Source organism: Vicia villosa, linkage group LG1 (assembly GCF_029867415.1).
Source record: "Vicia villosa cultivar HV-30 ecotype Madison, WI linkage group LG1, Vvil1.0, whole genome shotgun sequence".
Lineage (NCBI taxonomy): Eukaryota > Viridiplantae > Streptophyta > Magnoliopsida > Fabales > Fabaceae > Vicia > Vicia villosa.
Genome location: NC_081180.1, coordinates 240,000,533 through 240,072,621, shown reverse-complemented (window position 1 = coordinate 240,072,621; position 72,089 = coordinate 240,000,533). Strand labels below are relative to the sequence as shown.

General features: G+C 33.9%; 3 protein-coding genes across 3 annotated transcripts; 1 reads left to right on the top strand and 2 right to left on the bottom strand.

Annotated features, from left to right (window-relative positions):
- The first annotated feature begins 34,354 nt into the window (after window positions 1-34,354).
- LOC131597435 (putative FBD-associated F-box protein At1g61330) lies at window positions 34,355-35,540 on the top strand. Its single transcript, XM_058870137.1, has 3 exons — window positions 34,355-34,717; window positions 34,857-35,021; window positions 35,175-35,540. Exons 1-3 carry the CDS (start codon window positions 34,355-34,357, stop codon window positions 35,538-35,540), a joined length of 894 nt encoding a protein of 297 aa, XP_058726120.1.
- Window positions 35,541-42,090: 6,550 nt separating this feature from the next.
- On the bottom strand, window positions 42,091-47,489 carry LOC131597423 (G-type lectin S-receptor-like serine/threonine-protein kinase SD1-13). The gene is made up of 6 exons (XM_058870127.1): window positions 47,155-47,489; window positions 43,849-43,960; window positions 43,552-43,762; window positions 42,932-43,169; window positions 42,683-42,833; window positions 42,091-42,598 (listed from the first exon to the last, which is right to left on the bottom strand). The coding sequence occupies exons 1-6, from the start codon at window positions 47,487-47,489 to the stop codon at window positions 42,290-42,292; spliced, it is 1,356 nt and encodes a 451-aa protein (XP_058726110.1). The 3' UTR covers window positions 42,091-42,289.
- A 14,312-nt stretch (window positions 47,490-61,801) lies between these two features.
- On the bottom strand, window positions 61,802-68,911 carry LOC131597414 (G-type lectin S-receptor-like serine/threonine-protein kinase At1g11330). Its single transcript, XM_058870115.1, has 7 exons — window positions 68,905-68,911; window positions 68,621-68,752; window positions 63,560-63,693; window positions 63,263-63,473; window positions 62,643-62,880; window positions 62,394-62,544; window positions 61,802-62,309 (listed from the first exon to the last, which is right to left on the bottom strand). Exons 1-7 carry the CDS (start codon window positions 68,909-68,911, stop codon window positions 62,001-62,003), a joined length of 1,182 nt encoding a protein of 393 aa, XP_058726098.1. The 3' UTR covers window positions 61,802-62,000.
- Window positions 68,912-72,089: the final 3,178 nt, after the last annotated feature.

Here is a 72,089-nt window from a genome sequence, read left to right as displayed (position 1 = left end):
ATAGCACAATTGGTAAGAATGAAAGGCTTGCAAATAAAAGGTCACAACCCGCTTGGTGCATTTTTATGTTTTTTTAACAGTTTTAAAATTTTTTTTTTGCACCTGGACGCAAGTACGTCCAGGTTCTTAATCTTGGGGATCAAGAAGGTCCATGGGCCTTTGGGTTGGATCATTTCCTTATTTAGGATTGGTTTTGATCTAATTACACTCTATAAATAAAGCACTCCATCCTAATATTTTTCATCAACAATAATCCACAATTTTACATTACACTCACTTTTTTCAAACCTTTTTCTAATCTCTACGTTTTTTATAACAAACTTTGGCCGATGATTTTAATATGAGGCCCCTTCCCCGATTTTAATTTGTTCGTTTTTTTAAACCAGATGATGATTATCTGATGGTAACATATTTTTTAGCTTACGCTTTACAGACACTGTACACATAATTCATACGCAAAGTTTTACGTTAACTCCTTTACACACAAATTCCTTTTGAATTCATCTTGTTTTTATTTATTTATTTAAAATCATATGATGACATTTATCTTATGATTATTTTTCTTAAATCATATTTTTTATAATTTTTTGAATTCATGGAGAGGATCCATTTTGGTGTATAGAGGACTGTCTTGGATGTAATAGGTACGTGAAGCGTACAATACAGTGTGAAAATTAGTGAAAGATATGTACGTGAGACCAAAATGGATCCTCTCCACATGACCCAAACTTGCAGAGTCTGTAACCAAAAATCATTCATAAATCAACAATTCTGTGAACAAAGCCATCCTTTTATCACATACGACAAAACCAATTTCCATTTTTATATTAACACAGAATCTAACAAATGTATTGTATATTGTTTTGAATGTGATCTTTAGCAGGAAAAATAGAAGAAGCAACAAGAATAATTGAAAAATAAAAAGGCAGAGATGATTTGAAGTTTCGAACAACGTCACGCAACTCCGATCTCAGCTTAGCAACAACAGTAGATCCGCACGATGAAATTTCATCCATATGCCAACACTCAAAAGCTGCTACCTCACGCTCCAGATACATCATTTTCACGTTGTGATACGCGGAAACGACCTCAGCCGTCCACCCTCTCTTCCGATTTGAATCCAACGCCGCACGGACCTCCGACGTCACCGAACCCAGTCACCACCATCTGAACAACATCAACGCACGTGAACCTTCAACATCGCAACATCAATAACAACTGAAGCAACACCACAAATCTTCAACGATTCTTCTTTGACGGTAACCGATTTGTTTAACTTCCCTTCTGATTAATTGCGGGTCATTCCCCTGGCTGTTGACTCCATGTTGTTGTCTGTTTTGCTGTTTAATCTTGAATTATTGGTATGGTTTGCATGTAACTGTGATAAATTGGAAAGAAATTTTGGAAGAAGTTAAAACAGAGATCAGATAAAGTGAGAGAGATGAAGAACGTTAAAGAGGGGGAGACTAGAGCTGTCAAAAATGCCGGGCTCAAAAAATCATAGGGCTTGAGCCTTAAAATTAGAGCCCATATTTTTCAGGGCCTTTTTAGCCCAGCCCTAAAAAGTCCGCTACCCATTAGGACTAACCCATATGGGCCGTGGGTAGCCCATCAGGCCCGCATAATTATAAATTTAAAAAAAATATATTAATATTTATATTAGCTTACTCCAAAATAGCATATTGATTTTTCTCACTTCATTAAATTTTATCTCTATTTTGTTCAATCTTTCTCTTTTAAATATTATACATTAATATAATCAACATTTTTTCATCGTATTATATTAGTTTTTCTCTTATAATAAATATTGAAATATTATTTTATACAATTTAGACATATATTGTATTTAGAAACACATTATAGGATTTATAAGAGATAATATAGTACTTAAAAATATATTATGTTTAAAATAACATAATTTTTAATTTTATTTATAATAAATATTATGGAGTTTTTATTTTAAATTTTTTTAAATAAAAAAGCCCATTTAGGACCGAGTAGCCCGAAGTCCATCTAGGGCCGGGCTCGGGTAGTAAATCTCGAGCCCATATTATACAAGGCTTTTTTCGCCCAGCCTTAAAAAGCCTAGGGCCCGCTAGGGCCGGCCCGTTTAGGCCGGGTAGCCCATATTGACAGCTCTAGGGGAGACCATGAAATGAAATTGGAAATAATAGAGGCAGATCTTTTAGGGTTTTGGTTTTGGTTGGTTGATTCCATTTGGGTTTGGTTGGTTCAAAAGCCCAATATATTTTTAGTTTCAACACCCCACGGATCTAATTATAACAGCCCCTACTGTTAGTTTATTTTTCATGACCTTTGGGCCTATGAGTGTTTCCAGCCCAGCAACGTTTTTCTTTTCATACACCACCCGCCCTGCTATCAGACACCCTTTAAATTTTAGTTATTTAAACTTTATTATTAACTTAATTAATTTATTTTCATTGTTATAACAAAATACAAAAATATTTTAATTTGATTATTTAGTTTTTATTTTATTTTATAATATCTAAAAAATACAAAAATATACTATATTTTAATTCACTTGTTTTCTATATATTGTTTTATTAGTTAGACTTTTTCCTTAAAATACTAAAAATACTAAAAACATGCTTGTTTCTATGTTTTTTTCTTTGGCAATTGTGATTAAATTTTCCTTATCATTGTTTATGCATCATTTCCTATATCATTATTAAAATTTTGTTTTGATTGTGAGGTACCACACTTGAGATTCTTGGCTATGGTGGACATTCGCGAATTTCATCTTTGCACATTTACTGTTTTATTTTTGCTTCAAGTTTGTAATAGCTAACTAGGTTTATCCTCCGCAATTTTATAATTATGTAATTGCTTCTGGTTTGTAATAGTTGTAATTAGGGTTTTACTTTCCGCACCTCCTATTAGGTAACTGCCCCAAAGCCCTGTAATAGCGTAAGACATTTTACATTCCGCACTTTACTTTCTGTACATATTTAACTGTTAGTAATTAGGGTGTGTATGGCAAGATTATTTAATCAAATCGTTAGTTAACCTAATTCAAGATTTAATAAACGAATATAACACACTTGCACTCACTCACCTTTAGGGTAACCCTCTCTTCGTTGTCTTTCGATTAATAATGGTCAAGTCCCTCGAGCGTAGGGATACCTTAGCAAATGCTGCCTACGATTCAAAATCATCATAGTCCCTTCGATAAAAGATCATAGACCCTTCGAGTTGCCTACGATTAAATGATCTTGTCCCTCAATGACGCTTCGATAAAATGATGATAGTCCTTTCGAATGCTAAGGTATCCCTACGAGTTGCTTTCAATGACCACACGATGACCCTTCGGTGACCCGTTTACATCCAATGAAAGGACTTTCCACTAACTAATGGTGTGGATAGTCTCTTTCCCTTAACGAAAGGAAAAGAACAAGATAGACCTTACAAACTTAGGGTAGGTAGTTCCTAATTGCTTGCTCACAACAATTCAAATCAAAGAATGCTTTTCACACCTCGCTTTTCAAAAAACTCTTTTCAAGACAAGTACTTTGTATATATTCGAATGATGAATCATTACAAAGTTAAGTTCTTCTACAAACTGTTTTTCTAAACACATACGACAATTTTCCAAACGCTTCAAACAAACAAAGTGAGCTAAGCAATTAAGAGCCCATGGATAACCATGGATACAAAGGGTGTTAATACCTCCCCTTTGTATAACCTACCCCCAAACTCAAAATATTTAAAAGGTCTTTCCTATTCTTTTTGCCTTTCCTAAAATTGGATAAAATAAAAGTCGGTGGAGACTCTTACTATCCTCAACATTTTAAAAGTCAGTTCTCCCACCGTGTTACACTAATCTACAACCACCGGTAAAAATTATCCCTTATCACCTAAGTTTATAGTGAAACTATTTATAATTTTATACAGATTTGTTTTCAAATATTACAATCAATTAAAATGAAAGAGTATTAAGAAAAAACAATGCGAAAAATAGATGTAAAAATATTTAAACCAAAACTCATTAGTTCGGGAAAACAATAAAACACATGACCATTTGGTGAAGGAAATGATAAAAACACTTAAACAAAAACTCATTAATAGGAGAAAACATAGTTTATTTTCTTCTCAAATCTCAAGTTTTCACATATTTTCTTTCTGTGATTTATGAAAAAGAAGAAAGCTGAAATTAATATTAAGAAAAAGATCAAATTAATCGAGTAAATATTTGTTGTTACTTATTTAAAAAAACTTGAATCCTCCTCTCAAAATATCATTAACATCTTCTTCCATATTCTAAAATATTTTAGATTTTGGGTGTTATTATAGATCCATCACCCCCTTTGCATCATTATTCAGAGTCACTTCCCATACTTCTCATAGCCTTCATTCATATTGGCCTCTGCATCCAAAACCTAAAAATCAAATTAAAAATAAATTCTCAGATAATTAGAAACCAGGAAACACAAAACCCAAAACGATGTCGTTACGGTGTAACTAACCCATGTAGCTTCTCAACAACTCACTGATGAAACGATTTAGATCAACCAAATCTAATTTCTCGAAACCTGCAATAATAAATTTGAACCGATCAACCAAATCTACTTTATAAAAAGCTATCAAAATACATTAGAACCAGATGAATAATCGGTTAGAGAGAAAGTTTGAAGCTTTGACTACAATTAATAAAATATTTAGGTGGAAAAAGATAAAGTAGAAAAAAGATATTTGGAAGGAAGAAATCGAAAAATAATTTGAAACCCATTTTTACCTTTTTTGTATTGAATAGTAGATCTGATGTTAAATTGAAATTATGAAATGTTGAAAGAAGAGGTTTGAAAGAAGAAATTTGGAAGAAGAACGAAGTATAATGGTGAGAGAAGGAAGCTGGGATTTGTAAGAAGAGAGAATAAGAAAGAAGGCAAAATATCCTTTTTGGTCCCTTATGTTAACCTCAGAGTTCATTTTGGTCCCTTAACTTCAAAAAGTGTCATATTGGTACCTTAACTCTTCAAAAGGTGTCGCTTTTATCCTTTTTGTCATATTAGCGACTGATTTAGCGACCGATTTTTGAGTTTTTCCATCGCTAATGTGAACAAAAAGGACTAAAATGACACCTTTTGAAGAGTTAAGGGACCAATATGACACTTTTTGAAGTTAAAGGACCAAAATGAACCCTGAGGTTAACATAAGGGACCAAAAAGAATATTTTGCCAAGAAAGAATAAGAAATAAGAAAGTAGGAAGAAATAAGAAAACTGAGTTGTAGAAGCTGAGACATGAGACAAGCCACGTGGATAGGCTAAATGGAAAGAAGGACAGAAATGGCATTTCAAGAACATTGTATTTTCTTATATGATAGATATAAGTATTGATGTCTTACAAAACACTCAATATTTCTCCAACCCTAATAGTGGGTAACTGGAAATCTAAAAAGATTGGACCTGACAAGTTTGTCATAAGAAATGCAAATATATCCACCTTTTCTCTTTTGATCCGCAGAGGCATATTAATTTGTCCGATTACGGAAGTAAATCATTATTGTATCATTGTAAAAAAATTAAAATTTTACACTATTTTTATAGACACAAATGATATTGATGTGAATGGAGATACTTATAAGCATGATCAATCAGATGGGTTTGATTAATAATAATCAAAGAAATTTTTCAAAAATTTGAGTAACTCCTTTATATTAATAAACAATAGCCAATACACCTATCTCTTATTATTCATGTTTATTATGCTAATATAAAATCTAACACTTTCCATTTTACTTATATGATGATGCAGAACAAAGACAACATGGAAGGAATGGTGCCGAACAAGAAACACAATTAAATATTCCATTCTTGCAAAAAAAATCTAAATGGTATTTATCTATATACAATAGTCATTAATGAAATTGTGTATTTGGTAAAACACATAATTACTGTTTTTTTTATATCTTTAGTAGGAAATGCATATTTTTTTTATAATCAAAGGGTTGTATTAAAAAGTACTAGGGGTGCTTAACCCGAGAGTTACAAGAAGATAAAAAAGAAGGCAAAAAACAACCTCCCGGATGAAACCGGCCAATAACACCCAAAATCACTCACCTAAAAAAGGGTATCAGATTGACACACCAATCCGGCCACGGTAAACTACCATCCACTACTCTTGGGTCTGAAGAAAATGCTTAATATACCAAGGTTTTTCATCCATTTCCTCTCCAACTGCAAACACTTGGGCAGGTCTATCAAGACGCCTGATTGTAATTTGACGTACCTCATTATGGAAATTCACTTTATATATGGAAGACAACGTGGCCAAAGCATCAGCCATCTGATTTTCATCTCGAGGGATGTGGTGGAATTCAACTTTGTTAAAGAACGTCAACAGCCTTCTGGCATAATCTTTGTAAGGGATCAAGCCAAGATGACGCATTTCTCATTCTCCTTTTATTTGATTAATCAAAAGCGCAAAATCTCCATAAACATCAAGAATCTTAATTCTAAGATCAATGGCTTCTTCAAGTCCCATGATGCAAGCTTCATATTCAACAATATTATCCGTACAATCACAACATATCCTTGCAATGAAAGGAATATGTGAACCTTGCGGAGTGATAATAACATCACCAATACCATGACCATGAACATTAGAACCTCCATCAAAAACTAAACCTCATCGGAATCCAGGTTCTGGTCCTTCTTCTGGAAACGACTCATCACAATCTCGAGCTCTCAAATACATCAAATCCTCATCACGAAAATCCATTCTGATAATTTGATAATCTTCAATTGGTTGGTGAGCAAGGTACTCTGCCAACACACTACTTTTCACAGCCTTTTAAGTGCGGTTTTCAATATCAAATTCAGATAACAACATTTTCCAGCGAGCAATTCTTCCAGTTGATACAGGCTTTTCAAATATGTACTTGATTGGATCCATTTTGGAAACCAACAACATGGTGTGAACCAACATATACTGTCTCAGCCGGCGAGCAGCCCATACCAAAGCACAACAAGTTTTCTCAAGCAGCGAGTATCTTATTTCACACTCGGTAAAATTTTTGCTAAGGTAGTATATTACATACTCTTTTCGACCAGACTTGTCATGTTGACCCAACAAACATCCCATTGAATTCTCAAGCACTGTGAGGTACATAATCAGAGGTCTTCCTTCTACTGGAGGGAACAAAATAAGAGGTTTAAGCACATATTCTTTGATAATATCAAAAGCTTTCTGACAATCCTTATTCCACACACATCCCTGATTTTTATTTAACAGCTTAAAAATTGGCTCACAGGTAGCAGTCATATTGGAAATGAACCTGGAGACATAATTTAAACGCCCGAGGAAACCTCTCACTTGTTTCTCAGTTCTTGGTGCTGGCATCTCTTGAATAGCTTTGACTTTATCAGGATCTACTTCGATTCCTTTCTGGCTGACAATGAAACCCAGTAACTTTCCGGAACAGACACCGAAAGTACATTTGTTTGGATTCAAGCGGAGACGATACTTTCTCAAACGCTGAAACAATTTCAATAGATCCTCCATGTGCCCTTCCTTTAACTGATACTTGGAAATCATGTCATCCACATAAATCTCAATTTTTGTGTGCATCATATCATGGAAAAGGGTAGTCATGACCCTCTGATACGTCGCGCCAGCATTCTTCAACCCAAAAGGCATTATTCTGTAACAGAATGTTCCCCATAGTGTAATAAATGTCGTCTTTTTCATGTCCTCAGGTACGATCTTGATCTGGTTGTATCTTGAGAAACCATCTATGAAGGAGAAAACTTCAAACTTTTCCGTACTATCTACCAACATATCAATGTGAGGTAGAGGAAAATCATCTTTCAGACTGGCTTTATTTAAATCTCTATAATCAACACACATGCGAACTTTCTCGTCTTTCTTTGGAACAGGTACAATGTTGGCAATCCATTGAGGATATACAGAAGTAACAAGGAAACTTGCATCTATCTGTGTCCAACCCAGGCATATATAAGTAGGACCAAGCAAAAATGTCAACATACTCTTTAAGAAGCTCAACCATCCTCTTCTTAACATCTTGTCAAGCAGTTCCTCGATCTTGACTTCCTTCTTATTTTTTCCGTACCCAAGTTGATCACTTCCAACGACTCTTTATACGGCTGAATGGTGTCTTCTACGTGCTCAAGCAATCGGGAAATCTCATCAAGAATACATTATTCACTTTCTTCTTCTGTATTATACACAAGACATTCAAAATTGGGAGAGGGTGCAGGGTCATTACTTTCAACGGTTTTATTGATTAATCTGCACATGTGATTATTATTTCAGGAAAAGGAAAGATATATGCAAACATGTAATCGTGCAGATTATGACAAATATGAACATATTTTAAGGTTTTTTGTGTTACCACTTTCCAGAAAAAAGCAAAAAGATAAAAAGCATATATATGCAGGAACAAAATTACTTTTATTGATGATTTTAATGTTTGAAACGAACAAGAAAAACCCCAACAACATCACTTTCACCTTGGTCAGAGTGAAAGGATTTTGAAAAGCATAAAAAACAAATTACTTTGAAACATGAGTACATTCAGGAACATCCACAGTGATCCAATTCTTGATCATCTTTCCACAAGTCACAAAGTTTAGCATCCCTGGCTCTGGTTCGTCTTCAATAATCGCATATACCTCTGGCGGAGTTGGATGTAGGAACCAAGCACTACGGAATATCTCCTGATAAGGCCGAAAAGCAGATCCTGACTTCATCATTGACTTGCCTGAAGAAGAAAATCCCAAGCCAAATCTATTTTTATTCTCTTACAGACTCACCACTTGTCTCCATACACCTAAGGGTCCTTTCTGCCCACCTGCTGAGCATCTTTGAAAGATGCAATGGAAGCTTTATCTTTCTTGAATTCATTATTAACAGACAAGGCTTGGAACACAGTCCCAATGACAACTTCATCAACTTCAATAGTACGGAACGACGATAGATGACTAATCAACAAAGCTTGTTCTCCATTCACAACAACCATCTTTCCTTCCTTCACAAATTTCAACTTTTGGTGAAAAGTGGAAGTAACTGCCCCAGATTCGTGGATCCATGGGCATCCCAACAACACAACTATATGCAAGAAAGATGTCCATCACTTGAAAAGTGATCTGGAAGACAAACGGACCAACACAAATGGGAAAATCAACTTCCCCAACTACTAACTTCTTTGATCCATCAAAAGGTTTTACTATCACATTGCTATATCTAATTGGTGCGCCTCCATAAGACAACTTGGCAAGAGTAGATTTTGGTATAACATTCAGTGATGAACCAGTATCAATCAACACATTCGACAACGAATCCTCTTTACAGCTGACAGAGATGTATAGAGCCAAGTTATGGTTTCTTTCTTCATCAGGAAAATATTCATCACTAAAGCTCAAATTGTTACATGCAGTAATATTACTCACAACTCCATTAAACTGATCCAAGGTTACGTCATGATCCATGAAGGCATGATCGAGTATCTTCATCAATGACTCTCTATGAGTGGAGAACTTGTCAACAATTCCATGATAGAGATCTTATAGGGAGTACGATGCAACTGATCCACAATCTTGTAATCACTCATCTTAATAAGCTTCAGAATCTCATCCACCTCTCTTCCTAATGGAGACCCACCATTCACTTTTGTCGCATCACTAGTAGTCTCAGGAACCTAAGTGGGATTCTTCTAGACATCCACAACTGCTTGGGGTTGAGTGAAGACTCTCTCACTTCTAGTCAGTCTACTGACATCTTCTATATTCACAACAGAAGACATATGCTTAATCTCTAATTCTTTTCCACCTTCCAGCATAGTAGCATTATATCTATATGGCACAGCTCTGTCAGAATTATAAGGTACATCTCTAGGAAAACATATCACAAGTAGCTCTACAACAGCTTTTCCTCAATAACCAATCTCTACAATTTATGGAATTGAAAAATATGGCTCAATCACATTAACATCATATTCATCTCTGTCTCTAAGAATCTCGATGAGCCCTTGTTCCAACATCTCTTGCAGATCTCTTCTCATAATATAACATCCTCGAGAATTGACTGAACAAATTCTACAAGCAGCATGATTATGCTCATAGTGACTATTTCACACAATAAATCTGATACTTCCCAGGACATCCATACACCATGTTTACAGCAGACACTTCATGAGGAGGCAAGGGATTATTTTGCACATTAGGACCAACATCACAGAACGAAAGCATACCAGAACGGACTAATCTTTGAAATTCATTCTTTAGAGGCCAGAAATTCTCTAAGTCATGCCCAGGGGCATTCTGATGAAAAGCACAAGTAACGTCAGCTTTGTACCACCAAGGGAGCTTCTCAGGAACAGGGGGCGGTGACCTTTTCTGAACCAAATTCTTACGAATCAGAGCAGGATACAATTCTGTGTAGGTCATAGGGATATGATCAAAATTAACTCGAGGATACGGATTCCGCCTTGCTGGTTGTTGATTAGCAGGAGCCACAGGAGCTGAATTTATAATGGGAGTTACTGACGTCAATTGTTGAGGTTGATAGCTAGTTTCTCTTCTATACCGACTACTCCTTCCATGAGAAACAACATTAGCGTTTGATTCCTTCTTCTTCTTCTGAAAATACGAACCATACTTCTTTGCACTACTAGGTGGATTTTCATTCTGAACCAGACGACCTTCTCTCACAGCTTCTTCAAGCCTAACACCCATACACACCATTTTAGTGAAGTCTACAGGAGCACTTGCAATCATCTTTTCATAGTAAAATGGGCCAAGAGTATTCAAGAAAATCTTAGTCATCTCTTTCTCTTCCATCGGAGGAATCACTTGAGCGGCTACTTCACGCCATCTCTGAGCATATTCCTTAAAGGATTCCTTTTCTTTCTGCATCATAGCTCTCAGCTGATCTCGATCAGGAGCCATGTCCACATTGTACTTGTATTTCTTAACAGACGCCTCATCTAGGTCGTTAAAAGTGAGAATTGAAGGAGTGAAAAACACTTAGAAAGGGGGGGATTGAATAAGAGTTGTTTCTAAAATGACAAATAAAAAATAATCACACAGATATTTTTATCCTGGTTCATTGTTAACCAAACTACTCCAGTTCACCCCTTATAGAGTGATTTACCTCAACTGAGGATTTAATCCACTAATCAACCTTGATTAAAATGGTTCTCCACTTAGACAACTTCTAAGTCTTCTAGAGTATACAGATCACAACTTGATCACTCTAGGAATTTCCTTTTACAAAAGTAAACAATAATACAAGAGTATAATGTGCTTCTTAATAAGCTATAATCACCAAGTGATTTTTCTCTCAAGATTAAGTTCTAACACTCACTAAGATATTACAATTTGTAAGGTTGAAGATGAAGTTCTTTTCTGTTTTTGTGTGATAGCATTTTTGCAGCGTAATGGTACAAAGAGCGAGAGGTGTTAACTGCTTCAGCATCAGAACTTCTCTTATATAGGCAATAAGAAATGTGACCGTTGGGTAGCATTAAATGCTTTGCGTGAATAGTACACTGCTGCATTTAATGTTTCACTCTTTTGTCAACTACCTTGAGCCATGCTTCAACTGCTTTTGCTGACTTTGCCTTTAGTAGCTTCTACGTTCCTTTTGTCAGTCTGACAGATTTGACGTTGTAGACTTTTCATCTTGTACTTGCTTCTGGACTCAGACTATTAAAATGACGTTGAATATCAGAGTCTTCAACGTTGGTGCAGATGTAACTTCCGTCATCAGACTATGGAAGTTCTTTGTAGCGTGATACCATCGGATCTTCAGAGCCTTGCTTCTGATTGCCATCTTCTGATGCCTTCCAGATCATGTTCTGCTTTTCTCAAGACCATTTTCTGATGTCTTCCAGATCATGTTCTGATGAAGTCATCCAGATCTTCTGGATCAGAGCTTCTGAATACTTATTTAGTGCATACTCTTTTAGACTTTTTCCTGAAATGGAAAACGTGAATAATTAGAGTACCACATTGTCTTATACAAAATTCATATATAATGTTATCATCAAAACTAGAAATATTGATCAGAACATTTCATGTTCTAACACGAATATGGGTGCTATCAAGGCCCATATACCACTTGGAAGCAGCTCCATTCAAGCAGTCTTGGAAATAATGGATCAACAGACGCTGATCATCAGTGTGAGTGGACATATTTCTTACATACATCACCAGATGTGCTTAAGGACAAGAGTTTCCCTTATATTTCTCAAATTCCGGCAACTTGAACTTAGCAGATATTTTCACATTAGGAACATGACAAAGGTCATGCACATTCTTTCCAAACAATTCTTTTCCACGAAGGGCTTTCACCTCTTTCTGTAATTCTTCAAACTGATCTTGGAAACCATCCATTATGTCGTGAATACCCAAACCTTCACTTGGTGCAACATCATAAATGGGCTTTGGGGCAAAAGGACCAGTATGAAAAATTGGAGGTGTAGTGACCATGACAGGAGTCAGAGGACGAGTCATTTCAGGAGCAGACAAATAACCTTCAAGCATGCCCCAGGGATATCCATTAGGCATACATTGCTGATTAGCAGCAGTAGGAATATCAGGAATTGTTGTAGAAACCATCTCAGAAATCACAGTGGTTTGACCTTGCGGTTGACCTTGAGTTTGAGCATTGGAAGAAGGAGGAACCTGATTCTGATTTTGAGCAACCATCAATGTTTCAACTAGAGCAGTGAGATGCTCCACTCCTGATCTCAAAGTAACAACCTCTTCACGTAACTCTCTATTTTCTTATTCAAGATCTTCCATCTTCTTTTTGCAGTTGGCTCGAGTGTTATACTAGTGAGACAACTTGATTCTATATGAAGAGCACTAAATAAGACCTTGGGAATACTCTTGAAAACAAGACCAAAACGTAGAATGATGCATGAAATACAATGCAAATGATTTTTATTTTTATTAGTTTTCAAGGAACTTTTAAGACATTAATTGTAAACATCACAAAAATACAACATATATATATATAAATATAACTGAAAAACAAACTTATTTTCATTAATAACGGAAAGATTACAAAAGGTTCAAAGTACAAAACTACAAACAAAAGAAAACTATAATCCGGAAGGAACCACTCCTGATGAAGATCCAACTCCCCTCTGCAGCTTCATACGGAGCTTCTCCAATTCATCTTCATAAAAGGATTTCAAATGAGTCTTCTCAACCACTAAACGGTATCGCATTTGTAACTGGCAACCCAACCTAATACGGATACTCCTCCAAATTAGGCATAAGCTGATAATCCAAAAAGGTGAAACAATGATAAATCGGGTCATAAAACTGCACAAGAGTCTCAAGAATCCCCTTCTCCACTTTGGTCTTCAAGATAGATATCAATTTTCCATAACGGTTTCTAAAGTTGTTAGGATTAGGAACCAAAGTCGCTAGCTCTTTCAACTCTTATACACTTGGATTCTTGAAGGTGTACTTCTTGATACTTCTCTTTTGATCCATGGTACTTGAGATGTTTACAAAAAAAGTCTCTAAGTTCCTTGAAAATCATTTGTGAAGAACTTTTTTTATGAATGCATGGTTTATGCATCAACCATAATCAAGAGCACACAAGATCACACAAAGTCTCACTATCAACGTTCAAAGGTTCGACGTCACGAGCATGGAGCCATGGGTCCACCCATCCCAAAAGGTGTGTTCTAAGGAATTTTGTACCTGCCGAACGGGTTCTACAAAGGTTCCCAGAGTTTTCAGTCTTCTATTGGATACTACCGGCTCGGACAATTGCTAATGGGCGCCAATAATATTCCTAAAAAGGCATCGTCTGAGCGTAGCATCGCATGACAACAAGCTCAAATTCGTACTCGAACTTGTTTCTGCGCTACATCCTAAAAAGGCTAAGATGGGTTAAAAGGGTTCTAGGTCATTCAACTTCTAAGGACACTCACTATTGAAAGTAATGACGTTCTTACGATGGTTCATAACAACATCTACTACCTTCCATGAGGCCTCCACTAATTGGGGTTCCACCATATGATGCTCATGTTAAGGATCACTCCTGACATGCAACTCGTTACACCCCAATTTTTGACCACTGAGATCCCACCATATCCTAAGTATTAGGATCATCATTTTCATCATAATCATCATACATTTATCATTTGCTAACAAAAATACAAAGAAAAACTGTTGTTTGTTGCTTGTGTCCTAAGACAGGAGACTGACTAAGGAGAAGTTGAGCAAATTAGGGTTTTGAGGCCCACAAAGAAATTCAACATTCCTATATGATTAAAAAGGTTCTACAATCAATATCAAGGCCCAAAGATGGTTCAATGCAAGATCAATCACCTTCAAGTTCATCAGAAGCTCCAATTAGGGTTTTGACCTAATTCCTCTAGAGGGTTAACTTTTAATCAAGAGATGGTTCCAAGACTAAAAATATGATTCAAGGGCATCCAAATCAACATTATAGTCCATTCACATCATTCATTTGAAGAAGAGAGCTTGATTCATTTGAAAATCACAAGACAATCATTCATCTGGAAAAAGTCAACTGTGCAAGTCAACCTTTGACTTTTGAAGAAAATAGTCAACCATGGACTTTTAAAATTCCAAATCATCATCATATGGATATTTAAGACATTTGATCAAATAAAATTCAAAGAATTCATCAAGAATCAAAAAGTCAACAAAAAGTCAAACTAGGGTTTTTTAAGTGTATTTTGGCCTAGTTCATGGATCTCAAAATTTCACCTACACAACTCAAAAAACTCCCAACATGAAAGTTGTAGATCTTGGAAAAACAAACAACTTATCACATTGGAACTTTTTTCAAAAAGTGATTATTTTGAGAGATATGGAATTGAGAAGATAACTTTAAAAAGACTTGGAGAAATTTCAAGTGTTTTACTTGGATTTTTTCTTAACTTTATGGCCATTTTTCTCAATGATCCAAAAGGAGTTTGAGGAAAATTTCAACTACTAATTTGAATTATGTAGCAAGGGCTTTCCAAAGAGCTAAGTATCATGAAAATCCATGGCTCCATTCATGAGATATGATTTTGTCAATATGGCACCATGAACACTTGAAATGAATAAGATTTATGAAGAAAGTGAAGAACAAAGACCAAAATCCTTGCAAATATGAAAGAATATCCCAAGTACAATCATTTTAACTTGTTCAAATGGCCAAACTCAGAAGATTACACTTGCTTTTGAGCTATGGACCAAATGTTCTAAGCATTGTCCAAGTTTCATGCCATTTTTGGAACTAAAGTTCACACTTCCATTCTTGTAAAGAGGCTTTATGCACAAAGTCCACTCTCCTTGAGCCTCTCCCATGTCTCCTCTGCAGAAAAAGCAATACAAATCCAACAAGCAAGCCTCTAAGATCATATCAAGCATGCTTAAAGTTTGTACTCACCATGGGAACCATAACTTTCTCATTTCTTCACAAACAAGCAAGATGGTACACAAGTCACATGTGAACTTAAAACTATGAACTTTTTCCATCCACAAACCCTAATTCTTGCCTATAAATAAAGGACCTTGCCACTTGGATCACACACACCAGAATTCTCCAAGTCCATAGTCACTTGAAATTCTCCATTTTCTCTTCTTTTCACTTTTATAGTGAATTCTTGTTCTAAGAGTTCTGGGTGTCAAACAAGAGTTTGAACAACTTCTAAACATCAATTAGAAGTTGTCTATACCTCTCTTAGCCTTTCAAACACTTCCAAACCAAAAATCACTTTTCAACCTCCATTAAAGACCTTTTTAAGCTCATAACTTGTCATTTTTCAAACCAAACACTTTCAAACCAAAACAAACATTCAAATAGCTTCTATTTATCATTTGGAAGCTATCCAAAACATCCAAACACTAGCCAAACACCCACAAATCAGAATCACTCTTCAAATTTTCCATTAAAAGAGCCTCTGAACCAAACTTGCCAAAACTTAATTTACTCGTGCGTTTTGAGGCCATTTAGGTTTGTTAGCTTCTAAACATCATATAGAAACTAACCAAACCTCTATTTTGCACCTGGAACATCGTTTCCATAGCTAACTCACCATAACTTTTTCTCTTTCAAGTGGAAATCATTTTTGTATTTGCAGGTGTGATCAAGAACTTTTGAGCATCCTAAAAGCTTCCCTGAGGATAGTAGAAGGTGTCCAGATCTTTAATACACTCCCAGGTCCCTTAATTTGAGCTACACAAGTCCATTTTCAGAGGTAATTTCCTTGAATTCGTGCATACTGATTTGAACATTATTTTGAGTAAAATTTGTTCCTATTCTGTTTAGAATTATGTAGGGATTGAAAGCCATAAGGTTTTAGTGCTTGATCATGTGTTTACAGCATTTAATTTAAAATTTAGGTTTTAGGGTTCTTCACTTTAATCAAGAAATTCACGTGTTAGAGCATTAATAAATAATTTTTAATGGCATGGTTGAATTCGTGATGTTTTCCTGATTAGTTTAAAGTCTTATTTTGTCAAAAATGATGAAGAATTGAAGAAGTTAGAAATTCATCCATGGTGGTTGTTGTTGTTTGCGTTCTGAGGAAGAAGATGAAGGCCTTGGCGCCATTCATCATCTTTTAAAATTTGGTTTAAAATAAAAACAATTGGAGTTGGTTTAGTAACGACTACATCGTTACAGCTCCATTGGTTACAAGCGCGCTCTTAGTCCTCTCATGCCCAAGGTCTGGGGTTCGAATGCCCCTCGCCCAAGACTTTTGTTTTGTTTTGGTATTTTTCTATGTTGAACTGTTTGCATCGTTATGTAACCACACGCGCCTAGCAGAGTTGGTCCAGGTTTTGTGCACTAAGTCCAAGGGCGTGGGTTCAAACCCTTGTGACCACATTCCCTGATTTTTTATTTCTTGTTTATTTTGGTTTTAACTAAACTTTGAAAAATCACTAAAAATAGGAAAATTAGTCTTTCTAATCCCTTCTTTTTTGGTGTGTGTTATTTATTTAGTGTATTTTAATACCATGTTAAAAAATCACATAAAAGATATTTATTTTATCATCATTTAAAAATTAATCAAAAACAAGTCTTTTAATATATGAAAAATCAACAAAAAAATATGTTTCTTTTTGAATATTTCTCTAAAGTGACTTAGTATATTTTTGTCAATACTTGTTTAGGGTTAGGTTAGAGTGTCTTTCACTTATCTATGTACCCTTAGACTATTTCCCAATGAAATTGGTATTTAACAATTAAAATCAATTAGGTTTATGTGTGTGTTTAAAACCCTAATTTAAAACCCTAATTTGAAAACCTTAGGTTTAAAACCCTAACCAAAAATTTGCAACATGTTGATCATTGTCCATCCATGTTTATCTTTGTACATAAATTATTGATTTTAATCCATGTCATGTGCTTAATTATTAATCTTTGTCTTGTACATACTTGTTGATTTTATATCCATGTGATTTGTACTTGTTATTATTGGTTATCTAACCCAATGTTTAATTATCACATTAATCATTCATCATTCATATATGATTTGAATCCAAGGGTTTAGATACATCCATCTCTTGTCTATTAACACTCATTTGTTTGTTCTTGTACATACATGAGGTATTTATTGTTAATTGTTTAAGCTTGATGTTTTATCCAAAGGATGGGAATGATATTGTCTAAATTGTCAAGATACTTAAATTCTTTTCCAATCTCTTTTATTTTTGTGTTAAGTATTTTAAAGCTTTTCACTTGTTTATGGTTTAGTATTGTTAAAGCTTAGCCAAAACCCTTTTTTTTAAACCTTGGTGTTAAGAGATGAATTATTCCCGGTGAAAATTCTTTAACCCATTGACCTTGTATTTTAAAGCTTGGTCCTTCTTTGATTTGTTTTAAACTTGTTAAGTATTTTAAAGCTTAACCTTTTAACCTTGTTAGCTATTTTAAAGCCTAATCCCCTTTTAAAATGGTTAAGTATTTTAAAGCTTAACCTTTTAAACTTATTAGGTATTTTAAAGCCTAATCTTGTTAAGTATTTTAAAGCTTAACCATCTTTTAAAATTGTGAGTATTTTAAAGCTCACACCCAAAAAGATTTTTGGCCGCTTTGGCCCCCTTTTTTCTTTTTTTTAAAAAAAAAAAGAGGAACTACAGAAGCTCTGACTTCCCTATTGCACCTAAGGGGTATGTAGGCCTAAGATGCGATATCTTATCGAGCTCACTTTCAAAACTTCTCTTCTCATCCCCACCCTCTATTTCAAACAAGTTTTTCACATAGGATTTTCACAAAAAAGGTATTTATAAACAAAAGATAATAACACCAAAAACAAAGAGGTTTCCATGGAGTACCATGGATATGAGGGGTGCTTAAAACCTTCCCCTTGTATAACAAACCCTCCGTAGCCAGATCTCTGATAAGTTTATTAGTTTTGATTTTAAAAACTTCTGTGGGTTTTATTCGCTCTTTCACCCATTCCTTTTTGGAAATAATAAAGCGTTGTGGCGACTCTGATTAAAATGAGCTAAGTCTTCCCATGACTCTAGTCTCACCAAATTCATTGCTACAGAAAAGTGGCGACTCTGCTGGGGATACTGATCAAACTATTGGTGTATCTTTGGAAGGGTTGACCTAATCTTTGTTTTTCTTATTATCTTCTTTTTTTATTATCTTTATTTTAACTTCTTATGTTTGTCTTTTATCTTTCCTATGTGTATACTTGTTATTTTATTGGGTTGTATTGGGAAAGGGAGCCATGCCCCTTGTGGTGAGACAAATCCTAACCCGGATTTAGAGTGTACACTTATTATAGGAGACTGGTATAGTCATTTTGATCTCAAGGGAGTAGTCCCAAAGAAGTAAATTTGAGACCCATCGCTCAGTGGAGGCCTCTTTGGAAGTAACTTTGTTGACCATGTAGTTGGGAATACATCGTTGCATTCAACTAGGCTGTAGAAGCTGGGGACCTAGAAACCCTTAACCAATCTTGGCCATTAAGATGTAGTGTGGAAACTATGTCTGGATTCATTTTCAGAATAGTTGTTACACGAGGCTACGCTCAGATGAGGTTCTCTTGGATTTTGTTCAAATGAGTATGTTGATACAAAGTTTACAATCTCCAAGTTGAGCTGCTTGAGTCTGGGAAACAATAGAACCTTGATCTACAGGTACAAAATAACCATAGTACACACCTTTGGGATGGGTAGACCTTTGGCTCCATGCTCGTGACTTTGAAACCTCAAGCCCATGTTTTTGCTATGTTTGCATTCATTCATCCATGCATAAAAAACATAATATCTTTCAAGGAATTAAAAGAAACCTTTTGTTTTGTAAACATTATAGGGATGGAACTATTGGTCTTACCACCTCCTATCTCAAGTTACTCACAAGTCCGATTTAGGAATTATCTCATCACAGAGGAACCATCGAGCACCAAAAAGAAAAAGAAAAAGAAAAACAAACAAAGCATCCAACGATATATACAAATAAAACACACAGATAAAAAAAATAGGCTTAACACACTTAAAACTGGATCCCCAGTGAAGTTGCCATTTTTCTGTAGCGGAGAAAAGCTGAGATCGAAGCCCTTAGATTGACTTGACTCATTATTTCAGTGAAAGTCGCCACCGCACTTTATTGTTTCCAAAGGAAAAGGGAAAAGAATGAAATAAAACCCAACGTTTAAAACAAAAGGATGTATAATCAAAGGGATGTATTAAAAAGCACTAGGGGTGCTTAACCCGGGAGTTACAAGAAGATAAAAAAAGAAGGAAAAAAACAACCCCCCGGATGCAACGGGCCAACAACACCCACAATCACGTGTTGATTTGTAGAAAAAAAGAGGGTTTTAGGGTTTATGTGTGTGGAATATGTTGGTGTGTTGATACAGAAGAAAAGAAAGAGAGAGGGTAACTATGTTTCTGAAATGTTACGTTCCAGATCTATTTTCCCCCAATTCTATTAGAAAACTTACGAGGTTCAAATCACCTCGCAATAAAAAGAGACATTACACCTTGCGACGTGCATTCCACCCCGCATCTAATCTGTCTGACAAACTTACCTGGTACTCTATGCTATCATTAATTGCCAGATTTACTTTTTTTTCAAAATTTTCAAAAAAAACTTGCGGAGTGGCTTTCATCTCGCAACGTACAAAGACGTTTCAACTTGTGGGGTGTTTTTTACTTCGCAACATTTGTGTCAGTAAAAGCATCATATGGTCACCTGCCACCCTGACTTTTCAGTAAAAGCAATATTTTATCTTCCAACAACTTTTTTAAAACAATGTTGTGGGTTGTTTAACACCCTGCAACTTTTTTTTTCTTCTAAATTTTCAAACTTCCTTCCCTCCTTTGCGAGATGGAAAAACAGTAATATTTATTTTTCCAAAAAAACTGAGTTGCGAGGTGTTATGCATCCTGCAAGTGCAATAATTTGCGAGGTATTTTTCACCTGGCAAATCACCCAGCTAATCAGCAGTTTTCTTGTATTCCACTCACCTAAAAAAGGGTCTCGGATTGACACACCAATCCGACCACGGTAAACTACCATCCACTTTAAAAAGAGTCATAAATCATTCCCAAGAGATGAATTTAATTAACCCTATCCCATCAAAATCTTACAAAATAGTGTCTTTAAAAATGATTTCCTTCCTACACTTCCAAATAACCCAACAAAAAATCAACCCAAAGAACCAACCCATATCCAATCGATAAAAAGACTTTCAAGAGGTGTCTGATAAAGAGAGTCGCTCCAATATATTTCCAGCCGAAGAAGTGTCATCTAGATCAAGCCAAAGATACAACTTACTCCATCAAGCTCTAGCAATATCACAATGAAGTAAAAGGTGATCCAAATCCTCCTTAACACTGTAGCGGGGAAAATCTGAGATCGAAGCCATTAGATTGACTCAACTCATTATTTCAGTGAAATTCTCCACCGCGCTTTATTGTTTCCAAAGGAAAATAGAAAAGGACGAAATAAAACCCAAAGTTTAAAACAAAAAGAGATCTTAGGTACGAGTGTTGATTATACAAGGTGAAGGTTTTAAGAGCCCCTCATATCTGTGGTACTCCATAGGAACCTTTTTGAAAATCTGTGTTGTGTGTGTGCAAAAAGAAAGGTTTTAAAAAGAGATTGCAAACATAAGAAGATTTTGGAAAAATGGAGAAGATTTTGAAAATCTAAGAAGGGAGCAAGAGATGAAGAGGCTATCCTAGAGTATAAAATAAAAGCTAAGGAAAAGAACGGTCTAACCAAAATAAGAAGCCGACACTTGACATTAAGAGTCAAGGTAGATTTCCCATCCTTTGGACTACCAACACTAAACCAACGCATTACCACTTGGGGATCAAGATGAACTTAGTTATCTTTAGCACCACTTGCATTAAGCCTTTGGAAAATCACATAAAATTTCGACGAAAATTGGGCAGAGTAACGGCTGTGTATAGGCGAAATGCTTATCTCAATGCCTTGGAATTTACCATCAAGGACTTTCGAGGAAATACCTGCACACACAAATAGACAACAACCCAATGCCATACAGAATAACAGACAAAATAATGGCAGAATAATAGGGGTCCAGAAGTACAAAGTCCAACAAGTCCAAGTCTCCACATGCCCGGGATAGTAACCAATAGTCCATGGATCCTTAAATGTTTTTTATAATTTGAGTTGTTTATTAATGTTTTAGCACAAAAAATATAGTATGGTCCAAATGGACAAAAAAAAAATAGCGGAAACATAAAAAATGTCCAAATGAACAAAATGAAAATAGCGGAAACATAAACATGATAAATGATAAAATAAAGCATAAAGCGAGAAATAAAAAGAACAATATAATAAAGTGCGGAAATTAGAGTCAATTGTTAATTGTTAAAGATGACCATCTTGAAACTTGTCAAATATGTCACCCAAGTGTTAGTAATGAAGATCGATGGTGAGTGAAGGATGATCTCGGATTTAAATTTAATGAAAGTTTATCAGAAGCTTGATAAAATCATAGCGACTACACGATAAACTTCCATAAGTCTTAAATCGACCGCATACAATTCTCTGCCATATTGGATCTTTTTCGATTTAGGGACAATGTTACGCTATGTTAAGCAGATCGCCAAGTGACTTATGTAGAAGTCACCCTACAACGAGGCCAATCAACAATTTATGTGCTAATGCATGCGAGAGAAACGATATATAGATCGTTCTCCGAAAGCAATACCACACGAAAAGAAAATAAGTAGCGATCTCATCTTTATCAAGAATCCATAAGAATTCTCAAGATATTGAAGAGTTTCATCGATCAAAAGAAAAAGAAGATGAAGAAAGATGAAGATACATTAAAATAAAATCACTCAAACTATCATTAATATCATTCATCTAATATTATGGATTTGGTTCTTTCAAACCTATCAACATCCTAGATCCAATGATATTAATGAAGTAGAGGAAGAAGAGATACCAAAACAAGGTTAAAAAGGAAAAAAAAACACGTCCTGTCAGCGTGCAATCGATGGCACTAAGGGAGCAATTGATTGCACCTTCTTCAGTTCTCAAAATCTGCGTATTTTCAAAGCTATGCAATCGATTGCATGAAGAGAGAAATCGATTGTACCATGCAATTTTTTGAGAAAAAAGCAATCAAATGAAAAAAAAAAACTTATTTAAACATAAAATCAAACACCTTGTGATCTTGGATCAACTTGTGCACAAAAATACCATCAAATAGCATCAATGTAGCATCAAAGGTGCATCATACACAAACAACAATGGATCACATCTTGAAATATGGAATGGATCTAGAGATTTACCAATTCTTTCACAAACTTTGAATCTTCTTCAAGAACACAACACCAAAGCTTGAATCTACTCACAATTGATGAAGAGATAGTGTTTAGATGAAGGTTTAGCTCAAAGTTAGTGAGGTTCAAGGTGGAGCTCACTAACTTTTTTATGGAAGAAGAGAGCTTTTAGTGATTTGGGAAGGGATGAGGAGAGAAAATGCAAGAGTTTCTTTGGCTTTTCAAGCTTGTGACATGAAGAGGTAGAAGACTCTATTTATAGGATTTAGGCTTGGGATTAGTGGTGGTTTGGAGTTAGGCTTGGTAAATGAAATTAGATTTGGTAAATGAATTTGGAGCCAAAATTATGATCCAATGGTGTGTATGTCATCACATGGGAGTACATGATAAGATTGATCAAAATGATGTAGGGAATTGATTGTGCAATCTAGAACATTCATCCCACACATGAAAGTGGTGACACACTCCTCAAAAGCTGAAAATTGCCTTCATTTTTCCAATTTTGCATTGGTACAATCGATTGCTTCCTTAGTGCAATCGATTGCACTGCTCAAATCTGGTGCAAAAATAGTTGGTGCAATTGATTGCTCTCTTTGTGCAATCGATTGCACAGAAGACATAAGGAAAATCTAGTGCAAAACAAGTTGGTGCAACTGATTGCTCTTTTTGTGCAATCGATTGCTTGCTGCAAGATGTTGAAAAATGCCTTTTTTTGATGGATATTTTGACTTGGTACCTACAAAACACAAACATACAAAAGCAAAAGGCAATATTTTGGGTATTTTGGTTAGTATAACATATACAAACTAATAAACATTGGTGCTCGATGATTCCCCTTACAAATGAAGTGATCATAACACCAAAAACAGAGCTTTAAGATGAAACTCTTGATTGATGATTGAGGTACAAATGATGTATGATGTTAGGGTCAAAAATTGGGGTATGACAAACACCACAACACAAAGGGCATAATAACAAGTGCGGAGCTATTAAGACTCCACGTTTTGCCAACTCCGATTTCGTGGAAAGTCTATTCCAAATCAATCTCCAACCAAAAAGGTGAATTCTATTAGGAAACTTAGTCTTCCATAAACGAGGAAAATATGAAGAAAGAGGTTCCTCTAGCGGCGGTCTCGGAAAGTCACACAACATAATGGTATCATAAACATTACTTACTGTGAAAACGGAGGAATTTCGCCACCAAACGAAGGAATCTTCAAGCATGCGGCATGGCTGAATCGAAATGAGAAGGATCATTAAATTACTTTATTGCAACGCGGCTGCCCCGTCATCTGGACCACAAAAAATATCAATAGACCAAACCCAATTGTCACCATTCCATCTATCCATATCCGCCACCTTCGATCGAGGAGCATCCGTCAAAGAGAATAAATCCGGAAAGAGAGTTCCAAACTGTGTTGTTCCTAACTATCATACCCCAAAATTTGCCCACCATATTCAAATATTCAAATTATTTCAAAATTGGATTTTTTATAAAATTTTGAGGTCATTCACATTGACGTCTTGAGTTTTATAAATATTCAATTTAAAGTCTATTTTAAAATATAATAATTTACTCTTAATCTATTTATATTTTAATAAATAGCAAAATGTTTTCCCATGCTTCATATGCTTTCAATTGGCTTTTATTTCAAACAAATAATATAGTGCAATTGGTAAGAAGGTAAGGCTTGCAAGTACAAAGTCTCGGGTTCTAATCCTATCTAACACTTTTTTATTTGTTTCTAACTATAGTTTTAATTTTATTTTCATTTATATTAAAAAATAAAAAAAATCATTTTTTATCATTTTATTTTTAATTTTCGTATTAATTAAATAGGCATTTTTTAAAATACGCAATTTTAACTTTTTATGCATTTTTAGTCAAAAAAATCACCAAAAATCATAAAATATTCAAAAAATCCAAAAAAAGAAGTTTTTAATCTTATTTGTCCTATTTTTAGCACTTCTTATAACTTAGGGAACAAGTCAATCTTATTAAATTAATTTTGATTTGATTTTTTATTAGAATTAAAACAAATTGATTTTTGGGCTTTGATTTGGTCCATAGTTTTACTATAATTATTTTTCTTCTAACCTAATTCATGATGATAAATAGGACTAACAATTCTAACCCTTACTTCGACCCTCAAAATCGCAAATTCCTCTTTTTTTCTATTTTATTTGATTTAATTTCTATTTTCATATTTTCAAAAAAATCTAAAAAAAATTATAGTTTCGTGTTCTTATTTTATTTTATTTATAATCAGGTTTTTATATTTTTTTGATTTTATTTTAATCACTTTTCTATTTTTCCATTTGTTTTCTTAACCGTAACATTGCGTTGGTTTATGAATAGGTTTTCTATGGATTGACCAAGTGGATGGTACCCCAATTGCTTTTTTGGACAAAAACCTTTTGGTATTTGGCCAAATCAAGGTTATTCATATTTAGCCAAAAACCTTTTTGGTATTTGGCCAAATCAAGGTTATTCGTAATTTTGTCCATAATTTAATTTACTAAACCCCAATTCTTTTCTTGTGTTATTATTATTACTATTACTAATATTTTTATTCTTATTATTATCTTATTTTTGCAGGTACCTCCTTTGGCCAAAGGGGAGCAGTGTCAATTCTTCCTTACACTTATTTGTTTGCTTCATTGCCCTTGAAAACCTTGGTAAAATCTCTTTTTTTAACCATTAACCCTAAAATATATATAATAGGTAGATGTTGTCCATTTTCATGAATTAGGGTTAGGAGTTTACATTCTTTATTTTTAGGCTAATTAATTTATTTTTAGGCTAATAATTACTTTAGGCTAATTAATTTATTTTTAGGCTAATAATTATTTTTAGGCTAATTAATTTAATTTTAGGTTAACCTTCGAGATTTAGAATTTATCACCACAAATACCTCTAACCATCATTTTTTTAAACGCGCGAATTTATTTTCTCATCTCAAAAACTCCAATGATTGTCGAATGCTTTATTTAATTTCTGCTTTTATTTCTTTATTTATTTTATGCTATTTATTTGATTATTTATTTTTTGCCATTTAAATTCTAGAAAATGTGTATAGACTTGCAAGGTTTTTTTGTAATAGTTAGGTTTTTTATTTTTGCGCTCCATTCTTCCTCTATTATGTAACTGCCCCAAGGCCTTGTAATAGCGTAGGAACTTTTATTTTTGCCTTTATTTTATTTTAACTGCGTGGTTAGTAATTTAGGGAGTGAAAACCATGAATTGAATGTAGAATCACTAACTTATACAAGATAAAATATCCGAACTGAATCACTTGATTGTGGCACACACACTCCTTTAATAGTAACCCTTCTTATGCTGTCTGTTGCCTTTCGATTTAAACAGAATAGTCAAGTCCCTCTAATACGAGGATGCCTTAGAAAATTTTGCCCTCAGTTCATAATCATCATCAAAAGATCATAAGTCCCTTCGATGTTGCCTACAAATATATGATCTTGTCCCTCGAGGTTGCCTACGATTAATGATGATAGTCCCTTTCGATTGCTAAGGTATCCTTAATGGTTGCCTAAAATGACTATTATATCCTTCCCTAAAGACTACCTGCCCTCTTTATGGTAGGGACAGTCTTATGGCGAACGATAACCCTCGATGACCCTTTTCAAATCCGATGAAAGGACTACCTACCCTCCTTATGGTATGGATAGCCCTTTCAAACAAAAGTCTTAAAGAACAGAAAAATTAAACTTAGGGTAGATACTCTTAAATGCTTGCTCTTTTCAAATTCAAATCAAAAATACTTTTCCCACTCTTTTTTTTCAAATCAATTCAAAAAGACTACGCTTATTTTACAAGCTAAAGTCCTTATTCAAAACTTTACTATACACACACTACACTTTCTTTTCAAACAAACAAGTGAGCTAAGCAATTAAGAGCCCATGGATAACCATGGATGCAAAGGGTGCTTACACCTTCGCTTTGTATAACCTACCCCCCGAACTCAAAGTCTTTTCTAAGGTCTTTCCTGTTATTTTTGCCTTTCCAATTGGATAAAATAAAAGTCGGTGGCGACTCTTGCTATCCGCAACATTTTAAAAGTCAGTTCTCCCACCGTATTACACTAACCAAGCATCAAACCAAAATTCCATAAATAATCACATCCTAAGTTTGCAAGAAATAGAAGATTTTAACCAATTTGGCAACGAATCCAAATCCGCACAACCAATTGCAGAAAGGTCTCTCCACCAAGGCGAAACTTTATGGCAGGAATGAAAAGATGTATCTTTAAGCATTGCTCTTTGAATGTCACCATACCTGCAAGAAAAATTTTAGTCCATAAAGAGTTCTCCTTGTTCAAAATGCACCACTTCCACTTACTAAGAAGCGCAAAATTGAACTTCCCACAATGCTTTACACCAAGCCCCCCTTCTTGTTTTGGAAGACACACTTTATTTCATCTAATCCAACTAATCTTCTTCTTTTCCTCTTTGAAGGACCGTTGAATCAAAATGATCTCCTTAATAATGGTTTTCAGTGCCTTATAGAAAGAAAAGAAAAAATTGGAATACTATACAAAATAGAATTCAAGAGAATAACCCTCCTGCTAATCAAAAGTTGTCTATTACGCCATCTTCCAATTTGTATTCTTATTCTCAAAACTACCGGTCTCCAAACCGCACACCTTCTAGGATTGATACCAACCGAATCCCAAGAAAGACAAAAGACGACGAGCCAATCTCACAATTAAGAAAAGTAGACCCGAGTTGAATAAAATCCGAATCAAGATTCACACCAAAAATTCGACTTTTGTTCAAGTTAACAGGAAAATCGGATACAAGTTCAAAACCTCTAAGGATGGCCTTAAAAGTCCATAGATTGTTCCACGAGTCCTCCCCAATCAAAATAGTATCATCGGCAAATTGAAGGATCTCAAAATGATTATGATCATCTACACTAAAGCCTTTGAAATCCCCTAAAGAAGAAGCCACCTTCACCATACCCGTCAAGCCCTCCGCAACCAACAAGAAAAGTTAAGGAGAAATGGGATCTCCTTGACTTAACCCTCTAGAAACCAAAAATTCTCGAGTTGGACTACCATCAACAAGAACAGAAATAGAAGAGGCGAAAGATCTTCTAGCTACCATCTCCGTTAAATCCAACAAATTAGACCCCGACGCTAACACATCAAGATCATTCAACTCTTTTATGGCATTCTCCACCTCAAGATTCAAAAAGCCAAACACCTCCACATTCCACTTTCTTAACTTGCCCCTCAACTTAAGTTTTTCCTTGAAAGAAAAGATCGATTTTCCGCAAATCTCAAAAGCCCTCCAACTACTTTCTGCAAGAGCAAAAAAATCCTCATGTTTACTCTAACAATTGATGAATTTGAAGGGCTTAGGACCCCAATCGAAGGAACCAGTTTTATTCCAAATGTGACAATGGTCCGAAAGATCTCTAGAATCCACCACCTGACCCCCCACCTTCCAAGCCTCAATTAGACGATCCGAAAGCAAAAATCTATCTAGATGACTCATGGCTTTCTCGTCCAAGCTAAACCAAGTGAAATTCCTCCTAATAGGAGAAGGATCTATCACTTCAAAATTCTCAATAAAGGCATTAAATTCCTACATCTTACGCCTATTCACCAAAATATTCAAACTCTTCCATTCATACTCAACTCTAATTGCATTGATATCACCCCCCTTAGATCCATTCACCCGACGGAAACCTCCTTTTACAATCCTCCAACTCTCTCCATAGTCTTCTCTTCTTAACAAGATAACAAGAAGAATACACATTTACTATATAGACCAACAAATATTTCCAAACCCCACACACCCCCAAAAAACCTTCTCCCATAAAACTAAAGAGAGAAGAAAAACATCCCTTCTTCTAAAGCGTGATCAACCCTTCAGAGTTATCAATCGACGGTTTAAAAGACCACTCCACCTCCGTACCTCCCCACAACTCAAACACCAGTCGATCCTGCATATGAATTATCTTCGATTCCTGAAAGAGAAAAAATTCAAAACCTTCTTTCCGTAACAAACCACTAATTTGCTTCCTCTTGAGAGAACTCCCCAACCCTCTAACATTGTAAGATAGTAAATTCATGATTCACCTCCTGTATGCCCAACCTTCTTATTATTGCAGACCGTATCTCTGTTTTCCAAAGATTTTATCGCTTCAACCAAAGAATCCTTTGATACCCCTCCCTCCATACCATAAGTTGCGGCCCTATCCCATAATTTTGAAGCCACCTTCTCTCTCCCCTTAGCCCAAAACCTATTATTTCCTAGTTCCAGACTTGTATCAGAAATTTCACCATAAACCGAATCGACCAAAAAAACCGAACCGCCCACAGAAGAAGCTCTACCAGTCACAGAAACACCTCATTTTCTAATCACCAGATTCCTCTTAACACCCTCAGAACCAACTAATGAACCATTTCCCCCACTCAAAATCACAGACCTTCTAAGAGGAAGAAATGAACAATAATAGGAGAGGATGAAAACTCAGGTACCGGATCAACACCATTGCTGGAAGGGCATGATTCCGCGTCTGAGGATTTTAGTTGATTAAACCTCGTCTTCGATTGATAGCGGTCAGAAGGGAAAAAATAAATTGGGGCAAAAACTACATCTCCATCTGGCACTGAATCATTGCTTTCAAAAAGAGAGGAAACTCTGCTAGCTTTCTGCAAAAGATGTGGTTCAGTAACGTTTATCTCCAACTGGGTCCCACTATTATTGTTAGAATAACCCAAATTCCACAAGGCTGAGTCAAACCGACCTATTTCCACTGAGTCGACCCTACGTTTTGGGTCCTAAAGCCCGTATGTCCACCATGTTTAAAACATCCGCTCCACGTGGGAGTTGATCCACATTAATAGGGCCCACTACACCCTCCTGTGGTTTCTTGAAAATCGAATCTCACACAATATGTTTTAACTTCTGAAAATTTGATATGTTATTACAAATATCCCTGCAAGAAAAGCTGTTTTTTGGAACCTTATAAGCCAGTGTATCAGGAACAAACTCCACGCAAGATGTCACATCATTTTTTGCAGAAGGCACCGACAAGTCACCATCTCTAATTAAAACTTTTGCAGGTTCCAGCACATCCGTCGGCTCAACATCCTCAATCCACATCTCTATTCCTCCACCACCATCATCATCTTCAAAGCCATACTCCAATAAGTCAAATTTAAAATCATCACGGATAGACGCAATAATCCGAAGCGGTCCCTAAGAGTCTTCAAATATCTTCAACCTTACCATTGTACCATTAATCTTGAGGTAGAATAACTCCTCATTCCCCTCCGCACAACGAGTTATAATCATAACCCAAGCAACATCCGAACGCGGCTGTTTGAAAGTTTCATCATCGGAACGAATGAAAGTTCCCACAGTTTTAGAAATAAACTCAATGAACTTGTCATTCCAAAAATGAGCGGCTAAGCTAAACACTCTCTCCCAAGTGAAACTTTCGTTATCAAAGATATCTGGTTCCCATCGCTTCACCTCCAAAAACCATTTATTTAGCCATTGCGCCTCATTAATTACCAGGTTTTTTACCGCCCCTTCCTCCATATCCTCCAAACGACACAAGTTAGCTCCTAAAGCCGAGATCTTGACAACGAAAAAGCCTTACGTATCAAATATATCTTGGATATTATAAGCCATACCAACTCCAATGACCTTCCCAACAAAAGCTTTAGAGAATCTCTGCAAAACGGAAGAAGAGTCGAATTGAATTCCAAGCAAGGAGAATTAACCAAAGCTGGCACATCACGGTTTTGCAGTACTGCTGCAAAAGACCTAGTAGTGTCCTTTAAATTCCCATCAAATGAAGGAGTGAAACTAATGGACTTCTTCATCTTCACCTCTCTAGGAACTAACGACCTCGATACGCCACCATTAACCATCTTCCCTCTCTGGAAACAAGGAAGATTTACGAACAACTTCTGGTTATCAACAAAAATATTGTCGATTTTAATCGCCAACCGCTCCGCATCCATAAAATCAAAAAAGCAAACAAAACCAAACTTGTTTCCATGTTTGTTTCCCGTCCTTGGACCTATAACTTCATCCACCTCTCCATAATCTTCGAAATCTTGAATATATCCCTAGCACTATATCTTTTCGCGAAGGAAGTAAAGAAAAAAGATGCTATAGAGAGTTTAGGCCTCCCAAATGACCCACCAACGTGATCCCAACGTCTTCTCATCGTTTTCAGTCTCCAACTCTCCACTATCTTCCATCCATCCTCGACCAGTCTTTTCTCGAAAGAGAAAGTACTCCGGTCCCTACCTCCGTCCCGGCATCCAGCACACTCTTACTAGAATGTATCAAGAGAGTACTCTCTCTCTCTCTCTCTCTCTCTCCAATTCTTTCAACTTTATCTTCTATATCTTCTTGTGCTTCAATGTAGTCCTTCCGCTGTTAACTTCAACAATTATTATCCAGAGCTCTAGTTCGATTCATAGAGAAACACAAGTGTACGTGAGGTGTGTGCTTGATTTCGTTCCTAAAATTCACACTGAATTGAAGATCGAAATCAAAGAATCACAACCTTTGATTATTAGGATTTGGGAAACACGAGGGTTGGTGAGAACTAAGCAATTTGCACAAGAACGAAGATGAAAGGCAGAAACAATAGCTTGAACAAAAGCTTCCAGTATTCGACGAAAAGAAATGGAGTCAGTGGTCTATTCATATGCTATTTTCAAATAAAATTAGTAGATTGAAATATAAAATTAGTAGATTGAAATATATATAGAGAAACTTAGATTTAGGTATAAAAATAATTTTATCAATATATATTTTGTCGTTAATATTAATTTCTTAAAATATTTACAAAATATAGTGAAATCCGCTTAATATTCATGAATCTAAAAACAGCAATGCTATGTGTACACTAAAGTGTACACCTACACCGTATTGGTGTATGTACGGACGATACTGTTCATGTACGGACGGTACTATTCACCGTCCGTACATGAACAGTGCAATATTATATTAATATTTTTTTTTACGTTTTTTATTTATTTTTTAAAATATTCTTTTTTAAAAAAATATTTTTTTTATATTTTTAAAAAAAATATTTGACAATACCTACAGATTTACTTCCGGATTTACCTGCATTTGAAATTACCTGCGGATTTACCTAAATTTGTAGGTAAATTCGCAAGTAAATCCGCAGGTATTGTCAAATTCGTAGGTAAATACGCAAGTAAATCTGCAGGTATTGTCAAATCCGTAGGTAAATCCGCAGGTATTATCAAATCCGTAGGTAAATCGGAAATAAATCCGCAGGTATTGTCAAATATTTTTTTAAAAAACATAAAAAAAAAATATTTTTTTAAAAAATAATATTTAAAAAAAAATAATATAATATTGCACTGTTCATGTACGGATGATGAATAGTACTGTCCGTACATGAACAGTACCGTCCATACATACGGTGTAGGTGTACACTTTGGTGTACAAATAGCATTATTGATCTAAAAAACATTAGCTAAATAATAATAATAATAATAATAATAATAATAATAATAGTAATAATAATAATAATAATAATAATAATAATAATAATAATAATAATAATAATCTTGACGAAATAATGATGGTAAGATTTTTTTTTTCCTTCTCAAATCAGAAAAATTAATATTTTTCTAATAATTGATATTTCTACATGGTCTGGTCAACAATGTCAACCCAATTGAATGGTTGTTTTAATTAATTAATTATTTACTTATTATATAGATTAACTTATTCTTGTGTATTTTTTTACTTATTATTTGGATTAGTTTATTCTTGTGTATTTTTTATTAGAAATTGTTGTTTAAATAATATTAAAATACATTTTCATTTAAAGATTAAAATTGATATTTTTAATAATCTCAAATAAGGACAACTTTAGCTAATTTATCAATATATATTTTGTTAGTATTAATTTCTTAAAATATTTATAAAATATGGTGAAATCCGCTTAATATTCATGAATTTAGAAAACATTAGCTCAAAAAATAAATAAGAATCTTGACCAAATAATGATGGTAAGATTTTTATTTCCTTCTCAAACCAAAAAATTTAATATTTTTTTAATAATCAATATTTCTACATGGTTAACAATCTCAACCCAATTAAATGGTTGTTTTAATTAAATTATTTACATATTATTTGTATTAATTTATTCTTTTATATTTTTTTTACTTATTACTTGGATTAGTTTATTCTTGTGTATTTTTTATTAGAAATCCTTGTTTAAATTATAATTAAAATAAATTTTCATTTAAAGATTAAAATTAATATTTTCCATAATCTCAAATAAGCATAACTTTAGATAATTCATCAATATATATTTTATTGTTAATATTAATTTCTTAAAATATTTACAAAATATGGTGAAATCCGCTTAATATTAATGAATCTAGACAACATTAGCTAAAAAAAAAAAATCTTAACCAAATAATGATGGTAAGATTTTTATTTTCTTCTCAACAAAAAAAAATCAATATTTTTCCAATAATCAATATTTTTTTAATTAATCATGGTAAACAATGTCAACCTAATTAAATGGTTGTTTTAATTAATAAAATATTTACTTATTATTTGGATTAATTGATTCTTGTGTATTTTTTACTTATTATTTGGATTACTTTACTCTTGTGTATTTTTGGATTAGAAATTGTTGTTTAACTAATAATTAAAATACATTTTCATTTAAAGATTAAAATCAATATTTTTAATAATTTTAAATAAGCATAACTTTAACTAATTTATCAATATATATTTTGTTTCTAATATTAATTTCTTAAAAAATTACAAAATAGCGTGAAATCCACTTAATATTCATGAATCTAAAAAACATTAGGTAAAAAAAAATCTTGACCAAATAATGATGGTAAGATTTTTTATTTCCTTCTCAAACCAAAAAAAATTAATATTTTTTTTAATAATCAATATTTCTAGAATATTTCAAATAATTAAACACTTAAACACTATTTATAAGAAACACGATCTCTCATTTCTTCAATTTAATTCCGACCTATAAAATTCAACAATCCAAGATTGTTCATATTTCTTTTATCAATATTTTCTTTAATTTTATTATCAATGATCATTTTTGAAGATCCAAACCAATCTTCTAATTATCTTCCACCGGATATCATTCAATCTATTTTAGCTTTCTTGCCCATCAAAGATGCAGTTGTTACTTCATCATTTTTGTCCACTAGATACAAAAGATCTTGGTGTTATAATCGTTGTTTATTGTTTGGTATAGATTTTTATTTACGATACAATCAACTGAAACTGGCGACAATAGTTGATCATGTCTTCAATTCGCACGAAGGTGGTGAAATTAAAATATTTCAGCTACATATTAATCCTATTGGGATTGAAATTTTGCTTAGGAGATGGTTACAAATATGCATTAAAAAAGATTTAGAAAATCTTGAATTGCATTTTCACCAATCTTGTTTTACAATAGAATTTAGTGTTTTTAACGCGCTACAAAAGTTAAAAACACTAAAACTCGTTAATTGTGTGATTCAATTATCAACACTTCCATGTGGCTTACACTTTCTTCAAAAATTAAACCTATGTAACCTTGACATGACTGAAGACGTGTTTAACGTGTTGATTGAGAATTGTAAAATGATTAAAATTATTGATTTGATCCATTGCTCTAGGATTAAGAAATTGATCTTATTTGCTAAAGAGAATAAACATTTTAGAGAATTGACAATCGATGGATGCCAGGATTTAGAAGAGATTAGAATTGATTCACCAACTCTTCGCTCAATTTTTTACCATGGAAATGTTGTTGTAGTTCGAGTTGAACAAGGGATGCAATTGTATGAGGCTATCTTTTACTTTATAACTTCCAAAAACTACATGCAACCTACTCATCTTGAATCTCTAGTTAGTGATCTCTCTCATGTCTCAATTCTCACCACTACACATCTACTTATTGAGGTATATATTAATATTTGTTTGTTCTGTTCTAATTTTCAATTCCTTCTATATATTTTTTTTATTAATGTACGTACATATTATGCGTTCAATATATCAATCATTTTTATTAACTTGTGCCTTTATTCATATTTCTTTTTAGGGTTTGGTTGTAAGCCCTCGTGATACAAAATTTCGAGACACACAATATTTTTTTGTAAATCTGAAGGAACTTCATTTGTTTATGGATGGGGCAATATTTTGCAATCCATATGATATTACCATGTTTCTCAAAAAATGCCCATCCTTGGTAAAACTTTACATTGATGTGAGTAGTTTTAATTATTTTAAACTACTTTCTTGATAATAACTATTAATCATTGATTGATATGACCTTAAAATCTACAATGTAAGTGTAGTTTCACAAATGGAGTAATTTATGTTTTTCTGTATTGAGCTTGAATTTAAATTATATGTGCAGCTAAACGAATACCAACTTGACCTTAGAATGTATTGGGAAATGCATCAGAAACATCTGCTTGACAACTGGATTCACAAATTTTCTTGTCTCAAAGATGTTGTGTTGAGAAGTTTTAAGTTTCTCCCATCGAAACTTGAGTTAGTAAAGATTATTTTACAAAGAGCAACAATTTTGGAGAGTTTGGTTTTTCTTCCTCCAAAAACTATAGGTTGTAACTTGTTAAAAAGACAAGATGCACTAAAATATGAAAAACTTTTTGGTTCATGGAGAGCATCAACAAGAGCCATAATAAAGTTGGATGAAAATTATGTTGAGAATACCTTACATAATCCTACCTATTCAAAATGCTGGCTAGATGCAAGATGAGTTTGTAACTGGACTTGAGTATGGATGTGTTTGTATTTTTGGAATATGTGTATTTTTCATGGTGTAGTAATAATATTATAATGTCATTATTTCATTTTTTATTGTTTGTCAATTTTCAATTATATGGCCCTGTTTCTTATATGTTGTTTGTTTTATATAACCGATACATTTATATTATAACGTTAAAATTTATTGTGTTTTCTCATCAGTTATAATTTGTTAAACTTTTTTTATGTATCAATATTTTCCCCGTTTTGAGACTACAGCAATGAAACTTAAGGTTGAATGATTTAGAGTGCCTTAAAACTTATTTGTAAAAGGGAAAGTAATATATTAATTGATGCACTCATATATTAATATATGATTGGTACAAGTTACCGTTGTTCTGTTTCAACTTTAATTAGAATTTTTGTGTTGTAAGGGTTGCACTCTTATTTTTAGTGTAATTTTTTATATCATTTGCTTATTGAAAAAAATATATTATATTTGTAATATATTAATTGATGCACTCATATATAATATTTTTTAAACCAACATGAGCTCAAATGGATTATGAAATTCGGATTAAATCATATATATCACTCTTGATTAAAAAAAATCATTTATCATGTTTTATTTACTTTTAGATTCTAATATTTGTTAAAAAGGAAAAAATTAAGGGGCAGTTCAACAATAGTAAATGAGAAACTTAAAAATCTATGCATGTGCAATGAATATTTACAACCCTAATCTAGGTCAATTTCAACTTTGATTAAAAAGGCAAAAATTTAAGTTAATTCCAACTTATTAAATGAGTAGTTAAATATCAATGCATGTGCAATGAATGTTAACAACCATAATGTAGAACGATTTCAATGATTGTAAAAAAAAAAGACATTTTTCGTTTTATAAGTGCAAGAAAATATCATGTTTTTGACCAAAAATTTATTGTAAGATTCAATTGCCACATCACTTATAACTTTTCTTATACTTACTATAATTTTACAAGGTAAACAGCGTAAAAACAATGGAATGCCTCTCGTTAAAAAATATTCGTTCTCGAAATTTTGGAGACTTGATGAGGAAATTAATGTTTATCCTACCCTCCACAAGAACTTGAGGGTTCTTAAAATTCAACTTAGTTTTCTATTGTATATAATGATTAACATTTTGAATTTGATACATTCAAAACATCAATACACCTTAAGTTTTTTTTTTAAGCAAGATATATATAAAACGGAGAACTAAGGGTTCTCCAACCTGTTTACACAGAGAAACGGGATAATCCGACAAAAAGCGAAATTACAAGTCCAATTACCACTACGACATAAAGTGCAAAGGCTCCATACAAAAATCGTAGAAAGAGTAATTGGGGTGAGTAATTTTCCCGCAAAATGACCACCTCCAAACCAAATGCTTAATGTTCCAAACGGTATTATTCATACTCCAAGCATCCTTCCGAAAACAACTTCCATTCCTAACCAACCATATAATCCAAGTGGTAGCTAGCCAAACCACCCCCAACTTCCTAACTTTAACATTTTTGCTATGAAAATAGGAGTGCCAATCCATAAAATTCGACAAACACTCATCTTCTATCGTATCCCCTTTACCAACCCAAAACGCTACCTCTTTCCAAATATTTTTCACCACCCAACAATCAAAGAATAAATGATTACTAGTTTCCAAGCAAACACCACAAAACATGCACTTTAAATCATCCAAAGGAAAAGAAATACCTCGATTCTTCAACAAGTCTTTTGTCGGAAGTCTATTAAGAAATAATCTCCAACCGAAGGCTTTGATTTTGAAAGGAACTTCCAATTTCCACAACAACCAAAAGCTCCATCATGCCTATTAGGAGGACCATAACAAATACGAAGGTTGTTATAGAAATTGTAACAAGAAGCAACCGAAAAAGTCTTGTCTTCGGGGTGCTTCCAAGTAACGGAATCCTTTCCCTCCTTCCAACCTCTAAACCCCTCCACCCTCCCTTTAAAATCCGCCAATCTCGCCTCCAAACCACACACGCCCGCCTCTCCCTCCGAAACACCAAAATCTCCCCATAACCGATCTCCATCCTTCCACCCTCCCATGGCCGCCACGAAGACAAACTTCAAACGAGAAATCTCATATAAATCCGGAAATAATTCTTTCAAGGAGAGATCAAACAACCACCTAGCTTCCCAAAAAGGAGTTGAAAAACCATTATGAATGGAAAACCTACAAAATTCAAAAATAGGATCAAGAGAAGAAGAATAAATGATTTTTAACACGTCCCTCCACCAAGTCGAACATTTAGAGGTCACTTTTGAATCTCCCCCTCCCCCGAAAGATTTGGAAGCTATATCACCATACCGCATATTCAAGACTTTAAACCATAAACAATCTTGCCCTTGGATAATCCGCCATCTCCACTTGTTAAGAAGAGCTAAATTGAAAAAATGCAAGTTTTTGACGCCTAACCCCCCTTTTTGTATCAGAAGAGTAACATCTTCCCACTTGACCCAATGGATTCTCCTTCTTTCCTCCACACCTCCCCACAAAAATTTACTTTGAATACTAGACAACTTCTTTGTCACCTTTCTCGGCATCTTGTAAAAGGATAAGGTGAAAATAGCCAAGGAACTTAACACGGACTTTAAAAGAGTAATCCTACCGGCCAAGTTTAGAAAACGATTCGTCCACCCTTCCAAACGATTCTTTAATTTTGATAAGAGAGGGTTCCAAGTAGCTTCTTTCCTCGGGTTATACCCAATGGGAATACCAAGAAAATAAAAATTGCTATCTTCTATTTTGCAAGAAAAGAAATGAGAAACCGCTTCCAAGAAATGATGATTAGCATTAATACCAATTAACTTACTCTTGTGGTAGTTAATTCCAAGACCCGACACAAGTTCAAACGCCCAAAGCACCGCTCTTAAAGCCCACACATGTTTCCAATTACTCTCACCTACTATCAAAGTTTCATCCGTAAATTGAAGCATATCCACCATACAAGAGCCATTCATCTTAAAACTTTGGAATTCCCCCACCTCGATTGATTTTTTGACAAGCCCCGCTAGACCCTCCGCCACAACCACGAAGAGGAACGGAGAAAGGGGATCACATTGTCTCAAACCTCTCTTCACCTCAAACTCCTTCGTTGGACACCCATTCACCAACACGGACATATTACTATTGAACACTAATAATTCCATCCATGTCAACCACTTAGTGCCAAAACCCATTTTTGTAAGCATGTATCTCAAACAGCTCCAACTCACCTTGTCATAAGCTTTCTCAAAGTCCACCTTAAATAAAATGCACTCTTTACCTTCCTTTCTCGCATAATCCACAACCTCATTCGCCACCACCACTCCATCCAACATAAACCTACCGGGGACAAAAGCACTTTGGCACGGTGAAATAATCGAATTAAGCACAGCTTTTAGTCTTCCCGCCAAAAGCTTCGCAACCACTTTGTATAAACAACCCACAAGGCAAATGGGCCTATAATCATCTAATTCAATAGGATTATTGGACTTTGAAATTAAAGTTAAAAAAGAGGAAGTGATTACCTTAGATATGGGTCTACCAAGATAGAAATAATTAAAGAAATTGATGAAATCTTCTTTAATAAAACTCCAACATTTCTTGATGAAAAGAAAAGAATACCCATCCGGCCCTGGACTCTTAGAATCACCACACTCCCACACCGCCTCCTTAATCTCACTTTCAAGAAAAGGTTTCTCAATATCCCTTGCCTCCACCAAACTAATAGAATTGAAAGAAATACCGTCTAACACCGGTCTAGCCTCTTCCGTTTCAATGAACTTTTTCCCGAAGTGCTTGAAAACCTCCTCCCGAACCTCCTCCACCATACCTCCCGAAACACGAATCGGACCTAAATGATTATGACGTCTACTTTTCTTTATCACCTTATGAAAAATGCCACTATTCGCATCTCCCTCCTTTATCCACTTCAAACTAGATTTTTGAAGAAGCATGTTCTCTTTAATCCTCAAGTTCCGCCAAAAACAACTTGTCGCCCGTTTTCTAGCCTCCACATTCTCGTCTAAAGACAACAAAGAATTGGCATTAGGAAAATCCACTAACCTCTCATCGGCTTGGTTAATACCCAAAACACCTTCCGCTATGTCCAAGTCGATCTTACCAAAGACTTCCTTGTTCCACTTCTTGAGTTTATCTTTTAAAAGCCTTAGCTTTTCTTTCAAAATGAAGTCGCCTCTACCTTCCACCTTCAAAAGCTTCCACTCCTTTTCAACAAAAGGGAGAAAATAATCAAAAGAAAACCATTCATTGTTGAACTTGAACGGTTTCGGCCCCCAATCCAATTTATCCGACATTATCCATATAGGACAATGGTCCAAAATGTCTCTCTCCCCTATCATTTGACCAATGACCTCCCATCGATTAACCACCGTATTGGATACTAAGAAATGATCAATCCTACTCATCGACTTACCATCTCCACTATACCACGAAAATTTCTTCCCTTTACAAGGAGTATCAATCAAGGAACTCTTGAGAATGAAATCTGCAAAAAGCTCCGTCTCCTTTTTGTTACTCCCCCCCGCTCTCCCTTTTCTTTCTCTATCATTCTTAATTGCATTAAAGTCACCTCCTAGGATCCATTCCCCATCTCTATACAAACTCATCAAATCAATTAATTTCTCCCACAAAGCCTTCTTCTTACTTAAATCACAAGAAGAATACACATTCACAACATAATAAAAATTCTCCTTCCAAAAAACTTTCATTCCCAAGAAACCTTCCCCTTTAAAGCTAAGGAGAACATCCAAATTACTTTTCTTCCATAATATAATCAAACCGCCCGATCTTCCCACCGAATTAGAAAAAGAGAATCCTAGATCCGGATGTCTCCAAAAACTCTTAGCTATATCCTCATTCATATTGGTTATTTTAGTTTCTTGTATTAAAAAGACATCCGCCTTTCCTTTCTCGATCAAAGAATTAATTCTCCTCCTTTTGAGCGAATTTGCTCCCCCTCTAATGTTCAAGGAACCTATAATCATTTTCCCATGTTATTTTGCTCCTTCCTTCTAATCAACCGTCCCTCTCGCTCCTTTTCCAACTCCTCAATCCTATTCACAAGATTGCTCCTTCCTTTCTCATCAACAACGCCCAAAGCCACAATAGCCTCCCATAACTGATCCCCGACGTCCCTCTTGAGAAATTCCCATTGCCTCCCATTGTTCCTACATATGTCCGACTCCTCCAATTGATTGCCTTAGCACACTAAAAAACTTCCTTTGCTATCACCACCCTTAGCCAAAACAGAATTGCCCATAAATTTCCCACTGTTATCGAGCAGGAATTTCTACCCCCCAGCCGTACCTCTATTGGAACCAGCCCCTATTTCATCAACCAACTTGTATCTCACCTTTTTCTTTCCTGCATTCACGCCCTCGCAAGCCAGAGTACACGCGACCCTGGATTGAGAAGAAGCAGTCGGTTCTGCCACCTGTTTCAACACCACAGACTGCCCGCAAACATTTGCAGCAGCACCAGATTCTTCCTCTGAAACGCTTCCAGAAATCCCAGCCAGACTCCGCTTACCATTCCCATGACCTGTCCTCACTCCATTCAAAACCGGCTCAAGAACTGTGACACCAACATACCGACTGCACTCAACCGAAGTTTAATGACATAAAACTCATTGATGATCCATTTTGGTCATTGGTTACTTCGATCAAGATATATTACACCATTTCATATCACATATCTATTTCATTTTCAATAAAATGTCATACACAATTACATTGAGATTCTTACTACATCCTCACTTTCTAACATAATTGATTAGCCCAATTTTCATCGCCTATAAATCAATCTACTAGATCAACTTCTTATGAAAATTGCACAAAAATTTGTACTTAAAATTTTAAGTATTATTTATCTAAATATTGAGTCACATATATTTCCATCTATTTCTAAACCTCATAAATATATACTTACACTTTCATATCATTTTATCTAAGACTTGCAACATTCACAATAAATTCAAAGTTATCATCTAAATCTCATGAATACAAACCTTAAACTTTATCACAATTCAAAAGAAAAGGTTTAATAAAATTGTCAACATTAATATTTGAGTTAAGATTATTATCTTCGAGAAGTATATATAACCCCTTTAAAATCATGTACTCTAATAGAAATTACCTTGCAATAGCCGCATGGGCATTACAACAACTGCAATAGCCACAATCATGATTCATAACATATGCAATCACAATTGCATCCGTAGCCACAATTTAAAATCACGGTGTCAATTAATGTGTCTTTTACAAGAAAAGAATAACGTAATATCCCTTAGAAAAGTCGCATTGGACCAATTTACTTTATTTTTGGTTTAATAATTTGAGATATTCTATGAACAACTTTAGGCTTTTATTAGAGATCCATATGAACCGTCCATAAGCAATATATTTGTTTGAACTTTTAACAAAGACAAATGGAGGAGCATCTTATATCTGGACTTATAATAGTGAGTATATTAGTCCGAAAATGATTACTAATCATTACTCAATCATTTTTCCTCATTCCATTCATTGTCACACTCATATTTTCAACAATAATCATTCTACACTACAGCCAAGCGTACATGTCTTGTTGCTTAGGCAGATAGATTTAAGAGATATTTACCATAAAAATCTATATTAGTTTAAATTCTTAAGGAACCAATATTGTCATCGCTAAGAAAATGTAGTTATTTCAACCATGGCATCGTATGTGTCCTCTAATTACCTGCCATGCAAGCTTGTGACAGTGACATCATTCAACGAACTCAAGACACGAATTTGTTGAGATGATTCTCCTCTATCCTCAATTTGTCTTTCAACGAATGCAGGTTGACATGGACAAGGAAATTTATCAATATCATTATTAAGCATTGAAACAACTTTTGTCATGGTAGGTCTCTCCTTTGCAGTTTCTTGCACACAAAGAAGTCCAATATGAATGCATCTTAAAACGTGATCCACATTATTTGGATTATATATTTCTGAATCTATCAAAGATACTGTCTCCCCTTCCTTCCATAGTTTCCATACCTAAAAAAAATCAAACAAAGAAGGTTATTATCATTATCTTAATACGAATCAAAATATGAATTTACTTAATTTAGAAAGACTTACGTATCCTAAAAGGCTGATTGCTTCTTCGTGATTATAGAAACTTGTATTTTTTTTACCACTTATTATTTCGAGGAGCATAACTCCAAAGCTAAATACATCTGATTTTTCTGAAAATAATCCTCCCATTGCATATTCAGGAGACATATATCCACTGCATTTTAATTTCAGTATCAAAACAACTATATACCATGGCATAATGTAATATAATATGACTTTTAAACTATATACATATATAAAAAGTATGCTTACTATGTTCCCATGATTCTTCTTGTATTTCCCTCATTTTCGGTTCCTCCAAAGATTTTAGCCATGCCAAAGTCTGATATTTTTGGATTCAAATCCCCATCCAACAAAATATTACTTAGCTTCAAATCTCGGTGTATTATTCTTAATCTTGAATCTCGGTGAAGATAAAGCAATCCTCGGGAGATTCCTTCAATTATGTATGATCGTTTTTGCCAATCTAAAACCTGTTTTTGTATTGGATCTGAAAAAACATTTAAAAAATAGGCTAAATTCCACTTTTGGTCACTTAACATGATTTTACATAATTCAAATAAAAAACTATTTTCATACTTTCTTTTCACTTTATACACTCAATTTAGACATGAAAAAAAAGCCATATTCTCTTATATGAAGGATAAGAAATGAAAAATATTGCATAATTAATTACTATTTAAGGAAGCATGTTGTGAGTTAATCAATCTTAAGTTGTGTAAAATTTTGTTAATATAGTGGTTTGGTAGTTATAACTAACTCATTTATGTAATTACTACTCATTGGGGTTACTACTATACTAGTTTTTTTTTATATTCAAAATTAATTCATCCCAAACACAAACAAGGAAGAACAATTTAAGAAGTACTTACCGAAAAGATAAAAGTCTAAACTATTATTAGACATGTACTCGTAGACCAACATCTTTTCTTCCCCTTCGACGCAACAACCTAAAAGTCTTACAAGATTTCGATGTTGAAGCTTTGAAATTACAATCACTTCATTCATAAATTCTTCTAACCCTTGTCCTGAAGTTTTCGATAGCCTTTTCACTGCTATTTCTAATCCATCGGGCAATTCCCCCTAAAGATGTTTTCCAAAAGGAATGAAAAGAGTATAATATAATCCAAAATATTAATAAAAGGTAAAAAATTCACAAGACAATTTACCTTATACACTGAACCAAAACCACCTTGACCAATCTTGTTAGCTAAATCAAAGTTATTTGTCGCGATTAAAATGTTTTTGAATTCAAATATAGGAAGGTCTTCACATTGACGTCTTGAGTTTTATAAATATTCAATTTAAAGTCTATTTTAAAATATAATAATTTACTCTTAATCTATTTATATTTTAATAAATAGCAAAATGTTTTCCCATGCTTCATATGCTTTCAATTGGCTTTTATTTCAAACAAATAATATAGTGCAATTGGTAAGAAGGTAAGGCTTGCAAGTACAAAGTCTCGGGTTCTAATCCTATCTAACACTTTTTTATTTGTTTCTAACTATAGTTTTAATTTTATTTTCATTTATATTAAAAAATAAAAAAAATCATTTTTTATCATTTTATTTTTAATTTTCGTATTAATTAAATAGGCATTTTTTAAAATACGCAATTTTAACTTTTTATGCATTTTTAGTCAAAAAAATCACCAAAAATCATAAAATATTCAAAAAATCCAAAAAAAAGAAGTTTTTAATCTTATTTGTCCTATTTTTAGCACTTCTTATAACTTAGGGAACAAGTCAATCTTATTAAATTAATTTTGATTTGATTTTTTATTAGAATTAAAACAAATTGATTTTTGGGCTTTGATTTGGTCCATAGTTTTACTATAATTATTTTTCTTCTAACCTAATTCATGATGATAAATAGGACTAACAATTCTAACCCTTACTTCGACCCTCAAAATCGCAAATTCCTCTTTTTTCTATTTTATTTGATTTAATTTCTATTTTCATATTTTCAAAAAAATCTAAAAAAAATTATAGTTTCGTGTTCTTATTTTATTTTATTTATAATCAGGTTTTATATTTTTTTGATTTTATTTTAATCACTTTTCTATTTTTCCATTTGTTTTCTTAACCGTAACATTGCGTTGGTTTATGAACAGGTTTTCTATGGATTGACCAAGTGGATGGTACCCCAATTGCTTTTTTGGACAAAAACCTTTTGGTATTTGGCCAAATCAAGGTTATTCATATTTAGCCAAAAACCTTTTTGGTATTTGGCCAAATCAAGGTTATTCGTAATTTTGTCCATAATTTAATTTACTAAACCCCAATTCTTTTCTTGTGTTATTATTATTACTATTACTAATATTTTTATTCTTATTATTATCTTATTTTTGCAGGTACCTCCTTTGGCCAAAGGGGAGCAGTGTCAATTCTTCCTTACACTTATTTGTTTGCTTCATTGCCCTTGAAAACCTTGGTAAAATCTCTTTTTTTAACCATTAACCCTAAAATATATATAATAGGTAGATGTTGTCCATTTTCATGAATTAGGGTTAGGAGTTTACATTCTTTATTTTTAGGCTAATTAATTTATTTTTAGGCTAATAATTACTTTAGGATAATTAATTTATTTTTAGGCTAATAATTATTTTTAGGCTAATTAATTTAATTTTAGGCTAATAATTACTTTAGGATAATTAATTTATTTTTAGGCTAATAATTATTTTTAGGCTAATTAATTTAATTTTAGGTTAACCTTCGAGATTTAGAATTTATCACCACAAATACCTCTAACCATCATTTTTTTTAAACGCGCGAATTTATTTTCTCATCTCAAAAACTCCAATGATTGTCGAATGCTTTATTTAATTTCTGCTTTTATTTCTTTATTTATTTTATGCTATTTATTTAATTATTTATTTTTTGCCATTTAAATTCTAGAAAATGTGTATAGACTTGCAAGGTTTTTTTGTAATAGTTAGGTTTTTTATTTTTGCGCTCCATTCTTCCTCTATTATGTAACTGCCCCAAGGCCTTGTAATAGCGTAGGAACTTTTATTTTTGCCTTTATTTTATTTTAACTGCGTGGTTAGTAATTTAGGGAGTGAAAACCATGAATTGAATGTAGAATCACTAACTTATACAAGATAAAATATCCGAACTGAATCACTTGATTGTGGCACACACACACCTTTAATAGTAACCCTTCTTATGCTGTCTGTTGCCTTTCGATTTAAACAGAATAGTCAAGTCCCTCGAATACGAGGATGCCTTAGAAAATTTTGCCCTCAGTTCATAATCATCATCAAAAGATCATAAGTCCCTTCGATGTTGCCTACAAATATATGATCTTGTCCCTCGAGGTTGCCTACGATTAATGATGATAGTCCCTTTCGATTGCTAAGGTATCCTTAATGGTTGCCTAAAATGACTATTATATCCTTCCCTAAAGACTACCTGCCCTCTTTATGGTAGGGACAGTCTTATGGCGAACGATAACCCTCGATGACCCTTTTCAAATCCGATGAAAGGACTACCTACCCTCCTTATGGTATGGATAGCCCTTTCAAACAAAAGTCTTAAAGAACAGAAAAATTAAACTTAGGGTAGATACTCTTAAATGCTTGCTCTTTTCAAATTCAAATCAAAAATACTTTTCCCACTCTTTTTTTTCAAATCAATTAAAAAAGACTACGCTTATTTTACAAGCTAAAGTCCTTATTCAAAACTTTACTATACACACACTACACTTTCTTTTCAAACAAACAAGTGAGCTAAGCAATTAAGAGCCCATGGATAACCATGGATGCAAAGGGTGCTTACACCTTCGCTTTGTATAACCTACCCCCCGAACTCAAAGTCTTTTCTAAGGTCTTTCCTGTTATTTTTGCCTTTCCAATTGGATAAAATAAAAGTCGGTGGCGACTCTTGCTATCCGCAACATTTTAAAAGTCAGTTCTCCCACCGTATTACACTAACCAAGCATCAAACCAAAATTCCATAAATAATCACATCCTAAGTTTGCAAGAAATAGAAGATTTTAACCAATTTGGCAACGAATCCAAATCCGCACAACCAATTGCAGAAAGGTCTCTCCACCAAGGCGAAACTTTATGGCAGGAATGAAAAGATGTATCTTTAAGCATTGCTCTTTGAATGTCACCATACCTGCAAGAAAAATTTTAGTCCATAAAGAGTTCTCCTTGTTCAAAATGCACCACTTCCACTTACTAAGAAGCGCAAAATTGAACTTCCCACAATGCTTTACACCAAGCCCCCCTTCTTGTTTTGGAAGACACACTTTATTTCATCTAATCCAACTAATCTTCTTCTTTTCCTCTTTGAAGGACCGTTGAATCAAAATGATCTCCTTAATAATGGTTTTCAGTGCCTTATAGAAAGAAAAGAAAAAATTGGAATACTATACAAAATAGAATTCAAGAGAATAACCCTCCTGCTAATCAAAAGTTGTCTATTACGCCATCTTCCAATTTGTATTCTTATTCTCAAAACTACCGGTCTCCAAACCGCACACCTTCTAGGATTGATACCAACCGAATCCCAAGAAAGACAAAAGACGACGAGCCAATCTCACAATTAAGAAAAGTAGACCCGAGTTGAATAAAATCCGAATCAAGATTCACACCAAAAATTCGACTTTTGTTCAAGTTAACAGGAAAATCGGATACAAGTTCAAAACCTCTAAGGATGGCCTTAAAAGTCCATAGATTGTTCCACGAGTCCTCCCCAATCAAAATAGTATCATCGGCAAATTGAAGGATCTCAAAATGATTATGATCATCTACACTAAAGCCTTTGAAATCCCCTAAAGAAGAAGCCACCTTCACCATACCCGTCAAGCCCTCCGCAACCAACAAGAAAAGTTAAGGAGAAATGGGATCTCCTTGACTTAACCCTCTAGAAACCAAAAATTCTCGAGTTGGACTACCATCAACAAGAACAGAAATAGAAGAGGCGAAAGATCTTCTAGCTACCATCTCCGTTAAATCCAACAAATTAGACCCCGACGCTAACACATCAAGATCATTCAACTCTTTTATGGCATTCTCCACCTCAAGATTCAAAAAGCCAAACACCTCCACATTCCACTTTCTTAACTTGCCCCTCAACTTAAGTTTTTCCTTGAAAGAAAAGATCGATTTTCCGTAAATCTCAAAAGCCCTCCAACTACTTTCTGCAAGAGCAAAAAAATCCTCATGTTTAGTCTAACAATTGATGAATTTGAAGGGCTTAGGACCCCAATCGAAGGAACCAGTTTTATTCCAAATGTGACAATGGTCCGAAAGATCTCTAGAATCCACCACCTGACCCCCCACCTTCCAAGCCTCAATTAGACGATCCGAAAGCAAAAATCTATCTAGATGACTCATGGCTTTCTCGTCCAAGCTAAACCAAGTGAAATTCCTCCTAATAGGAGAAGGATCTATCACTTCAAAATTCTCAATAAAGGCATTAAATTCCTACATCTTACGCCTATTCACCAAACTATTCAAACTCTTCCATTCATACTCAACTCTAATTGCATTGATATCACCCCCCTTAGATCCATTCACCCGACGGAAACCTCCTTTTACAATCCTCCAACTCTCTCCATAGTCTTCTCTTCTTAACAAGATAACAAGAAGAATACACATTTACTATATAGACCAACAAATATTTCCAAACCCCACACACCCCCAAAAAACCTTCTCCCATAAAACTAAAGAGAGAAGAAAAACATCCCTTCTTCTAAAGCGTGGTCAACCCTTCAGAGTTATCAATCGACGGTTTAAAAGACCACTCCACCTCCGTACCTCCCCACAACTCAAACACCAGTCGATCCTGCATATGAATTATCTTCGATTCCTGAAAGAGAAAAAATTCAAAACCTTCTTTCCGTAACAAACCACTAATCTGCTTCCTCTTGAGAGAACTCCCCAACCCTCTAACATTGTAAGATAGTAAATTCATGATTCACCTCCTGTATGCCCAACCTTCTTATTATTGCAGACCGTATCTCTGTTTTCCAAAGATTTTATCGCTTCAACCAAAGAATCCTTTGATACCCCTCCCTCCATACCATAAGTTGCGGCCCTATCCCATAATTTTGAAGCCACCTTCTCTCTCCCCTTAGCCCAAAACCTATTATTTCCTAGTTCCAGACTTGTATCAGAAATTTCACCATAAACCGAATCGACCAAAAAAACCGAACCGCCCACAGAAGAAGCTCTACCAGTCACAGAAACACCTCATTTTCTAATCACCAGATTCCTCTTAACACCCTCAGAACCAACTAATGAACAATTTCCCCCACTCAAAATCACAGACCTTCTAAGAGGAAGAAATGAACAATAATAGGAGAGGATGAAAACTCAGGTACCGGATCAACACCATTGCTGGAAGGGCATGATTCCGCGTCTGAGGATTTTAGTTGATTAAACCTCGTCTTCGATTGATAGCGGTCAGAAGGGAAAAAATAAATTGGGGCAAAAACTACATCTCCATCTGGCACTGAATCATTGCTTTCAAAAAGAGAGGAAACTCTGCTAGCTTTCTGCAAAAGATGTGGTTCAGTAACGTTTATCTCCAACTGGGTCCCACTATTATTGTTAGAATAACCCAAATTCCACAAGGCTGAGTCAAACCGACCTATTTCCACTGAGTCGACCCTACGTTTTGGGTCCTAAAGCCCGTATGTCCACCATGTTTAAAACATCCGCTCCACGTGGGAGTTGATCCACATTAATAGGGCCCACTACACCCTCCTGTGGTTTCTTGAAAATCGAATCTCACACAATATGTTTTAACTTCTGAAAATTTGATATGTTATTACAAATATCCCTGCAAGAAAAGCTGTTTTTTGGAACCTTATAAGCCAGTGTATCAGGAACAAACTCCACGCAAGATGTCACATCATTTTTTGCAGAAGGCACCGACAAGTCACCATCTCTAATTAAAACTTTTGCAGGTTCCAGCACATCCGTCGGCTCAACATCCTCAATCCACATCTCTATTCCTCCACCACCATCATCATCTTCAAAGCCATACTCCAGTAAGTCAAATTTAAAATCATCACGGATAGACGCAATAATCCGAAGCGGTCCCTAAGAGTCTTCAAATATCTTCAACCTTACCATTGTACCATTAATCTTGAGGTAGAATAACTCCTCATTCCCCTCCGCACAACGAGTTATAATCATAACCCAAGCAACATCCGAACGCGGCTATTTGAAAGTTTCATCATCGGAACGAATGAAAGTTCCCACAGTTTTAGAAATAAACTCAATGAACTTGTCATTCCAAAAATGAGCGGCTAAGCTAAACACTCTCTCCCAAGTGAAACTTTCGTTATCAAAGATATCTGGTTCCCATCGCTTCACCTCCAAAAACCATTTATTTAGCCATTGCGCCTCATTAATTACCAGGTTTTCTACCGCCCCTTCCTCCATATCCTCCAAACGACACAAGTTAGCTCCTAAAGCCGAGATCTTGACAACGAAAAAGCCTTACGTATCAAATATATCTTGGATATTATAAGCCATACCAACTCCAATGACCTTCCCAACAAAAGCTTAAGAGAATCTCTGCAAAACGGAAGAAGAGTCGAATTGAATTCCAAGCAAGGAGAATTAACCAAAGCTGGCACATCACGGTTTTGCAGTACTGCTGCAAAAGACCTAGTAGTGTCCTTTAAATTCCCATCAAATGAAGGAGTGAAACTAATGGACTTCTTCATCTTCACCTCTCTAGGAACTAACGACCTCGATACGCCACCATTAACCATCTTCCCTCTCTGGAAACAAGGAAGATTTACGAACAACTTCTGGTTATCAATAAAAATATTGTCGATTTTAATCGCCAACCGCTCCGCATCCATAAAATCAAAAAAGCAAACAAAACCAAACTTGTTTCCATGTTTGTTTCCCGTCCTTGGACCTATAACTTCATCCACCTCTCCATAATCTTCAAAATCTTGAATATATCCCTAGCACTATATCTTTTCGCGAAGGAAGTAAAGAAAAAAGATGCTATAGAGAGTTTAGGCCTCCCAAATGACCCACCAACGTGATCCCAACGTCTTCTCATCGTTTTCAGTCTCCGACTCTCCACCATCTTCCATCCATCCTCGACCAGTCTTTTCTCGAAAGAGAAAGTACTCCGGTCCCTACCTCCGTCCCGGCATCCAACACACTCTTACTAGAATGTATCAAGAGAGTACTCTCTCTCTCTCTCTCCAATTCTTTCAACTTTATCTTCTATATCTTCTTGTGCTTCAATGTAGTCCTTCCGCTGTTAACTTCAACAATTATTATCCAGAGCTCCGGTTCGATTCATAGAGAAACACAAGTGTACGTGAGGTGTGTGCTTGATTTCGTTCCTAAAATTCACACTGAATTGAAGATCGAAATCAAAGAATCACAACCTTTGATTATTAGGATTTGGGAAACACGAGGGTTGGTGAGAACTAAGCAATTTGCACAAGAACGAAGATGAAAGGCAGAAACAATAGCTTGAACAAAAGCTTCCAGTATTCGACGAAAAGAAATGGAGTCAGTGGTCGATTCATATGCTATTTTCAAATAAAATTAGTAGATTGAAATATAAAATTAGTAGATTGAAATATATATAGAGAAACTAAGATTTAGGTATAAAAATAATTTTATCAATATATATTTTGTTGTTAATATTAATTTCTTAAAATATTTACAAAATATAGTGAAATCCGCTTAATATTCATGAATCTAAAAACAGCAATGCTATGTGTACACTAAAGTGTACACCTACACCGTATTGGTGTATGTACGGACGGCACTGTTCATGTACGGACGGTACTATTCACCGTCCGTACATGAACAGTGCAATATTATATTAATATTTTTTTTTACGTTTTTTATTTATTTTTTAAAATATTATTTTTAAAAAAAATATTTTTTTAATATTTTTAAAAAAAATATTTGACAATACCTACATATTTACTTCCGGATTTACCTGCATTTGAAATTACCTGCGGATTTACCTAAATTTGTAGGTAAATTCGCAAGTAAATCCGCAGGTATTGTCAAATTCGTAGGTAAATCCGCAAGTAAATCTGCAGGTATTGTCAAATCCGTAGGTAAATCCGCAAGTAAAATCCGCAGATATTATCAAATCCGTAGGTAAATCCGGAAATAAATCCGCAGGTATTGTCAAATATTTTTTTAAAAAACATAAAAAAAAATATTTTTTAAAAAAATAATATTTAAAAAAAATTAATATAATATTGCACTGTTCATGTACGGACGGTGAATAGTACTGTCCGTACATGAACAGTACCGTCCGTACATACGGTGTAGGTGTACACTTTGGTGTACAAATAGCATTATTGATCTAAAAAACATTAGCTAAATAATAATAATAATAATAATAATAATAATAATAATAATAATAATAATAATAATAATAATAATAATAAGAATCTTGACGAAATAATGATGGTAAGATTTTTTTTTTCCTTCTCAAATCAGAAAAATTAATATTTTTCTAATAATTGATATTTCTACATGGTCTGGTCAGCAATGTCAACCCAATTGAATGGTTGTTTTAATTAATTAATTATTTACTTATTATATAGATTAACTTATTCTTGTGTATTTTTTTACTTATTATTTGGATTAGTTTATTCTTGTGTATTTTTTATTAGAAATTGTTGTTTAAATAATATTAAAATACATTTTCATTCAAAGATTAAAATTGATATTTTTAATAATCTCAAATAAGGACAACTTTAGCTAATTTATCAATATATATTTTGTTAGTATTAATTTCTTAAAATATTTATAAAATATGGTGAAATCCGCTTAATATTCATGAATTTAGAAAACATTAGCTCAAAAAATAAATAAGAATCTTGACCAAATAATGATGGTAAGATTTTTATTTCCTTCTCAAACCAAAAAATTTAATAATTTTTTAATAATCAATATTTCTACATGGTTAACAATCTCAACCCAATTAAATGGTTGTTTTAATTAAATTATTTACATATTATTTGTATTAATTTATTCTTTTATATTTTTTTTACTTATTACTTGGATTAGTTTATTCTTGTGTATTTTTTATTAGAAATCCTTGTTTAAATTATAATTAAAATAAATTTTCATTTAAAGATTAAAATTAATATTTTCCATAATCTCAAATAAGCATAACTTTAGATAATTCATCAATATATATTTTATTGTTAATATTAATTTCTCAAAATATTTACAAAATATGGTGAAATCCGCTTAATATTAATGAATCTAGACAACATTAGCTAAAAAAAAAGAATCTTAACCAAATAATGATGGTAAGATTTTTATTTTCTTCTCAAACAAAAAAAATCAATATTTTTCCAATAATCAATATTTTTTTAATTAATCATGGTAAACAATGTCAACCTAATTAAATGGTTGTTTTAATTAATAAAATATTTACTTATTATTTGGATTAATTGATTCTTGTGTATTTTTTACTTATTATTTGGATTACTTTACTCTTGTGTATTTTTGGATTAGAAATTGTTGTTTAACTAATAATTAAAATACATTTTCATTTAAAGATTAAAATCAATATTTTTAATAATTTTAAATAAGCATAACTTTAACTAATTTATCAATATATATTTTGTTTCTAATATTAATTTCTTAAAAAATTACAAAATAGCGTGAAATCCACTTAATATTCATGAATCTAAAAAACATTAGGTAAAAAAAAATCTTGACCAAATAATGATGGTAAGATTTTTTATTTCCTTCTCAAACCAAAAAAATTAATATTTTTTTAATAATCAATATTTCTAGAATATTTCAAATAATTAAATACTTAAACACTATTTATAAGAAACACGATCTCTCATTTCTTCAATTTAATTCCGATCTATAAAATTCAACAATCCTAGATTGTTCATATTTCTTTTATCAATATTTTCTTTAATTTTATTATCAATGATCATTTTTGAAGATCCAAACCAATCTTCTAATTATCTTCCATCGGATATCATTCAATCTATTTTAGCTTTCTTGCCCATCAAAGATGCAGTTGTTACTTCATCATTTTTGTCCACTAGATACAAAAGATCTTGGTGTTATAATCGTTGTTTATTGTTTGGTATAGATTTTTATTTACGATACAATCAACTGAAACTGGCGACAATAGTTGATCATGTCTTCAATTCGCACGAAGGTGGTGAAATTAAAATATTTCAGCTACATATTAATCCTATTGGGATTGAAATTTTACTTAGGAGATGGTTACAAATATGCATTAAAAAAGATTTAGAAAATCTTGAATTGCATTTTCACCAATCTTGTTTTACAATAGAATTTAGTGTTTTTAACGCGCTACAAAAGTTAAAAACACTAAAACTCGTTAATTGTGTGATTCAATTATCAACACTTCCATGTGGCTTACACTTTCTTCAAAAATTAAACCTATGTAACCTTGACATGACTGAAGACGTGTTTAACGTGTTGATTGAGAATTGTAAAATGATTAAAATTATTGATTTGATCCATTGCTCTAGGATTAAGAAATTGATCTTATTTGTTAAAGAGAATAAACATTTTAGAGAATTGACAATCGATGGATGTCAGGATTTAGAAGAGATTAGAATTGATTCACCAACTCTTCGCTCAATTTTTTACCATGGAAATGTTGTTGTAGTTCGAGTTGAACAAGGGATGCAATTGTATGAGGCTATCTTTTACTTTATAACTTCCAAAAACTACATGCAACCTACGTTAGTGATCTCTCTCATGTCTCAATTCTCACCACTACACATCTACTTATTGAGGTATATATTAATATTTGTTTGTTCTGTTCTAATTTTCAATTCCTTCTATATATTTTTTTATTAATGTACGTACATATTATGCGTTCAATATATCAATCATTTTTATTAACTTGTGCCTTTATTCATATTTCTTTTTAGGGTTTGGTTGTAAGCCCTCGTGATACAAAATTTCGAGACACACAATATTTTTTTGTAAATCTGAAGGAACTTCATTTGTTTATGGATGGAGCAATATTTTGCAATCCATATGATATTACCATGTTTCTCAAAAAATGCCCATCCTTGGTAAAACTTTACATTGATGTGAGTAGTTTTAATTATTTTAAACTACTTTCTTGATAATAACTATTAATCATTGATTGATATGACCTTAAAATCTACAATGTAAGTGTAGTTTCACAAATGGAGTAATTTATGTTTTTCTGTATTGAGCTTGAATTTAAATTATATGTGCAGCTAAACGAATACCAACTTGACCTTAGAATGTATTGGGAAATGCATCAGAAACATCTGCTTGACAACTGGATTCACAAATTTTCTTGTCTCAAAGATGTTGTGTTGAGAAGTTTTAAGTTTCTCCCATCGGAACTTGAGTTAGTAAAGATTATTTTACAAAGAGCAACAATTTTGGAGAGTTTGGTTTTTCTTCCTCCAAAAACTATAGGTTGTAACTTGTTAAAAAGACAAGATGCACTAAAATATGAAAAACTTTTTGGTTCATGGAGAGCATCAACAAGAGCCATAATAAAGTTGGATGAAAACTATGTTGAGAATACTTTACATAATTCTACCTATTCAAAATGCTGGCTAGATGCAAGATGAGTTTGTAATTGAACTTGAATATGGATGTGTTTGTATTTTTGGAATATGTGTATTTTTCATGGTGTAGTAATAATATTATAATGTCATTATTTCATTTTTTATTGTTTGTCAATTTTCAATTATATGGCCCTGTTTCTTATATGTTGTTTGTTTTATATAACCGATTCATTTATACTATAACGTTAAAATTTATTGTGTTTTCTCATCAGTTATAATTTGTTAAACTTTTTTTATGTATCAATATTTTCCCCATTTTGAGACTACAGCAATGAAACTTAAGGTTGAATGATTTAGAGTGCCTTAAAACTTATTTGTAAAAGGGAAAGTAATATATTAATTGATGCACTCATATATAATATATGATTGGTACAAGTTACCGTTGTTCTGTTTCAACTTTAATTAGAATTTTTGTGTTGTAAGGGTTGCACTCTTATTTTTAGTGTAATTTTTTATATCATTTGCTTATTGAAAAAAATATATTATATTTGTAATATATTAATTGATGCACTCATACATAATATTTTTTAAAACCAACATGAACTCAAATGGATTATGAAATTCGGATTAAATCATATATATCACTCTTGATTAAAAAAATCATTTATCATGTTTTATTTACTTTTAAATTCTAATATTTGTTAAAAAGGAAAAAATTAAGGGGCAGTTCAACAATAGTAAATGAGAAACTTAAAAATCTATGCATGTGCAATGAATATTTACAACCCTAATCTAGGTCAATTTCAACTTTGATTAAAAAGGCAAAAATGTAAGTTAATTCCAACTTATTAAATGAGTAGTTAAATATCAATGCATGTGCAATGAATGTTAACAACCATAATGTAGAACGATTTCAATGATTGTAAAAAAAAAAGACATTTTTCGTTTTATAAGTGCAAGAAATTATCATGTTTTTGACCAAAAATTTATTGTAAGATTCAATTGCCACATCACTTATAACTTTTCTTATACTTACTATAATTTTACAAGGTAAACAGCGTAAAAACAATGGAATGCCTCTCGTTAAAAAATATTCGTTCTCGAAATTTTGGAGACTTGATGAGGAAATTAATGTTTATCCTACCCTCCACAAGAACTTGAGGGTTTTTAAAATTCAACTTAGTTTTCTATTGTATATAATGATTAACATTTTGAATTTGATACATTCAAAACATCAATACACCTTAAGTTTTTTTTTAAGCAAGATATATATAAAACGGAGAACTAAGGGTTCTCCAACCTGTTTACACAGAGAAACGGGATAATCCGACAAAAAGCGAAATTACAAGTCCAATTACCACTACGACATAAAGTGCAAAGGCTCCATACAAAAATCGTAGAAAGAGTAATTGGGGTGAGTAATTTTCCCGCAAAATGACCACCTCCAAACCAAATGCTTAATGTTCCAAACGGTATTATTCATACTCCAAGCATCCTTCCGAAAACAACTTCCATTCCTAACCAACCATATAATCCAAGTGGTAGCTAGCCAAACCACCCCCAACTTCCTAACTTTAACATTTTTGCTATGAAAATAGGAGTGCCAATCCATAAAATTCGACAAACACTCATCTTCTATCGTATCCCCTTTACCAACCCAAAACGCTACCTCTTTCCAAATATTTTTCACCACCCAACAATCAAAGAATAAATGATTACTAGTTTCCAAGCAAACACCACAAAACATGCACTTTAAATCATCCAAAGGAAAAGAAATACCTCGATTCTTCAACAAGTCTTTTGTCGGAAGTCTATTAAGAAATAATCTCCAACCGAAGGCTTTGATTTTGAAAGGAACTTCCAATTTCCACAACAACCCAAAAGCTCCATCATGCCTATTAGGAGGACCATAACAAATACGAAGGTTGTTATAGAAATTGTAACAAGAAGCAACCGAAAAAGTCTTGTCTTCGGGGTGCTTCCAAGTAACGGAATCCTTTCCCTCCTTCCAACCTCTAAACCCCTCCACCCTCCCTTTAAAATCCGCCAATCTCGCCTCCAAACCACCAAAATCTCCCCATAACCGATCTCCATCCTTCCACCCTCCCATGGCCGCCACGAAGACAAACTTCAAACGAGAAATCTCATATAAATCCGGAAATAATTCTTTCAAGGAGAGATCAAACAACCACCTAGCTTCCCAAAAAGGAGTTGAAAAACCATTATGAATGGAAAACCTACAAAATTCAAAAATAGGATCAAGAGAAGAAGAATAAATGATTTTTAACACGTCCCTCCACCAAGTCGAACATTTAGAGGTCACTTTTGAATCTCCCCCTCCCCCGAAAGATTTGGAAGCTATATCACCATACCGCATATTCAAGACTTTAAACCATAAACAATCTTGCCCTTGGATAATCCGCCATCTCCACTTGTTAAGAAGAGCTAAATTGAAAAAATGCAAGTTTTTGACGCCTAACCCCCCTTTTTGTATCAGAAGAGTAACATCTTCCCACTTGACCCAATGGATTCTCCTTCTTTCCTCCACACCTCCCCATAAAAATTTACTTTGAATACTAGACAACTTCTTTGTCACCTTTCTCGGCATCTTGTAAAAGGATAAGGTGAAAATAGCCAAGGAACTTAACACGGACTTTAAAAGAGTAATCCTACCGGCCAAGTTTAGAAAACGATTCGTCCACCCTTCCAAACGATTCTTTAATTTTGATAAGAGAGGGTTCCAAGTAGCTTCTTTCCTCGGGTTATACCCAATGGGAATACCAAGAAAATAAAAATTGCTATCTTCTATTTTGCAAGAAAAGAAATGAGAAACCGCTTCCAAGAAATGATGATTAGCATTAATACCAATTAACTTACTCTTGTGGTAGTTAATTCCAAGACCCGACACAAGTTCAAACGCCCGAAGCACCGCTCTTAAAGCCCACACATGTTTCCAATTACTCTCACCTACTATCAAAGTTTCATCCGCAAATTGAAGCATATCCACCATACAAGAGCCATTCATCTTAAAACTTTGGAATTCCCCCACCTCGATTGATTTTTTGACAAGCCCCGCTAGACCCTCCGCCACAACCACGAAGAGGAACGGAGAAAGGGGATCACATTGTCTCAAACCTCTCTTCACCTCAAACTCCTTCGTTGGACACCCATTCACCAACACGGACATATTACTATTGAACACTAATAATTCCATCCATGTCAACCACTTAGTGCCAAAACCCATTTTTGTAAGCATGTATCTCAAACAGCTCCAACTCACCTTGTCATAAGCTTTCTCAAAGTCCACCTTAAATAAAATGCACTCTTTACCTTCCTTTCTCGCATAATCCACAACCTCATTCGCCACCACCACTCCATCCAACATAAACCTACCGGGGACAAAAGCACTTTGGCACGGTGAAATAATCGAATTAAGCACAGCTTTTAGTCTTCCCGCCAAAAGCTTCGCAACCACTTTGTATAAACAACCCACAAGGCAAATGGGCCTATAATCATCTAATTCAATAGGATTATTGGACTTTGGAATTAAAGTTAAAAAAGAGGAAGTGATTACCTTAGATATGGGTCTACCAAGATAGAAATAATTAAAGAAATTGATGATATCTTCTTTAATAAAACTCCAACATTTCTTGATGAAAAGAAAAGAATACCCATCCGGCCCTGGACTCTTAGAATCACCACACTCCCACACCGCCTCCTTAATCTCACTTTCAAGAAAAGGTTTCTCAATATCCCTCGCCTCCACCAAACTAGTAGAATTGAAAGAAATACCGTCTAACACCGGTCTAGCCTCTTCCGTTTCAATGAACTTTTTCCCGAAGTGCTTGAAAACCTCCTCCCGAACCTCCTCCACCGACTCCACCATACCTCCCGAAACACGAATCGGACCTAAATGATTATGACGTCTACTTTTTTTTATCACCTTATGAAAAAAGCCACTATTCGCATCTCCCTCCTTTATCCACTTCAAACTAGATTTTTGAAGAAGCATGTTCTCTTTAATCCTCAAGTTCCGCCAAAAACAACTTGTCGCCCGTTTTCTAGCCTCCACATTCTCGTCTAAAGACAACAAAGAATTGGCATTAGGAAAATCCACTAACCTCTCATCGGCTTGGTTAATACCCAAAACACCTTCCGCTATGTCCAAGTCGATCTTACCAAAGACTTCCTTGTTCCACTTCTTGAGTTTATCTTTTAAAAGCCTTAGCTTTTCTTTCAAAATGAAGTCGCCTCTACCTTCCACCTTCAAAAGCTTCCACTCCTTTTCAACAAAAGGGAGAAAATAATCAAAAGAAAACCATTCATTGTTGAACTTGAATGGTTTCGGCCCCCAATCCAATTTATCCGACATTATCCATATAGGACAATGGTCCGAAATGTCTCTCTCCCCTATCATTTGACCAATGACCTCCCATCGATTAACCACCGTATTGGATACTAAGAAATGATCAATCCTACTCATCGACTTACCATCTCCACTATACCACGAAAATTTCTTCCCTTTACAAGGAGTATCAATCAAGGAACTCTTGAGAATGAAATCTGCAAAAAGCTCCGTCTCCTTTTTGTTACTCCCCCCCGCTCTCCCTTTTCTTTCTCTATCATTCTTAATTGCATTAAAGTCACCTCCTAGGATCCATTCCCCATCTCTATACAAACTCATCAAATCAATTAATTTCTCCCACAAAGCCTTCTTCTTACTTAAATCACAAGAAGAATACACATTCACAACATAATAAAAATTCTCCTTCCAAAAAACTTTCATTCCCAAGAAACCTTCCCCTTTAAAGCTAAGGAGAACATCCAAATTACTTTTCTTCCATAACGTAATCAAACCGCCCGATCTTCCCACCGAATTAGAAAAAGAGAATCCTAGATCCGGATGTCTCCAAAAACTCTTAGCTATATCCTCATTCATATTGGTTATTTTAGTTTCTTGTATTAAAAAGATATCCGCCTTTCCTTTCTCGATCAAAGAATTAATTCTCCTCCTTTTGAGCGAATTTGCTCCCCCTCTAATGTTCAAGGAACCTATAATCATTTTCCCATGTTATTTTGCTCCTTCCTTCTAATCAACCGTCCCTCTCGCTCCTTTTCCAACTCCTCAATCCTATTCACAAGATTGCTCCTTCCTTTCTCATCAACAACGCCCAAAGCCACAATAGCCTCCCATAACTGATCCCCGACGTCCCTCTTGAGAAATTCCCATTGCCTCCCATTGTTCCTACATATGTCCGACTCCTCCAATTGATTGCCGTAGCACACTAAAAAACTTCCTTTGCTATCACCACCCTTAGCCAAAACAGAATTGCCCATAAATTTCCCACTGTTATCGAGCAGGAATTTCTGCCCCCCAGCCGTACCTCTATTGGAACCAGCCCCTATTTCATCAACCAACTTGTATCTCACCTTTTTCTTTCCTGCATTCACGCCCTCGCAAGCCAGAGTACACGCGACCCTGGATTGAGAAGAAGCAGTCGATTCTGCCACCTGTTTCAACACTACAGACTGCCCGCAAACATTTGCAGCAGCACCAGATTCTTCCTCTGAAACGCTTCCAGAAATCCCAGCCAGACTCCGCTTACCATTCACATGACCTGTCCTCACTCCATTCAAAACCGGCTCAAGAACTGTGACACCAACATACCGACTGCACTCAACCGAAGTTTAATGACATAAAACTCATTGATGATCCATTTTGGTCATTGGTTACTTCGATCAAGATATATTACACCATTTCATATCACATATCTATTTCATTTTTAATAAAATGTCATACACAATTACATTGAGATTCTTACTACATCCTCACTTTCTAACATAATTGATTAGCCCAATTTTCATCGCCTATAAATCAATCTACTAGATCAACTTCTTATGAAAATTGCACAAAAATTTGTACTTAAAATTTTAAGTATTATTTATCTAAATATTGAGTCACATATATTTCCATCTATTTCTAAACCTCATAAATATATACTTACACTTTCATATCATTTTATCTAAGACTTGCAACATTCACAATAAATTCAAAGTTATCATCTAAATCTCATGAATACAAACCTTAAACTTTATCACAATTCAAAAGAAAAGGTTTAATAAAATTGTCAACATTAATATTTGAGTTAAGATTATTATCTTCGAGAAGTATATATAACCCCTTTAAAATCATGTACTCTAATAGAAATTACCTTGCAATAGCCGCATGGGCATTACAACAACTGCAATAGCCACAATCATGATTCATAACATATGCAATCACAATTGCATCCGTAGCCACAATTTAAAATCACGGTGTCAATTAATGTGTCTTTTACAAGAAAAGAATAACGTAATATCCCTTAGAAAAGTCGCATTGGACCAATTTACTTTATTTTTGGTTTAATAATTTGAGATATTCTATGAACAACTTTAGGCTTTTATTAGAGATCCATATGAACCGTCCATAAGCAATATATTTGTTTGAACTTTTAACAAAGACAAATGGAGGAGCATCTTATATCTGGACTTATAATAGTGAGTATATTAGTCCGAAAATGATTACTAATCATTACTCAATCATTTTTCCTCATTCCATTCATTGTCACACTCATATTTTCAACAATAATCATTCTACACTACAGCCAAGCGTACATGTCTTGTTGCTTAGGCAGATAGATTTAAGAGATATTTACCATAAAAATCTATATTAGTTTAAATTCTTAAGGAACCAATATTGTCATCGCTAAGAAAATGTAGTTATTTCAACCATGGCATCGTATGTGTCCTCTAATTACCTGCCATGCAAGCTTGTGACAGTGACATCATTCAACGAACTCAAGACACGAATTTGTTGAGATGATTCTCCTCTATCCTCAATTTGTCTTTCAACGAATGCAGGTTGACATGGACAAGGAAATTTATCAATATCATTATTAAGCATTGAAACAACTTTTGTCATGGTAGGTCTCTCCTTTGCAGTTTCTTGCACACAAAGAAGTCCAATATGAATGCATCTTAAAACGTGATCCACATTATTTGGATTATATATTTCTGAATCTATCAAAGATACTGTCTCCCCTTCCTTCCATAGTTTCCATACCTAAAAAAAATCAAACAAAGAAGGTTATTATCATTATCTTAATACGAATCAAAATATGAATTTAATTAATTTAGAAAGACTTACGTATCCTAAAAGGCTGATTGCTTCTTCGTGATTATAGAAACTTGTATTTTTTTTACCACTTATTATTTCGAGGAGCATAACTCCAAAGCTAAATACATCTGATTTTTCTGAAAATAATCCTCCCATTGCATATTCAGGAGACATATATCCACTGCATTTTAATTTCAGTATCAAAACAACTATATACCATGGCATAATGTAATATAATATGACTTTTAAACTATATACATATATAAAAAGTATGCTTACTATGTTCCCATGATTCTTCTTGTATTTCCCTCATTTTCGGTTCCTCCAAAGATTTTAGCCATGCCAAAGTCTGATATTTTTGGATTCAAATCCCCATCCAACAAAATATTACTTAGCTTCAAATCTCGGTGTATTATTCTTAATCTTGAATCTCGGTGAAGATAAAGCAATCCTCGGGAGATTCCTTCAATTATGTATGATCGTTTTTGCCAATCTAAAACCTGTTTTTGTATTGGATCTGAAAAAACATTTAAAAAATAGGCTAAATTCCACTTTTGGTCACTTAACATGATTTTACATAATTCAAATAAAAAACTATTTTCATACTTTCTTTTCACTTTATACACTCAATTTAGACATGAAAAAAAAGCCATATTCTCTTATATGAAGGATAAGAAATGAAAAATATTGCATAATTAATTACTATTTAAGGAAGCATGTTGTGAGTTAATCAATCTTAAGTTGTGTAAAATTTTGTTAATATAGTGGTTTGGTAGTTATAACTAACTCATTTATGTAATTACTACTCATTGGGGTTACTACTATACTAGTTTTTTTTTATATTCAAAATTAATTCATCCCAAACACAAACAAGGAAGAACAATTTAAGAAGTACTTACCGAAAAGATAAAAGTCTAAACTATTATTAGACATGTACTCGTAGACCAACATCTTTTCTTCCCCTTCGACGCAACAACCTAAAAGTCTTACAAGATTTCGATGTTGAAGCTTTGAAATTACAATCACTTCATTCATAAATTCTTCTAACCCTTGTCCTGAAGTTTTCGATAGCCTTTTCACTGCTATTTCTAATCCATCGGGCAATTCCCCCTAAAGATGTTTTCCAAAAGGAATGAAAAGAGTATAATATAATCCAAAATATTAATAAAAGGTAAAAAATTCACAAGACAATTTACCTTATACACTGAACCAAAACCACCTTGACCAATCTTGTTAGCTAAATCAAAGTTATTTGTCGCGATTAAAATGTTTTTGAATTCAAATATAGGAAGGTCTTCAACTTTAACTTGGTTTTCTTGATTGATTTTCCCTGTTTGCAACAGCAATAGTTTTTTTTTCCTCAATGATTTCAGTTATAATATTAAATGCATACTGAAAAATAAGTAAATACTTCATAAGAAAATCATACGTTTGAAGGATAATAGTTTATAAATATTTTCTTGGTTTTTTATTATTATTGATTTTTTAACCCAATGTCCACTTGCGGGAACTATTTAAAGTCAAGTCTTATTTGGCGGAATCGTTAGTATCTAGCAAAATTCGAACCTGAAATTTAAAAAAAACACACTCTCAAAAATTAAACTTTCACCAATTTGCCAACTCTAGGGGATTATCTAGAAAAATAGATATGTAACTTTAATGATTATTATAACTAAAGTTAAATGTTTTTTATAATTAAATTTTATTTGTTACTTAATATAATACAAGTGACCTTAATAAAATTAAAAATTAAATTTCAATATTTTTAAATTTAATTGTAGTTTTTTTCACCTTTGTGTCTCAAGCAAGCTAAATCAGAGTTTTAATTTTGTTGTTAGAGAATTAATATGGGAAATTTGAATAAATAATAGGGGTGATCAACAAAATTTTAATAATTCAATAATTTTAATCGGATTAAGTGTAAAGACCTTTTTAAGTCATTATTATGATAATGAGAGATTGAAATATTTGATTGGAGAAATTTTAACTCTCAAGTAACTTTTATTTCAATAAGATGTGAATGAACATGGTGAACAAGAAAAGACACCAAGAAGTTTTCAACCAAGTTAGGTGTGATGGGAAGACCCTTTCTAGATAGTTAGGTTTCTAAAGTTTTTGATCCTTCGTTAAAGTTTCCCTAAAAAACATGTCTCTATTCCTATTTTGAGTGAATCTATTTATAGTCATAATGAGTTTACTCCTAGTTTCGAGACTACTTCTAAACGTGAGTTGATGCTTATTATGAGTGACCCCACGCTATTCATAGTATTGAGTCTACCCATGGTCCTATTTTGGCTCATCATTTGCCTTCAATTTTACAAGAATCAACACCTTTTTTTTATACAAACAAGAATCAACACCTTCAACGCGAATTATAATGAGACAAGATCTTTTCCATTTCCTCCCTTCTCCATTTTGTGCATTACTAATGTTTTAAAAATATTAATGTAATAATGTGACATATAATATGTACATTTATTTTTTATGCCTTACATATGTCTCCAAAATTATAGTAATGGAGGGAGAAAATGGAGAGAAAAAATGGAGATGATCCTATCTTTATTATAATGTATCAAAGCTAATTTGAGTTACTCCATAAACAACTTCAATAACCTAAGTCAAAGGTAAGTAGTGTAAATGATTCTCAGATTTTTCTCATACTTGTGATATTGATCGAAATGACTTACTCGTCGCTTTGGGAAAAGATAAGAGATATTGTCCCTCTATGTATAAATATTGTATTTCTTAATATGTCTCATCCAAACATTTGTCTAGGCCTTAACATGGTTGTATTGCAGATGTTGATTATGTGAGGATGACATCATTTGTTGAGAAGAATTGAAATGTTAAAATTAGGCCCTAACTATGAGTGAGAAAATGAAATATCTTAAAAAAATAGTATTTGGGAAATTTTTGAAAGGAAGGGAAACTAGAAGCCTACTAGATCCAGAGAGATCTATATTGTAAAGCACAAATAAGATGGAAAACTTGATCGTTACAAGGAAATAGTAGTGGAAAATATCAGATTCAAACATATGTCATTCATTAGAATGATTATTTTCTTCCAGGTATTGTCATGGTGATCCAAGGTGCTGAAGTTTATGGATAGTAAAGTTGCAAGTCAACTGAGTAGCTATTTAGTTTTGATGATGAAAACACCTGATATCAAACGATATTAGGGGAAGTCTTTATCTGGTGAGGATAGCTCAAACAGTCAAAGATGTTCAAGATGTTGATTAAAACATCCTCCAGAATTAAGATATCCCCTTGAAGATACTCTTGAATATCAAGACATCTCTTTGAAGTTAATACGATGGTCAATCGACATTTAAGTGGAGACTTATGTTTCAAGGTTCATTGATAGTTTAACCTCCCTACTTTCTAATGATTGTATTGTGAAAGAGAGAAAGTGTGAAAGCTTGCATGATCTATCTAAGTAATCAGTGTCTTGTAAAGACACAATGATATTTTTGGAAATACTATGGAAAAATAACACAAATTAAAAATATTTGAAAAGCATCTTATGTTTTATTTAAACCACTTAAAAATATTTTAAAGCCTAGCCAATTGACTAGGGGAGTGTAGTCTGAAATGATTGGGACTATCTCTTAATTATTGGTAATGACAAATTATCCAAATCTTCCATTTGTGCCTTGAACAATCGATTATTGAAGGTCATTACTCAATTAACCTAATCGATTATGGCATTGATTTGGCCCACAAATTGTTTCCAAATTTATACCACGCCTCGACCTATAAATAGAGAGCTTTTCTATCAAGTTTTCACATCAAAAAAAAAAGCTTTGATTTCATTTTCATTTCTCTAATCATTTTTACTAAATCTCCCATTTTTCTCACGTATATTTAGTCATAGTGCTTCGAGAGTATTCTTGAGTCTAAGTGAGGATCTTTGTTCAGGGTGAGGGCTTGATTGTAAATTTATCAAGAGTGTATTATCTTGTGAATAAATATCTCTTTTGTAAGAGGTTATTTTGTTTACGAGCTAAACTAGTTAAAAGCTATCGTTTAGGGGATTGTCCTGGGAAGTCTCTATTTTGTTTGTGAGTTTCACCAAGAAGAAAATACCTCTTTTGGTTTAGGAAGATAAGCTCTTAAAATCTCCACATAGGTTATTGAGCTCATCCTAATTAAAATCTCTCACGATGTTTGAGTTTAGCTTGGTTAAAATCTCACAAGGTTCTTGAGTTCAGCCTGGTAAAATCTCAGTTCGGTCAAGATTAGCCTATGGAAAATATTAGTTGGTTCGAGATTAGCCTAGTTAAAATCTCACACGGTTCTTGATTTCAACCTGGTAAAATCTCAATTGGTTCGATATTAGCTTGGGGAAATCTCATACCGGTTCGTTGTCAGCCTGTGCAAAACTCTGGTTCGGTTCAGAGGATACTAACTTAAAACTCTATCTTGGTTCGAGATGAGCTTGTTGAAAATCTCTATTTAGTTTGGAGGATAACCATTATAAGCTTTGTTCGTTGTTAGCCTTAAAACTTCATTTCCTTGTATATATGGAGGTTCGTGGGCAATATTCTTCTAAAAACTCTCAAGTTTATTAGATACTCTAAAGAATAATACATGGCGACAAGATAGGTAAATTTAGGCAACCCTATATAAATCTATGGTGTATCTCTCTGTCCCTTATCTCTGTAGTTTATTTTTTTCCTTTCATTTTCCGCTGCTAATTCACTTGTTTATTTTAAATTGTTTTCAAACTCTGATTTTACATATGATTTTATTTTAAATCAACGTGTTTCAAACCTCCATAATTCACTCACCCCTCTTGTGCATGAAGTCACATGTTCAACAACATTTGCACTAGTGACAAAGATAAATACTATTTGAATTTTACTATATCTTGTTACTTACTCTAGACACCAATTACAACGATTTGAATTTGAAAAATGTGTTATTTCATTGAAACTTAGAGGAGGAAATGTATATGGAGATTTTACCGGATTTTAGTTCTACGGGTGGATCAAACAAGGTGTGTTGATTGAAGAATGCCTTATATAGACTAAAGTAGTCCCATTAAGCATGGTTTGGAATATTCATAAAGGCAATATTGTGTGTGGACTATAAGCAAAGCCAATGAGACTGCACTTTTTTTAAAACATAAACAAGGAGGAAAACAAAATATACTTCTTGTCTATATCGATGATATTATTGTTACATGAGATTATTTGATTGAGACACAACTACTCAAAAAGAAGTTATATTTAGAGTTTAAGATGAAGGACCATAGGAAACTCAAGTTCTTCTTGGGAATCGAGTCAACTCATTCACGTAAAGGATTTGTCATATGAAACCAATATGGTAAGTCAATCGATAAATGATCCAAGGATGAGACAGTTGCAAGATCTAGACTATGTTCTACATTATCTAAAAGCTAAAATAGGGAGAACATTCTTGTTTAAAAGAGATTGAATTATAACTATAGAGACTTACATTGATATTGATTATGCATGTTTAGTAGTTGATAGAAGATTTACTTCATGTTATTGTACTTTTATATGTGGAAACCTTGTTTTTTTGGAGGAGTAAAAAGTAAAGTGTAGTTGATTGATCAAGCATAAGTAGAATCATGAGATATGACACTAGATATTTGAGATCTACTCCCTCCGTTTTTTATTATAAGTCGCTTTGAAGAAAAAATTTGTGTTTTATTATAAGTCGTTTTACAATTTCAATGAATCACTAATACTATTTTTTCTATTATACCCTTAAGCATTTATTATTCTCTTTTTTTAAATTATTTTAATTTGTCTTTCCCATACAATTAATGAAGGACAATTTAGTAAAATCTTTTATAATTTCTCTATTTCATACAACAATTATTATTTTTCTTAACATGTGTACAAATGCCAAAACGACTTATAATAAAAAACGGAGGGAATATAAATTAAGTGCTAGGAAGGTTCTATGAAGCTATTCTGTGATAGTAGAACTACAATTAATATGCTATTAATGATGAAAGATAAAAAGTTAAGAACATTTTTTTTTTAATAGTTTCTCTAACACGCACTTTTTTATTAAGTGAAATACATGTATGTCTTTCACTTTAAAAATGAATATTACATTAGGTGGTAAGACACACATGTATTTTACTCTATAAAAATGAATGTTACATAGAATATTAAAAAAAAAAAATTTTGATAAAAATGAATGTTAAATAGAATATTAAAATAAAATATTTTTGGAATTTCTCGTATAGAGAACATAAGAATTGTAGAAATATAAAATACCTGAATATTTAGAAGCTCGTGAGCATAAGAAATAGGTGCAAATAACAACAATAAATGTTGCCACTATGACCGTAGCTATGATGATTACTTTAACATTTCCTGTTACATCTCTATTTTCATTTGTATCTCCAGCTGATAACAAAATTTAGTTCAAATTCAGGTTCTTTAACTTTAAGTTCAAGAATAAATTCTGTAAACATATAGTATAACAAGAAATAATATAACAGTTTCAAGTTAAGCCACAAATACCATAAACATCACAATCATTTTGTTGAACAACCTACTTCTCATCTTTAATCCTATTGATCCATTCACTGTACACAAGCTTTTCTTCATAATAATTCAATTTACTTAGTTATAAAAGAGTTATTATTATTATTATTATTATTATTATTATTATTATTATTATTATTATTATTATTATTATGTATATGTATACATGTTACCACATAAATTTTAGCTAAATAAGAATGATCTAGAGTGATCCATAAATATTACTACAGTACAATGTAAAAGATAGAAAGATATAAGTCTTGTAATGAAAATTTAATCCGTATAACAAGGTTATGAAAAAGTGGGAGTTGGAAGTTCCAAATTGTTTAGAAAAATAGAGGTTGAATATTTTATAAGTGAAATAATTTATGAAAATTTCTTTAGCCACCTCTCTATGGGGGTCACCTCCAGCGAAAAACTAAAACTACCCCTGCTTCGGAAATGAACTTTCGAAGTTATTTTTTTTTTTGAATTTTTTTTTACTTCGGAAATGAATCTCCGAAAATGCCAAAACCGTGAATATTTTCGGAAGTTCATTTCCGAAAAGATTTTTGCATATACAAATTTCCCTCCTTCACTATTTCATCATTTTTCTCCAACACTTTTCCAAACCCTCTCCAAAACCCAATCAATCTCCATCATTTTTTCGTCCTAAAATCAAGTTTCAAACCGTTGATTACGTTAAAGGGAGCATAGAAAGCTACAATTTCAGGTAAACATCACTTATTTCATTCCCTATTTCACTACATTGATTCAACAAAATTCTGCTGAAAACTGATATAATTCGGAAGTTCATTTCCGAAATATATTACCTAACATATTTCGGAAATGAACTTCCGAAAATAGGCCTGGCAGTAAAAAAAACAGTTTTGGCCAACTTTTGATAATTTATTCATTTGTTAGGTATGGTGCATCCGGACAACAATGTGCAAGACGATGGAGTATTAGTTCCAGAAATTGTCAGCGATAATAACGATCCGGTTATTGACGTTACTCCTATGATCAATGCGGTCGATGTTCGGCAACATTTTACAATTGATCGGAGCTTCGGCGGTCGCGAACAATTGCTTGATTGGGTTCGGAAGGAAGCTAACAAACATGGATTTGGAATTGTTATTTTAAGGTCGGACAACGGAAATAGTAGGCGGAAAGCTTTCGTTGTTTTGAATTGCGAACGGGGTGGTAGTTATGTACAATCAAACCGGGTGCTAAAACACGAGGACACGGGCTCGAGAAAGTGCGGGTGTCCGTTTAAGTTGCGTGTTACTCGGAGGGTTGATGATTTGTGGCGGTTAACCGTAATTTGTGGAATTCATAACCATGCCTTGATGTCAAGTTACACGGACATCCAATGGCGTGTCGTTTGTCCCGCGAAGAGAGGAATGTGATATCGGACTTAACGATAGTCAAAGTGGCGCCTCGCAACATACTTGCCGATTTGAAGCGTAAGAAACCGGATAGCATTTCAAATATCAAGCAAGTTTACAATGAACGGCACAATCTCAAAGTGTTGAATATGGGTCCTCGGTCGGAAATGCAACAACTTTTGAAACTACTAGGCGATAACAAATATGTTTCAAGCTTCCGACCCTCCGAGGATAAAGTTACGGTGCGTGATATTTTTTGGACTCATCCCGAAAGTATCAAATTATTCAACACATTTCCAACCGTTCTTGTGATGGATTCGACGTACAAGACTAACAAGTATAGGCTTCCGCTTCTAGAGATAGTCGGTGTTACCTCGACGGACAAGACTTATTCGGTGGGGTTTGCTTTTTTGGAGTGTGAAAAAGAAGACAACTTTACGTGGGCCTTGGGAATTTGCAAGTCTTTGTTAGTTGATCAAGCGGTTATGCCAAACGTCATTGTCACCGATCGGGACAATGCTTTGATGAATGCGGTCGATACCGTCTTCCCGACATCTACCGCTTTACTTTGCCGGTATCACATAACTTGCAACGTGAGAAGCAAGTTGAAACCCGCGGTTGGGACAAAAGATAGGCCGGATGAAAACGGTAAAGTTGTTAAAGCCGGTGTTGTGGTTGATAGGATAATGGCGGCATGGAGGGAAATTTTGGATGCCTACTCCGAAGACGTGTATACCGAGAAATTGGTACACTTTAGGTCGTTGTGTGGTTCCCTTAAGACTTTTTGTCATTATGTCGAATCCACCATTCTTGATAAAGTTAGAGAAAAAGTCGTGTGCGCTTGGAGAAATCGAGTTAGACATCTTGGTTGCACCACGACTAACCGAGTTGAATCCGCACATGCGGTCTTCAAGAGGTGGTTGGGTGATAGCAAGGGAGATTTGTGTCGGGGATGGGACACCGTGAACCAAATGCTTGAAAATCAACACAATGAAATTCAAACATCGTTCGGTCGGAGCAAGACGGTTATGGAACACCGGTTTAAAGGGCAAATTCTATTCTCCCAATTGATTTACAACATATCTCGAACGGGTTTGAATTTTTTGTTTCATGAAGCTAAGCGGTCGGAGACCACGGGGCCGGATAGTTCATTATGTGGGTGCACGATTAGAAAGACATACGGCCTACCATGTGCTTGTATACTTGCAAAAAAAAGAATTTGAATTCACCCATACGCATGGATGAGGTAGCCGACCATTGGAAGAAACTTCGTTTTGATGATTTTGACCCGCCGAAAGAAAATGACTCCAAAATCACCATCTCCGACTGAAGGATAGAAAAACACTTAGAAAGGGGGGGATTGAATAAGTGTGACTTTAAATCTTGGACGATAAAAATAAATTGCACAATTATTTTTATCCTGGTTCGCTGTTAACGAAGCTACTCCAGTCCACCCCCGCAGAGATGATTTACCTCAACTGAGGATTTAATCCACTAATCGCACGGATTACAATGGTTTTCCACTTAGTCCGCAACTAAGTCTTCCAGAGTCTTCTGATCACACACTGATCACTCCAGGAACAACTGCTTAGTTCACTCCTAAGACTTTCTCTAGAGTCTACTGATCAACACGATCACTCTAGGCTTAGTTCACTCCTAAGACTTCCCTAGAGTATTCTGATCAACACGATCACTCTAGTTACAAACTGCTCAGCCAACTGCTAAGACTTCCTAGAGTATACTGATCAACACGATCACTCTAGTTCCTTACAACTTAATGTAATCTATTCAAGAGTTTACAAATGCTTCTTAAAAGCTATAATCACAAC

What these genes read in the sequence shown, in the direction of transcription:
- LOC131597435 (XM_058870137.1), top strand. Translation starts at nt 34,355, where the DNA reads ATGACTGAAGACGTGTTTAACGTGTTGATTGAGAATTGTAAAATGATT. An exon ending in CTACACATCTACTTATTGAG is followed by an intron (nt 34,718 to 34,856) that starts GTATATATTAAT and finishes ATTTCTTTTTAG; the next exon opens with GGTTTGGTTGTAAGCCCTCG. An exon ending in TGGTAAAACTTTACATTGAT is followed by an intron (nt 35,022 to 35,174) that starts GTGAGTAGTTTT and finishes TTATATGTGCAG; the next exon opens with CTAAACGAATACCAACTTGA.
- LOC131597423 (XM_058870127.1), bottom strand. Translation starts at nt 47,489, where the DNA reads ATGGTGAAGGTGGCTTCTTCTTTAGGGGATTTCAAAGGCTTTAGTGTA. An exon ending in GGTGTGCGGTTTGGAGACCG is followed by an intron (nt 43,961 to 47,154) that starts GTAGTTTTGAGA and finishes ATAAAACTCAAG; the next exon opens with ACGTCAATGTGAAGACCTTC. An exon ending in TTTAGACTTTTATCTTTTCG is followed by an intron (nt 43,170 to 43,551) that starts GTAAGTACTTCT and finishes ATGTTTTTTCAG; the next exon opens with ATCCAATACAAAAACAGGTT.
- LOC131597414 (XM_058870115.1), bottom strand. An exon ending in TTTAGACTTTTATCTTTTCG is followed by an intron (nt 62,881 to 63,262) that starts GTAAGTACTTCT and finishes ATGTTTTTTCAG; the next exon opens with ATCCAATACAAAAACAGGTT. An exon ending in CAATCAGCCTTTTAGGATAC is followed by an intron (nt 62,310 to 62,393) that starts GTAAGTCTTTCT and finishes GATTTTTTTTAG; the next exon opens with GTATGGAAACTATGGAAGGA.